We start from the raw sequence: 72,089 nt of genomic DNA, 5'->3' as shown, positions 1-72,089 counted from the left end.
CCTACTACACCTTTGCTTTATGTGTTCTAATTGGTTTCCACAATGTCAACTCTAAAATACCAAGTAATTCTATTTTGTCTCCTTCCTTTTCTTAAAAGTACAAGCTTTAATTCAGAACTACTGCTTTTATTGGCCGACCTGTTAAATATTGGTTTCTGTAAGGTTCTCATGTTATTGTTCTTCATCTCTTAACTTTTTTACCTTTCTCCCAGAAAATGAAAAGAAAGCGCAAAATCAGGACGATGAGGAAGGTGAGAACGATGAGGAAGGTGAGGACGATGAGGAAGGTGACGATGATGAGGAAAGCGAGGAAGATTCTTGAGGGACATAACATCCTGAGATACGAATGGTCTAAGCTTGTATCATGCAGGACATATTGGCATTATGTACCCTCATGATGAATCTAATAGGAGACCAATAAACCCCTGTTAGTCACAATGTCCCTCATCAATTTTCGTTGTCTCTTCATTCTTTGTAGGCAGATTCTCAAGCAGCTTTTCGTCTTGTGCTATTAAAATTTGAACCCTGATTTTGGGCATATCAAAATCTTCTTAGGCATACAAAACACTAGTCCTAACTTGGGTGACCTTATAAGGGGTACCCTATGGGGTGGTTCAATTACCTATATGCCCTTAGATCCTTTAAATTACTACTAATCTATCCCTATCCCTAATACAAAACCTATAATCAACTACACCTAAAATCAGTTTCATTCACCTTCTTCTTCTTCCTCTCCACAGCCGAACTCATTCACCCTTCCCTTTCTTTTTTTTTCATCGCGGAAATTTAATCGTCGATTCGTGAAAATTTAGTCGATGATTAAACTCATCTATATAATGGGTCGTCGTAAGCCAGTATCTCGTTCAAATTGATCGACTCAACAATCCATTGAAGAAGAAGAAGATTTAGAGAGTGAAGAACAAACTCAAAATCAACCACAAAATCAACCGGAAGAAGAGATTGAAAAAGAACCAACTCCGGAAATGAGAATAAGAAGGTTAGTTCTATAAACCCATCTCGTATTTGATGTTTTAGATTGGTTTGGTCGATTTAATTCGTCAAAATCATGTTTCTGCGGCGGTTACAGGGTATGGTTCGGCGCAAAACAAATCTTTGATGTGCGCCGAGCTGTTCTTGAAACTGAACCCTGAAAGTGCATATGAACGGCTCGGCGTATATCTGAAATCCGTTTCGAGCCGAACTTAGTGACACAGAGACTTATATTTAGGATCGGCTTATTCGGTGGTGTTAGTTTTGTGCCGAATATGTTTTGTGAATTTCAGAAATTTTGCATGTGCGTAGGATCGGCTTGTATTGTAGTATTAGTTTTGTGCCGAATAAATGTTGTTTGAATTTCAGAATTTTTGCATGTGCTTAGGATCGGCTTGTATGGTTGTATTAGTTTTTTGCCGAATAAATGTTGTTTGAATTTCAGAATTTTTGCATGTGCTTAGGATCGGCTTGTATGGTTGTATTAGTTTTGCGCCGAATAAATGTTTCAATTCATAAGTCTAGATTCGGCTTATTCGATAGTATTAGGGTTGCGCCGAATATCATTGTTAAAATTTCATAAATTTTACAAGTGTATAAGATCGGCTTATTTATATGATATCATGTTGCGCCGAATACATGTTTGAGTTCATAATCATAGATTCGGCTTATTCGACGGTATCGGTTGTGAGCCGAATATATAGAATCGGCTTATAATTGTTTTGTAGTATGAGCCGATCCACTCTCTGTGTAAGCTAATAAAAATTTCAAGACATGATTCATACTTGCGCCGAATTAGTCTTATAACTTTCATACTTGTGTCAGGACCAATGCCGCGGTAGGGAGATGTTGAAAAAAATGAAGGCCAAACTTGGTTGCAAAACACCAATGACCGTGGAAGAACAAAAATACCTCATCAACAAGTGGGATGCAATCATCAACAAAGGACAAGGACCCGAGGAACCCGAAAAAAGGCCTACCACTAAGAAGAGGGGTCGTGGTTAAATGTGATACGTATATGTAATACCGAAATATGTGCTTTGATTATGTTATATTCATCGATTCATCAATTTTTCTTTACATGCAGTTGATTTTTAGTTCATGAATACGCAGTAAGTATATGACGTACTGATAGAACTTCTTCTGATTCTGTTTTATTCAGAGTTTTGCCACTTTTTTTGTTTGATCCATGAGTACGTATGCGAAATACTGAAATATGTGCTAGTTTTGTATAACTTTTTTCTTTGTTTATCACCAGTACATATATGGAGTACTGAAACAACTGCTTTGATTTTGTTGTATTCACTTAAAGTTATCATCTAGCAGTACATACATCGAATACTGACTTATGAATTCATTGAATTGTTGCAGGTGTTGATATCAGTATGAACGCCCATTTGAATGCAGTGAAACTGATGTTGAAGGTTAAAATCCAGTGACATTGGATCGCCTGAGTGTGAGGTTAAACTGATATGTACTCAAATTCTGTAAGCAATATAACATATATGTACTCAATTTATGTAAGCAGTGCAACAGACATGTACTCGAATTTATAAGCAATGTAGCAGATATGTACTCGATATAATAAGGTTGTAAGCAGTGCAGCAAATATGTACTCGAATTTATAAGAAACAAATATATTTTCGAATTTGTAAGTAGTGTAGTATAGAAGATATGTACTCAAATTTGTAAGCAGTGTAGTAGATATATACTCGAATTTATAAGCAGTGTGGTATAGAAGATACATATTCAAATTTGTAAGCAGTGCAGAAGATATGTACTCGAATTTATAAGTATATAAGATATGTACTCAAATTTGTAAGCAGTGCAGCAGATATGTACTCAATATAATAAGGGTGTAGACACGCACACGTTTGGTAGTAGAGGGTATTATGGTCATTTCAATATTTTCAATTAATTTTGGACCTCCAGATAAAAGAAAATTCCGGTTGGACCCTACTATAAATAACTATATGGGCTCAGGACCAACCAACAAATTTTCCATCCCAAGTTAGATTACATCTAAAATGTTTTGCCTCTTTGGCTAGAATGTCTGCTAGAATGTCTGCCACATTGTACGCCGACCTGTGAGTAAAAGAGAAACCTAGAAAACTAGATCAAAAACTGATTTCCTTTTTAACTTCCTCCATTACCACCTGATTTTGCCAAGATATAGAAATCGTTATCCGGTTATCCCATTAAGATAATCCAAAAGATTTATGCAATCTCCTTCGATGTTGAAATGGTTGAGATTGTGCTCCTTAGCCCACTTGGATGCCTGCAACAATCTTATTTCTTCTGCTTCTTCTGGTGTTCTTGTTGTGCAAGGTCCTGCTCTTCCTTGTTCAAATTCACCTGCATCATCTCTAAATATTATGCTGGTTTATTACTAGAAATCCAAGTAGCATCAACATTAATTTTGTGTTGGTTTCTCTCATGTACTTTTCGTTCCTCCTTAAGCTTGTATAAAGGTTCCTGCCCTGCATTGTTATACATTTTGTTTATGCTATGGTTATGCCAGAATTGCATGTTTTCTGTATTTCCTTTGTTAATTGTAAAGCTGTTTTTTGTGTTTTTGAAACACTCTATATCTTTCTTTCCATATAAACCACATTTTAGTTACAATTACTTCTAAGGATATCGAATTATTAGATGTTTCTAACCAAGATCTACAAATACCTAAAATTTTTACTTCATTATTGAACTAAAATTGAACTGGGTTAGGTGTTAATGCTCAGACTGATTTAGCATACTGACAATGAAGAAAAACATGTTATATGGCTTCATCTGCTACACATCCAAAAGGACATCTAAGGGATACATCTCTCATGAATTTAGAAAGTTTGGAATTTGTCGAGATTGCATCTTGAGAACATTCCCATGTAAAATTTTGATTCTTTCGGATACATTCATCTTCCAAAGATCTCTCCAGAATTTGTTAGTCATATTTAGGTTGTTGGAATTTACTCTAGTTTCACCTAGCTTTGCGTACATAGTTTTAACCGAAATTCCCATGATTTATTTAATAGCCAGCGTAGTCTGTCTGGTTTAGAAATATTATTCTTGTCTGGTTTAGAAATATTTCACTAGGAAATGTCGAGAAAATCAAGGTTTCATTTTACTTTATAGTGAATGGACCTAAAAGATCAGCCACAAATGTTGAATGGTTGTTGGAATTGTTACGATACTGAATAAGATTATCCCCTAAGTCTGCTATCCACTTATCCTTCCAGATGTTTATACTTTTGCCATGTCCTACCACCCAAATACAGTTTTGTTCTATCAGTTTAATTCCCTTACCAAGGCATTTTTCATACCCATGAGATGTTAGAAGTAATTTTGGTTTTAAATGTCGATTTCTTCCTGAAGTATTTATGTTTCAGCTCAAAGACCCATAAAGAGTTTTGTTCAGTTAAAAGTCTCCATGCTAGTTTGGCTATCATAACTAAGTTCATATGATGAGCATATTTGAATCGTAATCCACCTTTATGTAATGGCTTACATAGATAAGTGTAAGCTTTGGACCCTTTCTTACTCAGTTCCTTCCCCCACCAGAAATATCTTTGTATTGTATCATTTTTATTGGTAATTTTTTTAAGTAGCACAAAACATCCCATTTGGAATGTAGTTGTACTAGCTAAAACAACTTTGTTTAAGTCCATTTTACTGGATTGGGTAGGACTTTCTCTTTCCATCATGAGATCCATGTTCTATTTTTTCCACGGTTACTTCAAATTTTTTTATCTTAGATCTATCAATGAACATGGGAGCTCCTACGTAAGAATCTTTCATGTAAATCTTTTTTATTTTAAGGATTTTAGCCATCATTATTTGATGTATTGTATGTATTTTTTTTACGGAAGAAGTATGAAAAAGCGGGGGTACAACAACCACACCCAATATTTCGCTTAACAATCTGTATGGACAAACTCCAATATACTTTCTAGAGAATCAACTAGACAGTCAGACTCAATCTAGATAAAAAGTATATCAAAGAGTTTATATCTCAATCTCTCGATTTGATATATACTCAAGCAAATAGAAATCTGCGAGTCTTTATCAAATACTAGAGAGATAACTTGGATGGTACCAAAGACCAATATCCAAGTGTCAATCAATTTAAATCAACAACCAAAAGGTCGGATATTCTAATTGATTGAACAACGTACAACCTGTGATATTTCAATTAATAACAAAATATAATGCGGAAAAGAAATAACACAGACACCAGAATTTTGTTAACGAGGAAACCGCAAATGCAGAAAAACCCCGGGACCTAGTCCAGTTTGAACACACACTGTATTAAGCCTCTACATACACTAGCCTACTCCAAATTAATTTCGGTCTGGACTGTAGTTGAACCCCAATCAGTCTCACACTGATCCAAGGTAAAGTTATGCTCCTACGTCTCTGATCCCAGCAGGATGCTACGTACTTGATTCCCTTAGCTGATCTCACCCACAACTAAGAGTTGCTACGACCCAAAGTCGAAGACTTTAATAAACAAATTTGTATCACGCATAAAAGTCTACGGTAATAGATAAATCCGTCTCCCACGAATATACCTACGAGTTTTGTTCCGTATTTTGATAAATCAAGGTGAACAGGAACCAATCAATAAACCGGTATTATATTCCCGAAGAACAGCCTAGTATTATTGATCACCTCACAATAATCTTAATCGACGCAGTGAAAAAAAAGATATTGTGGAATCACAAACGATGAGACGAAGTGTTTGTGATTACTTTTCTATCTTTCCTATCGGAGATATAAAATCTCAAGCCAATTATTTCAATTGTACTCGTACGATATAAACAACAAGATCAGATCACAAAACTACAAGAAAAGTAGTATCGGTCTGGCTTCACAATCGCAATGAAGTCTTTAAGTCGTTAACCTGGTTTAGAAGAAGAAATCAAAGGTTAAAGAAGAATCGACTCTAGCTATGCAACTAGTATCACATGTAAGGTGTGTGGATTAGGTTTCCCAGTTGCTAGAGTTCTCCCGTTATATAGTTTTCAAATCAGGGTTTGCAATCAATGTTAGCTTGGTAACAAAGCATTCAATATTCACCGTTAGATGAAAACTTGATTAGATTCAAGCTAATATTTCTTAACTGTTGGATCGAAAACTTAGCTTGTTACACACAAATGAAATGTCCAATTTTGGGTTTACGAACCGTTCCCAGACATTATTTGTTGGTTCAACAATAGTTAACCAAATGGTTAGCCATATGATTACTTTCATATCAACCATATTCTTCTTCACCATAACTAGTTCAAATGACTCAAATGAACTAGTTAGGGAGTTTTTCGATTGCTTAGATCTTATTTAACTACACAAGATACAATCGAAGCAAAAACGGTTTGATTCACTCGAACCGGTTCATGAACTTTATAGCCACGGTTTGCAAAAGCATTCCTTAGTTTAAATAAACATGAGTTCAAGAACAACCGGTTTTAGATATAACCTGCTCAAGTTCGCAGACTGGATTCACGGACTTAAGATCATGAAAGGAGTTCACAAACTCCAGCAGAAATTCTCGAGTCGAGAACTTCCGCCAGTTCGCGGACTGAGTTCGCGGACTTAGTTCGCGGACTTGGCTCACGCCACTTCCATTTCTCTTGTCAACAAAGTTCGCAAACTTTGGTTCAAGGAATAAGGACTTATACATATATATGTTTCCACAACAATGCTTATATCCTACCAATGGTTATGTAATCTAAACTCTCATTTCAATCATTGAAACATTCTCAGAGGATGGATATAGTCGTTATTCACAGACCATTTTTCGTCAGAGCAATTTTCAAAGTGATTGAAACATAACATGACTTTCGTCACTAGGTAAAGATGAATTCGGCTAAAGAGAAAGCTTACCAACACATATTTCGAGAAATAGATAGGAGAGATAAACTAGGCTCGAAATAGCAAATGTGCATAATGAAAGTCTATGTATCAAAACGACTTTTGTCTCAAGAGTAGGAGATAGAATAGATAAACTTTTGAGTGACAGATAAGTTCAAGTCTCCACATACCTTTTAGTCGATGAAGATCCACCCGTTCCTTGAGTATTCCTTCGTCTTGTATGATGATTGCCATGGAGTTCTTGATATCAACTACACTTTCTATCCTAGTCAGAGACCTTTAGCTATGTAGGCTAGAAATCAAGACTTATAGTTTTGATCACTAACATTGACAAACATGCTTGAGATAGCAACACATGCGAGTTCGACCGAGCAACGCTCTAACAATTTTTTCCACTAATAGATTCATCCCCTTCAAAAGAATTTTTTACATAATTTTATATGAGGTATTGCGCAAATCTATTTGTCCGAAATCTGCAATACGAATGGACTTCTTCTTCTTAGGAATGAGAGAAATGTAAGTCATGTTAATTTGATTGAGAACATGCTTTGAATGGAAAAATATTTTAACCAATGAACAAAAATCTTCACCAACAATGTTCCATTGACTCTTGTAAAAACCAGCTTGAAAACCTTATGGTCCTGGAGCATTAAAGAGTTTTGTTCGAAGACCTATAAAGAGTTTTGTTCAGTTAAAAGTCTCCATGCTAGTTTGGCTATCATAACTAAGTTCATATGATGAGAATATCTAATCCACCTTTATGTAATGGTTTACATAGATAAGTGTAATCTTTGGACCTTTCTTACTCAATTCTTTCCCCCACCAGAAATCTCTTTGTATTGTATCAATTTTATTGGTAATTTGTTTAGGTAGTACAAAACATCCCATTTGGAATGTAGTTGTACTAGCTAAAACAACTTTGTTTAAGTCCATTTTACTGGATTGGGTAGGACTTTCTCTTTCCATCCTTAAGATCCATGTTCTATTTTTTCCACGGTTACTTCAAATTTTTTTATCTTAGATCTATCAATGAACATGGGAGCTCCTACGTAAGAATCTTTCATGTAAATCTTTTTTATTTTAAGGATTTTAGCCATCATTCTTTGATGTATTGTATGTATTTTTTTTTACGGAAGAAGTATGAAAAAGCGGGGGTACAACAACCACACCCAATATTTCGCTTAACAATCTGTATGGACAAACTCCAATATACTTTCTAGAGAATCAACTAGACAGTCAGACTCAATCTAGATAAAAAGTATATCAAAGAGTTTATATCTCAATCTCTCGATTTGATATATACTCAAGCAAATAGAAATCTGCGAGTCTTTATCAAATACTAGAGAGATAACTTGGATGGTACCAAAGACCAATATCCAAGTGTCAATCAATTTAAATCAACAACCAAAAGGTCGGATATTCTAATTGATTGAACAACGTACAACCTATGATATTTCAATTAATAACAAAATATAATGCGGAAAAGAAATAACACAGACACCAGAATTTTGTTAACGAGGAAACCGCAAATGCAGAAAACCCCCGGGACCTAGTCCAGTTTGAACACACACTGTATTAAGCCTCTACATACACTAGCCTACTCCAAATTAATTTCGGTCTGGACTGTAGTTGAACCCCAATCAGTCTCACACTGATCTAAGGTACAGTTATGCTCCTACGTCTCTGATCCCAGCAGGATGCTACGTACTTGATTCCCTTAGCTGATCTCACCCACAACTAAGAGTTGCTACGACCCAAAGTCGAAGACTTTAATAAACAAATCTGTATCACGCATAAAAGTCTACGGAAATAGATAAATCCGTCTCCCACGAATATACCTACGAGTTTTGTTCCGTCTTTTGATAAATCAAGGTGAACAGGAACCAATTGATAAACCATACTTATATTCCCGAAGAACATCCTAATATTATCAATCACCTCACAATAATCTTAATCGACGCAGCGAAAAAAGATATTGTGGAATCACAAACGATGAGAAGAAGTGTTTGTGATTTCTTTTATATCTTGCCTATCGGAGATATCAATCTCAAGCCAATTATTACAATTTTACTCGTACGATAGAAACAGCAAGATTAGATCACACAACTACAAAAAAAGTAGTATAGGTCTGTCTTCACAATCCCAATGAAGTCTTTAAGTCGTTAACCTGGTTTAGAAGAAGAAACTAAAGGTTAAAGGAGAATCGACTCTAGGTTAGAACAACTAGTATCATACAGAAGGTGTGAGGATTAGGTTTCCCAGTTTCTAGAGTTCTCCCTTATATAATCTTTCAAATCAGGGTTTGCAATCAATGTTAGCTTGGTAACAAAGCATTCAATATTCACCGTTAAATGAAAACCTGATTAGATTCAAGCTAATATCTTTCAACTTTTAAATCGAAAACTAGCTTGTTACACACAAATGAAATACACGTTTCTAGGCTTGTGTAACCGTACCCAAACTTGTACATTTGTTGGTTCAACAATAGTCAACCAAATGGTTAGCCATATGATCACTTTCATATCAACCATATTATTCTTCACCATAACTAGTTCAAGTGACTCAAATGAACTAGTTAGAGAGTTGTTCAATTGCAAGGAAATCTTATGCAACTACACAAGACACAATCGAAGCAAAAACGATTTAATTCACTCGAATCGGTTCATGAACTATATAGCCACGGTTTGCAATTTGCATTCCTTAGTTTATATAAGAATAAATTCACAAACATCGTTTTTAGATATAACCTACTCAAGTTCACATACTGGGTTCGTGGACTTAAGTTCCCGGACGGGGTTCACAAACTCCAGCAGAATTTCTCGGGTCGAGAACTTCCGCCAGTTCGCGGACTTGGCTCACGCCACCATTCCGGTTCTCTTGATCAACAAAGTTCGCAAACATCGGTTCAAGGAATAAGGACTTATACATATATGTGTTTCCACAACAATGCTTATATCCTCCAATGGTTATATAATCTAAATCTCATTTCAATCATTGAAACATTCTTAGAGGACGTTGATATTCTATAGTTGTTATTCACAAACTATTTTTCGTCAAAGTAAGCAATTTTCAAAGTGATTGAAACTTTTCATGACTTTCGTCACTAGGTAAAGATGAACTTGGCTAAAGCGAAAGCTTACCAACACATATTTCGAGAAATAGATAGGCGAGATAAACTCGGCTCGACATAGCAAATGTGTATAATCTAAGTCTATATAGAAAAACGACTTTTGTCTCAAGATAGGAGATAAATAGACTTTTGAGTGATTGATAAGTTCAAGTATCCACATACCTTTTAGTCGATGAAGATCCACCGGTTTGAGTAGTCATTCGTATTGTATGATGATTTCCATGGAGTTCTTGAGCTCAACTACACTTTTATCCTAGTTCAAGACTTAGCTATAATAGACTATAAATCAAGACTTATAGTTTTGATCACTAACATTGACAAACATGCTTGAGATAACAACGCATGCGAGTTCGACCGAGCAATGCTCTAACAAAGACCCATGATATTTCGAAGTTTATGAGATGACCTGACGCGTTACTAAAGATTTTGATGGTTTTTCGGATGTTTATGCATTCATTTAAATCATCATTTATAAAAAAAGAGGCAGTCATCTGCGAAAAAAAGGTGGGATGTTGGGTTATTTTTTTGTGTTAACTTAACCCCATGAGTTTCTGTTTTTCAGGAGAAACAAGAAATCTTGAGAATACTTCCATGCAAATAATGAAGAGATAAGGAGAGAGAGAATTTCGTTAACGCATCCATCTAAAAGGTTTAAAGGGATCTCTAGGAGAGTCATTCAGATGAACAACTATGGATGAAGTTGAGATACACTGATGGATCAGGTTGCAAAATTGATAGTTGAAACCGAAAGCTCTAAGAGCAGAGATAAGAAAACTCTCGTTTACCCTATCAAAGGCTTTTGACATATCTATTTTGATTTTTAGACCTCCAGTTCTTGTTTTTTCTTTTTGAAGGTAAGAATTATTTCATGAGTTATCATTGTATTATCAGAGATTTGTCTTTTAGAAAGAAAACCATCTTGGAATTGTGAAATTATTTTATCTAGAATGGGTTTAAATCTATTGGCTAGTATTTTAGCAATAATTTTGTAAGTAGTATTACAGAGACCAATTGGCCTGAATTGACTTGGATTCTTAGGTTGTCTAGTTTTGGATATAAAGAAAAGAAGATTTTTATTTAAATCTTGGTGCATGATTCCCGATTCAAGGAAATGTTGAATGGTTTTTGTTACTTGGTCACCTATAATGTCCCAATTATGCTTAAAGAACTGGCAGGAAAACCATCAGGGCTCAGAGATTTGTTTGGTTTCATTTTTTTGAGGACTTGTAAAATTTCCTCCTTGGAAGGGATACTACTAAGACTAGCATTTTCGAATCAGATACATCATCTTGAATGATATTAAACAAAGCATCTTGTTGGGAGTTTACCACTTCATCATCAGTGAAAATATTTTTGGAAGTAATCTTTTGCGGATGAATATATTTTTTTTCTATTGAAGGTTATTTTTAGACATTCCATTTCTTTCTTATAAGTGTAATTGTGTGGAAGTACTTGGTGTTTTCCCCCTAAAGCTATTATATTATCTCTTAATTGTTGTTTCGCTATAGCTTCTCGAGTGTCATACAACTTTTGCAGATGCATAAGTTTTTCTTGAATTAATTCTTCCTTTCTATAAAGTTGATGGGAGGATTTTATGTTATCCATTTGTTGTAATGTTTTTTTGATTAGTTTAGTTGGCATACCAAAAATGTTTTTCTTCCAATCCATAAGTTGATTCCCTAAACAGTGGGTTAAAGAGATATGACTATGGTTTGAACCGACAACTACTTAATGAGTTAATTTAACTTTAGGGAATTGCAAAGTCCAATCTGAATTGGCTACTGCTTTATCTAACCTTTCTTGTATGTATACTGGTTCTTTTCTTTGATTATTCCAAGTAAAATCGTAACTAATATATCCTAGGTCTATTAGCCCTGCTCTGTGCAAGATCTCTACATACTACTCATTGTCCTTTTTGTTGAAGGGTAGGCCACCTAATTTCTTCAATTGATCAAAAATTAGATTCAAATCTCCTATTAACACCCAAGGTATTTTATTCCTATTGACTAGTTATGATATCCTGTTTATAAAATCCCATGCATAGTTCATATTGGTTGGATAAGGACTCCCATAGAAACATATTAAGATCCATTGTTTTGAGTCGAAATGTGTTACAATATTATATTTATCATGTTTATATTCCATTGGATTCATTAAAAATGGAATCCATCTATTCGAGCAATAACTAGCCCCTCTGCTAATCCAATTGGATCAATAATATGAGTGTTTGGGTAAGTAGATAACAGGGATTTTCCTAGAGGTCTCTGAGATTGAGTCCCGGAGAGAAAAATAAGTTTAGGTTTTTCGGTGTCTATGATGTGTTTTAAGTGGTTTTTAGTGAAAGGATTTCCACATCCTTGCACATTCCAGGCAATTAGTTTCATATTTTGATTTTAAGGTATAAAGAAACAAAGGAAAAGACTCCAACGAAAATTTAAAGTTTAGAAGAATAAAGGTAGACTTGAATTAGTATAATGAAAGGGATTCTTATTTAAATTAATTATATGATTTAGGTTTAATGTGGGTTGTCTAATTTAGTTATTTGGGAAGATCTGGAGACTAGGTTTGTGTAAGCTTGTCAAAGAATGTGAATTGATTAAGTCTAGATTGAATTCTATATTTCAAATTAAAAATTTAAGAGAAACTAAAAACACAAAAATTAGGGTTCAGAGATGAACAAAAAGCCTGTAACTCTTTCAGTTGTTTCGGATATGGAGAACGAAAGAAGGAGGTATGATTCAGATTCTTTGTGTTTCTCTTTTAAATTCCCACTGATCAATTTGCACTTGAGATGGATTAAAATTAGAGTTGCCGGTTGAAGATGATAATGCAAAATTAGGAATTGAAATTCGAAATACAGGTTCAGAGCTAATAGGAGGGGAATCAAAGATAGATAACTTGAATCCTGGGTTGGGAGTGAAATTTTTGTTTAAAGAGGTAGAAGAACTAACAGAAGAAGGAGAGTCAAAAGATTCTCTAGCGTTCTCATAAGATGAGAAGGAAAGACGTCTTCCTTGAATATGCGAAGACCAGTTCTAACTGGACCTGAAATAGAAATATCCTGGAGTAACCCAGTATCGGATTCCTGAATCCAATCGGTGGAACGAGTATGTTACCCTTTCTTGTTCTATCTAGATCTGATTATTTCGGATCCTGATTGATCTGAAGCCGACAAAGGAGTTTACTTGTTAAACGGATAGTCAAAACTCAAAAAATATTTTATTCAAAGATTGATAGAGTGGTTACCAAACAACTTTGTTTATTTACTGTTTGGAAGATGATCAAAAAGAGTTGAGTAATGAAGTATTTACATCAGTAAAGCAACTCAAGATAGTGGTTTATGTGTTGGGATTCACATGCGTTGGCCAGGAGGTTGTAAGTGCAGGGACAATGAGGAAACTGAGTAACTAGGGGTAGATTACTTGGTCTCAACTATACGAAGTTGGCTTTGTTGTTCGTATAACGGCTTAATTCTGAGAGTATTCAAACTAGACTAGGTCCCGAGGTTTGTCTGCATTTGCAGTTTTCTCGTTAACAAAACTGTTGTGTTTGTGTGTTTTTACTTCTTCCACATTAAAAGTTATTTAATTGTAAAAGCATCTTATTACTCGTATATGAAAAAAAATTGTGGTTTACTTAGGTACCCTCGTCGTTTCATCCCTCAAGAATGTAATAATTCCTTGTTTCATTTGTATTTGCAATTTTTAGAACAATATGTCATCCTTTTAGGATCGTAAAAGAAAATATTTCCTTTTAAGAAAGTAAAGAAATTAGTGTTGCTATTTTTTCTTAGAGAAAATCCGTTGTTTGATGAATGATTTCTTGTAAGGAATGAAAACCGATGGTTTGTTATGGACGGTTTCTTGTAAGAAATATAACCAACCATTATTGAATAAACCAATATTTAGTGGTAAAAGGTTAATTTTTTATTAGACATTCATAGTGATATATTTTCAGAATCCACGAAAGAATCAAACTAGATTGGCAAAAAAAGTATAAAATATGCCAATATATTTTCTCTCATCCTGTAAAAACGATGGAGAAAAACCAATATTAGTTATTTGTATAATTTACTAAAATCTAAAACATGGTTTCTCCCAAACTCTTAGCCTGTGGTGGTGATGTTGTCCTATCCCGTGCCTCATATGTGGGATTCAAAGCATATGGAAGTCTCAAAGAAAGCTATGATAATTTGGAAAAGAGTTATGAAAGTCACAAACAAAGTTATGCTACAGTAAAAGTAGGTTATCAACAAATAAAAGGAACTTCTGACTAAAATGTGAAACCCACTATTGATTTTCTTAGCGATAATAATAATCAATTTTATCTAAAGGGGTCAATACTTGGTGTTGTAGGACTTGTTGGGTTTTGGGGATGTTACAGTCGTTTGAAGGAGGTGTTTAAGGGGAAAGCGGAAAAAGTGAAAGAGAGTAAGAAGTTTCTAAGGATAACCGAGGTCGAAGAAGAAGCTTTGGTAAATGGGGAGAAAGTTTTTGTCCATATTTTTGAAGAAGTTACCGTGCTTGAAAAATCGGATAAGAAACTAGGTCGTTTTAATCTTTTTTTTCTTTTCTTGTTACGAACTGTATACAAAATTAGTGTAAAGGTGTACAACAGTACAAGTGATTAACAAATAAAGAAAAATGATATGATGTGATTACAATGAATCAAGATAAAGATAGAAAAATCAAAAGTATATTTTTCATATACATCATAGCATGGGTATATGTTAATCACATACAAGTGATTAACTAAAAAGTTAGCTCATAAAAATTTTGGTGTAAAGAAAAAAACACTGAACCTAGTTAAAAATAAAATAAGAATTTAGTTTTTATAAAACAAAGAAAATGACCAATTATATTCCAATAATAATAAAATAATTAGATAAATCGATTGTAAGAAATAAATTGCTCAGTGATTAAAACTACGTGCTGATGAGGTGTTATGAAATAAAAAACATAATAAGTAGAGGGAATTTTATTTTTAGACAATTATATTCATGCGTGTGTAGTTACACAATCTTGAGCTAATATTTGTAGGTATAGAAGATTAGTAACCAAGTATATGGAAATCTTAATCTTTGACATACGAGGGCATCTTAGTCAATAAAATTACGTTTATAACACATTTTTATATTATTTTATGGTATTTCTATTTTCTTTCGATTACTTTGTGTCAGTATTAAAGATTTAAGACATAAATGATTTTCAAATATAGGTTAGTGACTTTGCTAGCAAGTGTGTAGGAGACCGAAATTTAAGTAACGATGTTATGCTTCCGACACAGTCAAAGTGTTGACATGCAAGAATCCGAACACAATTTGACGAGTTTATTTGAGCTGAGATACAAGTCGCCAGTCTTCATCAAAAGATCTGGAAATATTTATCCCTTACAAAGATAAGGTCGACAATATTGGTGAAGGCCAAAAGAATAGGCAGAAATCGTCATAACATTCAATAGTGTAACCATGAATCCAACTCCTCTACAATGGATTTTATTCAGATCTCTTGTACGACCAACTGAATAGAAATCAAAAAAGGAAAGCTAGCCTCCTAGAGATTTTAGCCAATCTTCATGCTCAACACCATCACTAAGGTAAGGAGGTGATTCTATTAATAATTGGGTAAAACTCTCTCTTTTAAGATCAAATACGTAAACCTCTCCTATTTGGTTCTTCCAATGAACTCCATCGTCTAATAATACACCATGGTGTTCAAAAAAATCTGTAACTGTCTCTTTAACTTTCCACATACTACTACCAATAGTGTATACTTGAAGAGTCCCAATAGCTACTTCATCGTAAGCAATCCTTACAAATTTATATTTCTTATTAACGACATCATACCCAAATCCGAGAGGTGATGCATTTGAAGCCGAACTGATTCTATTTTAGGAACATACACACACTCTCGTCATATGGTTACATATATATAATGACCAAACATCGTTGCACATGAAACTGGAAACACATATCAAGCCATTACAAGAACCAACAAAATCTAACCCATTCCAGAATAACCCATGATGCTTCAGTCTCGAAAATTCTTTTTAGTAATGGGAGGTTGGATTTTAACAAGTTGATAACTTCAATTTTTTCGGGGGATGCAACTAGCTTTATAATTTACAAAGAGACAAATTATGTATTTGGTATAAACTAGTTTATATGTGTAAGAATTCGCCAAAAAGGTGTTCTAGGCGTTCTTATCCCAGGGTCATCTAAATATCAGAGACGGCTCTGATAGTTATTGTTGTACTACAATATATGACAGTGTGAGAACTAAAAGTTCACTATATTAGACAAGACTTGTTTTTGTGCTCTCAAAACATGTTATTAAAGTTAAATATTTGCAATGGTTTTCATTTGTGTACCAAATTCTCTGGAGCCAGCACCTGTATTATACCCATGAAACCTATGCATATTCTGAAAAGGTCTCAACCCACAAAAATAAGTCTCGTCTAATATAGTAAACCCTTAGTTCTCAGCAATAGTTTTCATTTCCACGCCAAATTCTCAGAAGTGACCACATGTATTACCCCCCTTTAAAACCCACACCTAATATGAAAAGTCTCAACCCCTCCACTGGTTGGTGTCCCTGTGTCCCCTATTGCACTGGATTATTTACACTAATGTAACTGGTGTGCTGTTTAATTGTTATTTTTCTAATTAAAAGAAAAGCAGTCGAATTAATTCAATACACGAGTCCAATAAGAGAGTTAATTGGCTAAAGTGAAGTTGAACCATGACTATTCACTATTATTATTGCCTTCTAATTACGGTAAATAGTGTATATATACCCACAAAACTATCCATCGACTCTTGGACTCACACATATTTCCTATGTGTAACCATTAACCTTTGTTGTTAGTTTGTGTATGGAAAAAAAAGGGACTACACGTGTGAGGGCTAGAATTGGAATAAGTGGCAAACCTTGGAATAGTCTAATCAGTATTGTCGGAAGCTGTTGATCGTGCAACATATTCTAATAATGAGTCCATTTTGCATCAATGCAACTACATATGACTCAAGACGTGACATGTTGAATCGAACAATCCCAAGCCTAAAAGTTACTTCAGTCAAGTCCTCACTCTTATCGCAATCCTTAGCTATGGTTTCAGCTACTTACAACATGCTTATGCAAGGATGACCTTGGCCAAAATTCAACTTTGTACCAAATTAGGCCAGCCAATAAAATCGTTCCGGTTTATTTTAGTATAGATACAAGGATAGCACAAAAGTATTAATTATGTGGGTGTAATTTATAACATAGTATATAATCTTCAATAAGGTAGCCAAACGAAGATAAATCCTTTGAAGTAATATTATGAAGTATAAGGCAAGTTGAAAAAGTGAAAGTACCACTTTTCCTAAAACAGATGTAGTGTATAACTTTGAAATATCTAATTATTAGTTATCAATAATTATTGGTACTGTCACATCATATTATTACTAGTGAGTAATGATACTAGACTAATACATGTTATGAAGAACCATGCTAACAACATCTACTTTGATTGTCCTGATCTGACCACATTGTTAGCACCAGCACCCCCCTCCCAATAATCATTTATGATTCCATAATAGATTCAAATGGAGGAAACCTCGTCCTGCTGTTTTTTGCTATCATGTAGGTCATTTGTTGAGAAAGAAATAGTGACAAGGCAACATGGTAGAAAAGAGGAAGACAATATCAACGAGGTAAAGAGCTCACTGTTTTTGCCAATTGTTAATTTATTCTTGACATAAATGGCTACATCTCCCTCCCTCTTAAGTAAATTTTGAATGCAAAAGTCCGATTAATGTTATCTTTCTCGGTGTGGACCTTACGTCACAAAGGTGCACCAACTTTAGATTTTCTACATCAACTTGGTAAAGTCCGGAAACTTTCCTGTCTTTTTTGTAATGAAGCCGTTGAATCAAGTAATCATCCATTTGTACATTGTAAAGAGCCTGCCAAAATTTGGAATTACTTTCTCGATAGTTTTGGGCTGAAATAGACGTTTTCAGAAGGTGTAAAATCAACTTTATGGGAGTGGAGAAATAGGAAAGGGAGAAAGATGATCAAGAAAATTTGGGGTTTACCTCCTTTCGCCATTTAGGGGACTATACGGGATGAGAGGAGTAATCTGTTATAATTCTGGTCAGCATAGGGCACTTTAAACAATTGATAATAGTTGTTAAGTGCACCATTTATAGATGATATTTACATACTATACTGTTTCAAGGGATTTCTTTATTTTTTCTGATATATAAATGAGAAATTGTTACAGACATGAGCTGGCCCTGTTAGCTTAACTGGGAAATTGATAATAGTTGTTAAGTGCACCATTTATAGATGATCTTTACATATTATACTATTTCAAGGGATTTCTTTATCTTCCCTGATATGTAATTGGGAAATTGTTATGGACATGAGCTAGCCCTGTTAGCTTAATTTTTTGATTTCTCACTGTATGTAGGGTGCTACTCAAAATCTATTCAACACAGTGTTGTTTAGAAAACTCATTGAAAAACTTTTGATTGCTCATTTCACGTGGGTCTGGAATATTTTTGCTGGGAGTTTTCTCACGCCTTAACAATAAAATTTTAGAGCATGATTGGATATACTTTCGAATATCACTTTTTAACTTCCGAAAGAAAGAAAAAAAGTCAGAATGACTTCTGGAAGCAAAAAAGTTAACAGTTTGTGAAGCAAAATGTTTTTTCTTGCGACTTCAATTCCTGACTTATGCTTTTGGAAAAGCAGAAACACTTCTACTTCAGATATTCAAACGGGATATCAATTTTTTACCTGACATATTTAGGGGCGATCCCAAAAGAATTAGGGGCGACACAAAAGACAAAATAGGGTCACCCAGACGTAAAATGTAGCTATCCCTTATCTCCCGTTTTTTTTAATGGTCAAACTACCCTTCACAATCGGTAGATAATTTTACAATCGGGAAGTTAATCCACAATCGGGAGTCAATTTAGTTTATATAACTTCGGAATATAAAGTATTTCCCAAATAAAATCCTCTATCTTTTGAATTTTGATTATGCTATAATCGGTAGTAAATAAAGTTATCTTGATTCCCGATTAAAAGATCAAAATAGACCTTTGCCAAAAATGGTACCATAATCGGTAGTGAATTTAGTTCATATAACTACCGAATATAGAGTAGCCCCAAAATGAGATTTTGCAAAATTTCTCTATTTTTTTTTTAATTTTTGTTGAGCCTATAATCGGTAGAATGAAATTATCCTTACTTTCGATTATACAGTAGACCTCTTTACCGAAATCCTACCATAATCGGTAGTCAATATAGTTCATATAACTACCGAATATAAAGTAGCCCCAAAATGAGATTTTTCCAAAATCCTCCATTTTTTGGATTTTGGTTGAACCTATAATTGGTAATAGATGAAGTTATCCTGACTTTCGATTATACAATGGACCTCTTTACCGAAATCCTACCATAATCGGTAGTCAAGATAGTTCATATAGTTACAATCGGTAGATAAAAAAAAAGACTAAACTACTGATTATGAAGGGACATATAAGTATTTTCAACCTATTTTATCTTATTTAGTCTCCCCTAATTCTTTTCGTGTCCCTGCTAAAGACGCCAAGATTTTTTAGCCGGAGAAAAGAAAAAAAAGGCTACGGTTGGTCCTTCGGTTACCTATGGCCTTCATAGGGAACGAAAGGTGTTTTACCCGCTGGTCAAAACAAAACAAAACAAAACAGACTGCGACTTTCCAAATGATATTTGGGAAGTGTTTTTCAATCTTTGTTCCCAATCGGGTATAGACAGATTCTCTTGTCCCTACAAAATTTGTTCCTCTCTTGCCTGCTGCACTCTATTTACATTCCTCCCCTCTCCGTGGTATTCAGTTTCTGCGCCTCATTATGTTTCCTTCTTCCTCTTACTCTTCTTCTGTAAATCTCCGTCTCACTCGTCTAGGGATTCTGAGAACTGGAAACGGATTCTCTCCTTCTCGAACAAGAAATGACATCTCCTTTAGATATTGTTTCTCTAACAATCTTAAAAAGGTACACTCAGATTCATCCTGATGATTCTGTTACTCAATTTATTTGGCTTAAGATCCACTTACTAATTTCTTGTTTGTTGTAGTTATGCGGATCTCGATGTCAATTCAGACACCAAACCTGGCGGACTTCACTATGTATTACAGCCATGGATGAGGTAATTTTTCTGGTCTTGTTAAATTTCATGAGCTAATTATAAATTAAGAGAAGTGAGAGTCATAATGGTTTGTAGGGCTGATTGCTTCAATTTAGTGAGGGTAATGTATTCGAGTCTGTAAGAAATGTTTCATCTCTACTCTATTTTATGGCGACAAGGCTGTATCGGGATTCATACACTTTCTACTCCTTATTGCCGTAGTCTAATTTGAGTATTCTACTGTGTTCAATTTTTGTCACCGGGTTTGCACATACTGATGGTGTCGAAGTGCTCATGTCCGCTTTATGTAATTGTAGTGAAAACTCCAAAATGAAAAAAGTTGTTTCTTCTTTGATTTCATGTCACTGTGGAAAGTTGAAATACTGTACGCAGTATTGTTGTTGACTCACCAGTGGAAGTATCCCATTAAGTATTTGGTACGACCTTGTAGTTAGCGGACATACAAATTAAAATCCTCGTGATTGAATGTTTAAAATACTAATTGGGATGATGGTTCCAGTTCGATATATGTGTTTAACATTTAACATTATATATATTCACTAATATCCAACCAGTAGCCATTCCTAAGAAGGCAATTTTTATATATAAATCCACCTTGTCTTTAACATAGTGGGATAATTGGTCCAGTAGAAGCAATGAAGCATGTAGCTTGCTTCTCAAACATATGGATCAGCCTCTGCATCAAGTATCCTCTGTAACCATGTCGTGATTGAACAAAGCAGAAAATTTTGGGTGAATCAGATACATCGGAATGAAAGGACCTGTAATAAAAAATAAAGAGTTTAATGAGGTAGTCTTTGTTCTACTAACTTAGGGTCTCTGAGCATTCAATGAGAAGAAACTAGGAATTCTGGTAAATAAAACTAACACATAAAACCACCTTATCTGCCATATGTGTTTAGGGTCCATGGCTCGAGGTCTGTAATTCTGGTTCTGCATTGGTATCATAGAGATTGTGCTCACTGTATGCCATTAATTGTAGTAAGGCTGAAACTTGCTATCATATTATTTATTCAGTATTGTTTTCCTATGCATGTTATTATCTCTTTCTATTTACTACACCTATAATGCAATAACTCTTAATGTTGTAGGACTCAATGGATATGGCCTTTGATGACTGGGATAGTGACGGTATAGTTGGGGACAGTGCTTCCATAATGTCATCTAGTGGTGATGATAGTGATACAGACCATCTTTATAGTCCCGTTGGAGGCACTGAACTCTCCAGCAGCAACGATCATGATGATATATCATCATCATCATCTCCACCCAATATTTTACTGCGCAGGAACAGACGTAAGACATACAGGCAAGGCTACCTCTTATATTTTGGACTGTTTCAATGCTTTCCCTAATTTGGATGTTTTCTGATGCTTGATTTGAAAATTTGTTTTACATAGTCAGAACTACTTTTTAGATATATTTATAATATTTGAGTTGATAGATGATGTATTTTTTGGTGTTTGTGGGTTTGCGGGCCTCTCGGTCAGAATTATCCAATTTTTATTTCGTATTAGCTGAAGAATACTCATTTGTAATTGACAGTTTTGAGAATGATGATAAATTGGTGACGGGGTTATGTGGGTTCTTAGTTGTTGGAGTGTTTCTTAATGGAGGCGTTGGTGTGGAGACTTGGTCTCTTGGATAAGGTTTTTAATGGAATTGGCTCGTTCCATTCTTTTATTTTCTCTGGGGATTCCGATGTGTACTAGTATCTTCCTAATCTCCACTATCATTCTCTCAGTGAGCAAACATAGGCATAGAATAAACATGTATATTTTCCGCAAAGGCAGGTCAATGAGTGGTTAGGCACTCGGTGGTTTTAACCCCACAAGGTCAGTGTACCCATGTAACTACATAATTTCTTTCTGGCAGAGGATAAAGTTTTACACCTTTGGGATGCCCTGGATTGTGCCAAATGATATATCTCTTTTGTATGGGGGTGATTGCTTCTGGCAGTGATGACTGCACGGATTCAGGGACCTCTGTGTCTTTTATGAGACCCTAGAAAGTATGTAATGGAGTTTCAAGTTTAAAACAAGTGCCTATGCTAGAAACTCTACGACAGGGTTACAGCTCGGCTATTTTTCAATTGGTTGTGTGGGTTAAAGCTTCATAATATCTGCTGGGTCTGTTAGCTATGTATATTTGCCAATCATAGCAACTAGTTTTAACTGTTCTTTTTTTCATCCTAGTTATTTTAGCGGATACATATTTCGTGTTGAATAACCTTGATTATACTCTGTGTTAGCTCTTTACAATATCAAGTATGAACCATGAACTAGTTGAGCCAATGCCTCAATAATTATAGTATAACTCCCGTAAATTAAATTGAGTTCATTGTGGTTTTGGCGTGTCTAAAAATGTGGCAATCTCTTGGAAAAGATGTTTGTAAAATTATTTTATACTTACTTCAAGTTGTTGTTTTAGTTGATGATAGAATTCCTTTTTATATTTCGTTACGTGATTTTTATTGTAAGTTTCAAATGAAAAAAGAAAAAAATTAAGTGGGTTTACTTGTTATTTCTTCTTGTTGGAACTTGGCTGTGTTTGACTTTTGTATGAAATGCTCTCATGACAGGATTCACCGTGGAGTTATAATCAATGCGGGGTTGATGGCTTTCTCAGTGGTGTTTCTTCTACTTGTCGACTGTTATTCGTGGCGAATAGTTAGACTACCTTTGGCTCCATATTACTTGACACGGCCGTTTCTTATCTCTGCAGTTGCAGCTTCATGTGCAGGATATTTATGTGTTCCGTTATTTAGTAGTCTGAAACTTCATCAGATTTTAAGGAAAGAAGGGCCAGCAACACACTCCCATAAAAAGGGAACGCCAACCATGGGTGGGTTGTTTTTTGTTCCGATCGGTATCACTACTGCAATAGCGATTGTGGGATCATCTTCTGTTGAAGTTCTCGGAGCAGCAGTGGCAACTTTAGCGTTTGGAGCGATCGGGTTACTTGATGATCTTTTTAGTTCCCTTAAGAATCATAACTATGGATTACCTGCATGGATAAAACTTTTACTAGAGGTATATCTTCATCATATTCTTACATGACTTGTTGTCTCTTGCCAGATAAATGCCTCAGATTTTTCCTAGGAGATGATTTATTCAAACCTATCAAATTCAATTGTAGTGGTGGTATGTAACAGGCAGCGGTCGGGCTATGGTTTTCCTATTGGTTGGACTCAACAAGTATATCATCACCGTACAGCATGTATACCTTCTCATAACTAATCTGGTCAACATTTAATTGATGGTAACATGTCTATTCTTTTGACAACTATCTTTTCCGTAGAATCCTACCTGCTGCATTTCGTTGTGCAAAGGTGTTTAGATTTATTGTTTTATCACGCACATGAGGAAAAACATACATCTTTTAGACTGTTCTACAGGGTTCATACACATATTAGTTGAGGAATCACTTTAGTGAGGATGTCATCTTGCACCATGTATATTGTTATCCAAAGGATAACCCAACTCTTGATCACTAAGGATATGGTTAGTTGGAGTATGTTAGTCCACAACTTTACCATTGCTCGATCTTGCATTGAATTTCCAACTATTTCATATTTCTCAGTGTAAGATACGACTGAATAAGGTAACATGTCCATGCGCGGAAAATATGGCATTGGAAAAGGAAAAGGCGGACCAGGCTGTTTGTTTTGTTTACTTTCAGTTATAGGCGTAACATAGTTCAAATGCAGAAAACGATATCTAGGTTGTAGATAAATATTTGGAAATTGATTACTAATTAGGAGCAGAATTAATGATGGAGATTTGTAGATAAATATTTTGGAAATTGATTACTAATTAGGAGCAGAATTAATGATGGAGATAATTATGATGAAATGAAAGCATTGAAATGTAGAGGAATAGAGAAGAAATCACATGTATCTACTGCACCATTATGTAGGAACACCTTCCTGTGACTGAACTTGTAAATCCCTAGTAAAGCACCTAAAGTCATATTTCTGAAACGTTGCATTACTTTCTTAGCTCATACCATGTGTGTTACAGGAAAAGTGATATTTTCACTTTCTTTATTTTTGCCTATTGAAAAAGTGAGAGTATCACTTTTCCTGAAACGGGGGGAGTATAAAGCTAAGAGTTTGGCTCAGTATGCGATAAGCTTAGCATTGAATTTTTGATATAAAACATATTCTATCACATGTATGTTGTATTGTTATTTCATGTCTGATTAAACAAATTTTATTTTCTCCTAAAGGGAACGTAGTTCTAATATATAATTATGGTGTCTATATCCTCCCACCATTCAAACTTCGTGTATTTACTTACAAGTAACGCCAGGAAAGTTAAGGTTTGTGAAGTGATGTTTAACTGCTGACACCATAGGCATTGAGTTGATAAAAAACCTCAACTTTCTTGTTTATCTTAACTTTTCTTCTTCTTTTTTTTTTTTTTTTTTTTTTTTTCTGGTTTTGGTTTAAACATAGTACGGAATAGAATGGATATTTGGTTCAGAAACACCATCAGTTAACTGATGCCATAAATTTAAGAGCAACCTTAACCTGTTCTCAATTGTTCTAATTGACTGGATATTGCTCTCAGATTTTTTCATCCCTTTTTCTTATTGTTGATGGTCAGAACTTATTCATACTATCATCTTAAATTCTTGATGACTCTTTATCATGTAATGTAGGAAAATGCTTGTACCCCTCCCTTCACCATTGGGACTTATTTGTCTGGGAAAACTTTATCAAGTATTGACCTCTTTCTGCTTTGTTTCTATGGGGAATGGAGTTAACTTGACAGATGGTCTTGATGGACTTGCTGGAGGGACTGCTGCATTGGCATTCATGGGAATGTCAATTGCGGTCCTTCCAATATCTCCTGGTTAGTATTCTCTTCCTTGCAGAAGTTTGTACTGTTACTTTGTTTATTAGTGTCATTGCTATCATAGATCCTCTGAGATTTAGACATTCTAATTCTATACTCTTCTTAAGCACTGACATTATGTTCACACCCCGAAACAGATCTTGCTATTTTTGGAGCATCAATGGCTGGCTCTTGTATTGGTTTCCTTGTGCACAATAGATATAGGGCATCCATATTTATGGGTGATACAGGGTCCCTGGCCCTAGGTGGGGGATTAGCTGCAATGGCAGCTTGTACAGGAATGTTCTTTCCCTTGTTCATTTCATCTGGAGTCTTCGTCATTGAAGCTTTATCGGTTATAGTGCAAGTAAGCTGTTGCATTTATCTCTCTTGATTTCCTACATGCAGATGATACAGGCACTTTCTCTTTCACACATGCATCAAATATATCTCTAGGATTAGTCACAAACTGGCAGTTGCTTTGTACATGATAAATACATTATACCTTGTTAATTGTTTTTATTTAGGAGCAACTATATTTGACACTTGCTTTAATGTGTTGTTTTTGTTTTCCTTCCTTTTCTTTCTTCTGTTTATTTCTTATATGATATATTTCTAAAACAATCCTCTTAATAATCATTTTTGTCAATGCTTTCTCGAACAATGTAGGTCACCAGTGAATTGTCTATTTTTCCTTTTCTTTTACGGATACATGATTTTAAATCTTAGAAATAAATGCATTAATTGATCAGTGGAAGTGACACTTGGGGTTTTTGCTCCTCCATGCCACCTAGCCTCAGACTGCGATCTCGCACCTACTTAGATTTCTTTATATTGTTCACATCTGAAGGTGTAATTGGATCTTATTGTGTTTGCTATGTTTCTTTTTTGCAATGATGACATGTGATGCAAGTCTACTGCAGATACAAAAGATGTATCTTAGATCCCCTGTGATTTATAGTGTTAGTGATGTTTTTGTTTTCCGTTAAAAAGTCAATTAAAAAATGTTGGGCAACTTCAATTTTTTCTTCTTCTATGGCCTGGTGTTATTTCTTAGTGACCACTTTGTTATTTGATTATTGACGCTTTGTTATTGAACAAACAGGTGTCATATTTGAAGAGTACGAGATGGTTATACCGAGGAGCTGGTCGTCCGATTTTTAGGATGGCACCTTTTCACCATCACCTTGAGCTATGTGGTTTTAAGGAGCCACTCATTGTCGCAAGCACATATTTGATATCATCCATCCTGTGTATATTTGCTGGGTACATTGGTCTTATTTCAGCGTAACAACCAAATGGAGGTATATATTTTATTTTTGAGCCTCTTCTACTTCCTGTAAATTGCCAATTTCTCGTATAACCCCATTTAGTCTTAGTCTTGATTATGTTACCAATTTTGATCTTTTGAAAATTTTCTGTGGATGCTGTAATCTCCCACAATAGAGAGAATACAAAACATCGTGTGTTTTTCTGATAATACAGTCTTTTTTTTGGTCTCCGGCTCTCTGCTCTTCTCCTCTTAATCAGAATGCTCAAAAATCTACAATTCTTAGAGTAAGATTTTTTTATTTTTTTTTATACATGGAGAGTTCTTTGACTGGTGTGTTGGTAGTAGTTTATGTTGGTACTAGTTCACACTAGATAATGGAGGTAAGCAAAGTAATGAGTTTAGGAGAGTTCTAAATGTGCACCACTAACTCGTGTTCTGCAGCCTTTGCCAGATCAACTAGAATACAAACCCTTTCAAAGTTTCCCACAGTCAAACCCATATACATAACTCTATCTGGGGAAAAGTCTCCGCTCAATTTGTGAAGTCGAGTACAGTATGTCCTTAAAATATTACCCACGGCTAACACACTTCAGAATAATTAAATCAATGACGCAACTCCTTGAGATATGCAAGAAATAAAGAAAATAATAGAAACTACAGATGACGAATAATTTTCCAATTGCAAGGAGATATATATATATAAAAGAAGCATTATGGAGTTTGAGATTTTCATATCAAACCTCTTCTGCAAAAGTGCAAACCATTAATCATGTTAGAGCTTGGGTTTTCAATTTCATGGTTTATCCTTGTCTTCATCCTCCCTATTTCCGTTATCTTCATAGGGATTATTAGTATCCGCAATTCGTCTACAAAGTTGCCAAAATCTTACCCGTTGGTCGGTTCTACATTCGCTATTCTTTCGAATAGAAACCGATTGAATCAATGGATGGCAGAAGTTCTTAGTCATTGTGCTACAAGAACTTTTGTCATTCGAGGTTTTATGGGTCCAGCTCGGGTCTGGACTGCAAATCCTGAAAATGTCAAACACATTCTCGTGACCCAGTTCCCTATCTACCCAAAAGGTGACCTCAAGCATCTTATCTGATTTCCTTGGCACTGGTATATTCAATACTGATGGGGATAACTGGAAGTTTCAAAGAAAACTAGCAAGCCACAAATTCAACACCAACTCCCTTCGTAAATTCATTGAAGATGTTGTTAAGATTGAGCTTTTTGGTCAATTAATTCCCATTCTTGAAACAACAGCAGACAGATACTTGGTTCTTGATCTTCAAGATATTCTTCAAAGGTTTGGGTTTGACAACATTTGTAAGATTTCGTTTGGGTTTGATCCTGCTTACCTTTCACCATCACTCAACCAGAGCGAATTTGCTATTGCGTTTGAAGATGCTACGCAAATTAGCAGCGGCCGTTTTTATTATGTGTTCCCATTAGTCTGGAAGCTTACGAGATTTCTCAATATCGGGTCGGAGAAGCGGCTCATGCAAGCGACTAAAACAGTTCGAGAATCTGCAAGAAAAATTATAAGGCAAAAGAAAGAAGAAACTAAAGACAAGTCTTCAATAGAGGCTACTGATCTTTTATCAAGGTTCTTAAAAGACGATCATTTAGATGACGATTTTATAATTGACATTGTTATTTAGTTTCATCGTAGCAGGTCAGGATTCTACTTCTGCAGCCTTGACATGGTTTTTCTGGTTAATTTCTTGCCACCCGAAAGTAGAAAAAGAGATACTTAAAGAGATAAGTGAAATATCAGACACGCCTGGCTATGAAGATACAAAGGAAATGGTTTACATACATGTGTCACTTTGCGAGAGCATGAGACTATACCCACCAGTGTCTTATGACAATAAACAAGCAGCTAGTGACGATGTTTTACCAGATGGTACTATTATAAAGAAGGGAATGAGAGTTATATATTCTCCTTATGCAATGGGCAGGATGGAGAATTTGTGGGGTTCCGATTGGAGTGAATTCAAGCCAGAAAGATGGTTAGAGATGGACAAAGCCACTGGAAAATTACACTTTGTGACCAAGGATTCTTTCACATATCCGGTGTTTCAAGCAGGGACTAGGATTTGCTTGCGTAAAGAGATGGCATTCCTACAAATGAAGATGTTAGTTATGGAAATATTACGGCGATTTCAAGTGGTTCCTGCGGAAGCAACTGGTTTCGAACCGATATATATTTCTTTTCTAACCTCAAAAATGAAAGGTGGTTTCCCAGTAAAGATTCAAAGGAGGAACTAAAGTCACAAGATATAATCTGTTGTGGTTCTAGAACATATTCTGTCAAGTACTTGTACGAATGTTTGTGTACAAACATGATTGTCCCATTTATTTGTCTATAATTCTTATGTCAGAATCCAAGTTTGGAGGTTTTTAATATCTTTACATTCTTGTCCTGTAAAATCTTGTTTGTTTCAAATAAAGCATAGAAATCGGTGAGCTGTGAGTCACCTAGCCACTATCTGTATTCGCCAGATATGGCACCTACGTACTTAATTCCATTACATTGTCTGCTCCGGTTAGAGGTAACCCAATGTTTATCTTTTTGTTACTAGAGTTCAGAGAGTTAAAGCTGCTATTATTCAGTGGAATAAGGAGAGATTTAGAAATGTGTCTACTCAAGTGAAAAGTGCTAAGGTGGAGTCGAGAGATGTTCAGAAGCGTATTCAGTCTCATTCTCTCTGTATTGATTCTGCCATCAAGGAGAAAGTTGTTATTCAACAGTTTGCTAAGGCTACCAGATATGAAAAGTCCATTTCTAGACAATAATCCAGAGTGAAATGGATGGGTCTTGGGGATTCCAATACTCATTTCTTCCACAACTCTTTGAGAGAAAGGTATTCTAGATATAACATTCTTATATTAATGTCCGAGGATAATGTGTTATTGCAAGAAGATGCCGACATTGCTTTGGAATGTATTGATTTTTATTCTTCCTTATTTGATGATAATTCTAGTCCTTTTATTGAAGATACTAACAACATGTTTGTTTTTCCTCTATACAGGTAGAGGATTCTACATAGAGGTTTACCTCTATATCTATATTAATATCACTATATAATGTCTCTTAAAATCATGTTTGTTTGACCACTATCTAACAACTCTATATTATGTAGTCAATTTTATGTATTTCTCATTTTACTCTTATAAGATTTCAAAAAATCCATGAAGATCCATTACAACCAAAGATGTTCAAAAATTCCAAAAAAATATGTATTAGAAAATACAATCAAAGATGTTCACTTTTTCTGAAACGGGGCGAAAGTATCATTTTTTCTGAAACGGGATAAAATATCACTTTTTCTGAAACGGGGCAAAAATATCACTTTTTTTGAAACAGAGCAAAAATATCACTTTTTTTCTAAAACGGGCGAAAGTATCACTTTTTTTGAAACGGGGCAAAAATATTACCTTTTCTGAAACGGATCAAAAATATCACTTTTTTCTAAAACGGGGCAAAAAAAACATTTTTTCTGAAACGGAGAAAAAGTATCACTTTTTCTGAAACGGGGCGAAATTATCACTTTTTCTGAAACGGAACAAAAATATCACTTTTTCTGAAACGGAGCAAAAATATCATTTTTTCTGAAACATGGCAAAAGTATCACTTTTTCTGAAACGGGGATAAAGTGTTACTTTTTCTGAAACGGAGTAAAATTTTACTTTTTCTGAAACAACGCGAAAGTATTCCTTTTTCTGAAACGGACGAAAATATCATTTTTTCTGAAACAGGGGCAAATTTAGATTTTGAATTAAGGAAATATTTTTGGACATTATAAGTTTGTTCGAGGGTATATTAGTCATTTGAAGATTTAATAGAGGTAGAGGTTCAAAGATAGCTCCTAATCGGTGCTATTTGATTTCCTCTATATAAATAGAGATATGCCTCTATCTATGTAGAGGTAGTGGAAAAAACAAATACCAATATAAATGGGACTCACCATTATATAGAGGCTAATAAAGGTTAGCCTCTACATAGAGGAAAAAACAAACATGATGTAAAACTTTTCAAACTACTCATTTTGATAATATTCTTAAGGATGAGGATAGATGTAATCTTGTTAGGCATGTCACTAGAGATGAAATTGTTGTGGCTTTATCTACCATTGATTCTAGAAAGAGTCCAGGTCCAGATGGATTCTTTAGTTGGTTCTTCAAATTTTGCTGGAGTATTGTTGGAGATGACTTCACTGCAGTTGTTCTGAATTTTTCCAGAGTGCAAAATTTTTTAAGGAGGTAAATAGTACTATATTGACTCTTGTTGTTAAGAAGGATAATCCAAATTTTGTTTTGGATTTTAAGCCTATAACTTGCTGTAATGTTTTGTATAAATGTTTGACTAAGATCATTTCTTTAAGATGAAGCATGTGCTAGATAACTTAATTAATACTAATCAGTTAATTTTCATTTCTGGGAGATACATTCAAGATAATGTTTCGTTGGCTCATGAGATTTTCAGGAATTATTATAGACCTAAAGAGACACCTAGATGTGCATTGAAAATAGATCTAAAGAAGGCATAATGTGAATGGGAGGGGCATTATTATTGCTCTAGAACAATTTGGTTTCCGTCCTTTGTTTATTGAGCCTAATTTTCCCTTCTCAATTATATATGATTGATTTTTCAATTTTTTTTTTCCGGTACCCCTCCCTTCACCATTGGGCCTTGTTTGTTTGGGGAGACTTTATCAAGTATTGACCTCATTCTGCTTTGTTTCTATGGGAATGGAGTTAACTTGATAGATGGGGCTAATGGACTTGCTGGAGAGACTGCTGCATTGGCATTCATGGGGATGTCAATTGCGGTCCTTCCAATATCTGCTGGTTCGTATTCTCTTCCTTGCAGAAGTTTGTACTGTTACTTTGTTAGTTGGTGTCATTGCTATTGTAGATTCCCTGAGACTCGGACATCAATAGTTCTTAAGCACTGACAGACCCTATCTTGCTATCTTTGGAGCATCAACGGCTGCCATTGCAATAGATATAGGGCATCCATATTTATGGGTGATACACAGGGTCCCTGGCCCTAAGTGGGGCATTAGCTGCAATGGCACAGGAATTTTCTTTTCTGTGGATGCTAATACAAAACATAATTTGTTTATTGTGTTTAGGATAAAGTCTCTGCTTGGTTTGTGTAGGTTCTCAAGTACAGTGAGTATGTCCTTAAATTATTACCCACGACCAAGGCATTTCAGAGTGAAGGTTCCCAAGTATAGTATGTCCTCGAGTTATTACCCACGACTAAGGCACTTCAGAATAAATAAAGCAGAAGCAATGACGAAATTTTCTTGAGATAAGCAAGAAATAAAATAATAGAATCAACAGATAGAAAATCAATAATTTTCCAGTTGTAAGGAGATTCATTAACAGAAGCCTTGAATCATGCATAAAAGAAAGCATTATAGAGTTTGAGATTTTCATATCAATCTCACTGCAAAGTGGTAAACATTAATCATGTTAGAGCTTGGGTTTTCAATTTCATGGTTTATCCTTGTCTTCATCCTCCCTATTTCCGTTATCTTCATAGGGATTATTAGTATCCGCAATTCGTCCACAAAGTTACTAAAATCTTACCCATTCGTCGGATCTACATTCGCTATTCTTTCGAATAAAAACCGAGTGAATCAATGGATGGCAGAAGTTCTTAGTCATTGTGCTACAAGAACATTTGTCATTCGAGGTTTTGTTGGTCCAGCTCGGGTCTGGACTGCAAATCCTGAAATTGTCAAGCACATTCTCCAGACTCAATTCCATAACTACCCAAAAGGTGAACTGTCTACAGGTATCCTGTCTGATTTCCTTGGCACTGGTATATTCAATACTGATGGGGATAACTGGAAGTTTCAAAGAAAACTAGCAAGCCATGAATTCAACACCAACTCCCTCCGTAAGTTCATTGAAGATGTTTTTAAGATCGAGCTTTCTGATCGATTAATTCCCATTCTTGAAACAACCGCAGACAGAAATTTGGTTCTTGATCTTCAAGATATTCTTCTAAGGTTTGGTTTTGACAACATTTGTAAAATCTCTTTTGGGTTTGATCCTGCTTACCTTTCACCTTCACTCAATCGGACAGAGTTTGTTATTGCCTTTGAAGATGCTACTCAAATTAGCAGTAGGCGTTTTGCTTATGTGTTCCCATTTGTCTGGAAGCTTAAGAGATTTTTCAATATTGGATCTGAGAAGCGGCTCAGGCAAGCGATTTCAACAGTTCGAGAATCTGCAAGAAGAATTATAATGCAAAAGAAACAAGAACTTAAAGACAAGTCTTCCACAGAGGATACCGATCTTTTATCAAGGTTCTTAAGAGACGATTATTTAGACGACGGTTGTGTAATTGACAATGTTATTAGTTTCATCTCAGCAGGTCAAGACACTACTTCTTCAGCCTTGACATGGTTTTTCTGGTTAGTTTCTTGCCACCCCAAAGTAGAAAAAGAGATACTTAAAGAGATAAACAAAATATCAGATAAACAAAATACTTAAAGAGATACATCCATGCGTCACTCTGTGAGAGCATGAGACTATACCCACCAGTATCTTATGGCAATAAACAAGCAGCGAGTAATGATGTTTTACCAGATGGTACTATTATAAAGAAGGGAATGAGAGTTATATATTCTGTTTATGCAATGGGCAGAATGGAGAATCTGTGGGGATCTGACTGGAGCGAGTTCAAGCCGGAAAGATGGTTAGAGAAAGACAAAGCCACTGGAAAATTACACTTTGTGGCCAAGTATTCTTTCACATATCTAGTGTTTCAAGCAGGGCCTAGGATCTGCTTGGGTAAAGAGATGGCATTCCTGCAAATGAAGATGTTAGTTGTGGAAATATTACGTCGATTCCAAGTGGTTCCTGCGAAAGCAACTGGTTCTGAACCGATTTATATTTCTTTTCTAACCTCGAAAATGAAAGGTGGTTTCCCAGTTAAGATTCAGAGGAGGAACTGAAGTCAGTTATCGCACCTATGTACTTGTTTCCATTGCATTGTCCACATTTGAAGGTGTAATTTGGTTCTTTATGTTTCTTTTTTGCAATGCTGACATGTGATCCAAGTCTTGTGCAGATACAAATGGTGCATCTTAACGTCCCACTGATTTTATATTAGTTACGTTTTTATTTTCCACTAGAAATGCAACTAACAAGGTTGACAAGTTCTTTTTTTCCCCAGTGAACAATGAGCCTGCATCGTACCTATATCAGTACGTAGTTATTTTATTTTATTTAAACATAGAAAAGTGAAACTAAGATTATGAACTGCACCTTGCGTGAATATGATTCATCAATGTGATTCCAAGCTTATGACAAGTAGCTTTCGCACCATTCTCCTGCGCTATCCTGTATATAAGGTAGTAGTTAGTTCACTTGGTTAGAGGCCAACGGAATCCCTTGCTGCTATTAAGCTTCTTGCAGGCATCCTAAAGATGTTTTTCTGAAACTAAAAACACTCATGCTTATTAGTGGGTACTACAAAATGATTCAAGAGAAATATGGGTATGCTAAAAAGTTACCGAGAAAGAATTACCAACTGCAAATTAAATACAATTGTTTTACGGAATGCAGATTGCACGAACTAATGCATCTTTTTCGACGTATGCTATCCCAAAGTGGAAAGAATCTTTTTCAACGAAGTCTAACCTACTCTAATAACTTACTTGCAACGTCCCCAACTTCTTCCAAGCTTGTTTCTCTTCAAATAATAAGAATGCATCATGTGACAAAACCTACAACTATAGAGTAGGATTATGTCTTGTTTCCTCATGGAGAGTTCTTTGAATGGTGTCTAGAGCGCACGCAGTGGTAATAGTTCACACTCAATCATAGACGTAAGCAAAAAAAACATTAATAACTAGAAGAAAATATGAAGAGACAACTAAGAGTGATTAAGATGATATGCGTTTAGGAGAGTTCCTCATCTATAAATTCTCCACCACACCACTAACTTGAGCTCTACGCACTTTGCCAGATCAAGCAAACTACAAAAATCTCCCACAGTCCCACGGTACCCACCCACTAGTACATTTAGGAAATAGTCTCTTGTCGTGTCAGTGCGAAAAGAAGGAATATATGCTATTCTGATCCTCATTTTGTTGACCCATATTTCTGCTTTCTTGAAAATAAATAAACAAAGCAATGACGTAATTTCTGAGATATGCAAGAAATAAACTAAAGAATAAATAACCAACAACTCTCCAATTGTCATGAATAGAATACTTCAGCACACATAAAAAGAAACACTACACAGTTCGGAATTTTCATATCAAACACCTCTTCTGCAAACTGCAAAACCAGTATGTCCTTAAAATATTACCCACGGCTAACACACTTCAGAATAATTAAATCAATGACGCAACTCCTTGAGATATGCAAGAAATAAAGAAAATAATAAAAACTACAGATGACCAATAATTTTCCAATTGCAAGGAGATATATATATATAAAAGAAGCATTATGGAGTTTGAGATTTTCATATCAAACCTCTTCTGCAAAAGTGCAAACCATTAATCATGTTAGAGCTTGGGTTTTCAATTTCATGGTTTATCCTTGTCTTCATCCTCCCTATTTCCGTTATCTTCATAGGGATTATTAGTATCCGCAATTCGTCTACAAAGTTGCCAAAATCTTACCCGTTGGTCGGTTCTACATTCGTTATTCTTTCGAATAGAAACCGATTGAATCAATGGATGGCAGAAGTTCTTAGTCAATGTGCTACAAGAACTTTTGTCATTCGAGGTTTTATGGGTCCAGCTCGGGTCTGGACTGCAAATCCTAAAAATGTCAAACACATTCTCGTGACCCAGTTCCCTATCTACCCAAAAGGTGACCTCAAGCATCTTATCTGATTTCCTTGGCACTGGTATATTCAATACTGATGGGGATAACTGGAAGTTTCAAAGAAAACTAGCAAGCCACGAATTCAACACCAACTCCCTCCGTAAATGCATTGAAGATGTTGTTAAGATTGAGCTTTTTGGTCAATTAATTCCCATTCTTGAAACAACAGCAGACAGATACTTGGTTCTTGATCTTCAAGATATTCTTCAAAGGTTTGGGTTTGACAACATTTGTAAGATTTCGTTTGGGTTTGATCCTGCTTACCTTTCACCATCACTCAACCGAAGCGAATTTGCTATTGCGTTTGAAGATGCTACACAAATTAGCAGCGGCCGTTTTTATTATGTGTTCCCATTAGTCTGGAAGCTTACGAGATTTCTCAATATCGGGTCGGAGAAGCGGCTCATGCAAGCGACTAAAACAGTTCGAGAATCTGCAAGAAAAATTATAAGGCAAAAGAAAGAAAAAACTAAAGACAAGTCTTCAATAGAGGCTACTGATCTTTTATCAAGGTTCTTAAAAGACGATCATTTAGATGACGATTTTATAATTGACATTGTTATTTAGTTTCATCGTAGCAGGTCAGGATTCTACTTCTGCAGCCTTGACATGGTTTTTCTGGTTAATTTCTTGCCACCCGAAAGTAGAAAAAGAGATACTTAAAGAGATAAGTGAAATATCAGACACGCCTGGCTATGAAGATACAAAGGAAATGGTTTACATACATGCGTCACTTTGCGAGAGCATGAGACTATACCCACCAGTGTCTTATGACAATAAACAAGCAGCTAGTGACGATGTTTTACCAGATGGTACTATTATAAAGAAGGGAATGAGAGTTATATATTCTCCTTATGCAATGGGCAGGATGGAAAATTTGTGGGGTTCCGATTGGAGTGAATTCAAGCCAGAAAGATGGTTAGAGATGGACAAAGCCACTGGAAAATTACACTTTGTGGCCAAGGATTCTTTCACATATCCGGTGTTTCAAGCAGGGACTAGGATTTGCTTGCGTAAAGAGATGGCATTCCTACAAATGAAGATGTTAGTTATGGAAATATTACGGCGATTTCAAGTGGTTCCTGCGGAAGCAACTGGTTTTGAACCGGTTTTTGTATCTTTTCTAACCTCGAAAATGAAAGGTGGTTTCCCAATAAAGATTCAGAGGAGGAATTGAAGTCACATAGATATATCTATTGTGGTTCTAGTATATATTCAATCAATTACTTTTATATATGATTGTCCCATGTTTTCATTTGTAATCGTCATGTCAACATCCAACTTTGGTCTTGTCCTGTAATATCTTGTTAGTTTCAAGTGAAGCATATCATATGGTTAATGTATCGAAGTATTTGGGAAGAATCTTATTATTGGGGTTGTAGGGGGATTGGTTTTTGGGGGCTTAGTGGGTCATGAAACAGTGGTTTTGATAACCCCCTATCCTCCATTTTACATAATACCCAATATACCCTCGATTTGATCAGTGATAATTATGGTTGTCAAGTAAACTAATTACGATTACCAAATGGATTATACCAATTTAGTGATTAATTTATTGAGAGTCAATTTTTTTTCCTTTGTTTTTGATTTAAAAGAGGAAGAAGGATGATTTTGATGAACTTTTTTGAAAACTTTGAAGAAAAACTGATGAAACTTATCCTGAAATTAGTCTAGAACACCTTGTAATCAACCCCCATTAGAAATTTCCATTGATTCAAATCTTTTAGGAACTGGAAAAAATATGAGTTTTTTACGACTTACGGCTGGGAAAATGTTGTCGTTCCAGCCATTAGAGAGCTTTTACGGTTCATTAATAAGAAGTTCTGGCCGTAATACAAACTTACCCCTGGGTTAGTAAGAGCTTCTGGCCGTAATACAAACTTACGGCTGGGTTAGTAAGAGCTTCTGGCCGTAATACTAATTTACGGTTGGGTTAGTATGAACTCCTAGCCGAATACTTATCCAGAGACACCTGTGTCTCAATCACGGATCCAAACCCCACCGTAAATGGTAAACACGGCCGGGATACCTAGACGTTGTTAGGCCTGAACACTCCCAACCGATGCATTAAATGCTTGAACACTCTCAACGGCTAATCCCATAATGCCAAGTGCGATAAGAGTAAGTTTTTAATTAGTTTTTTCATTAAAAATCATTTTGAGTAACACAATATAGCATTATCTAACATATCGTATTTGTTTTTATAGTGGTCGAGGGCTCACTGCCAATATGAGGCAGTTCATGGGAAAGAGTTTCAACAAAATGATAACTATCGCATCTTAGAAAATACTACCTATGATTTTCGGTCAGGTTTTAATGCAAAACGACCTAGCCGTTTTGACCGTAGAAACTGAAAATTCAAATTTACGATTTGAATAACGGACCACGACTGAACCGTAAACAGCATATCGGTTGGGTTCCTATAGTTTCCCAACCGTAATTCCGATATCGATTTGGAAGCTGTTTTTTCGGTTGAGATTTAACATGTTACGGCAGGATATTCTGGCCGTTAACTGCGATTCCCATAATTACGGCTACTCACGGCTGGTAAACCCAACCGTTACTATGGTTGGGTTTTGTAAATTTTGTTGTCGTATTCGATCAAATTTTTCACTTTTCATTCATCAATAATGTTACCATTACATAATTTGGCTAGGCCACGTTACATTCAATAGTTATACTCAATTGCAAAAAATAAAACATGGAGTAATACACTTAAATAGTCAAGGTTGGTTGTAAATCTCAATAAACTCTCTCGTGATCCAATAGCATTTCTCATGCTCAAATTCTTTGCGGCGAGTAGCTTGGTAACGGCCAAGAGCCCAGATGACCTAAAAAATAGATCAAAGTAAAGTTAGTATTTTATTCAAAACTTACTTACTTGATTAGAAAACATTTGCACATACTCACTCTATTGAAAAAGGACATTTCGGTACTCATCGCCTTCACCCGTGCCAATTGCACCCTAAAAATTTCCATTTTTAGGTAAATCTCCATGAACCTATCATTTATTTGGTCCATCATCTCCCATTTTGATTACTATATATGGCCACAAAGACCATAAATATACGGTTCCATTGAGAATCATCACTTTTTCCCGCGTTAATGCCTTGATTTTCGTCATACTTTCTCACCGTGAGTGTCGCTCTAACGATTGCCATATCTTTTTCGGTGGTGTATGGAGTAACCATGTTTCTTCCTTTTTGTAACAATTGTGAGAGAGAGATATAGGGAGTGTGTTTTCGCAGAAATTGTTAGTTGGAGAAGGGTCATTTTATAGAATAAAATGACCCAAGTCGTTCCTTAAAAAACTCAACGCATTAACTCAATGCAGCTGGAAAATTACGGCCACGAAACATATGATTTTCTGGCCGATATTAGGGGTTTACGGCTTGGTATTTCAATTTTTTCCCGGACGTATACGATGTTTACGGCTTGGTAGTTCCATGTTTCCAGGACGTAAATCTGAACCTTCCCAGAACTTTTTCAGTCGTTTTCAATGCATCCCAACCGTAAATGTGCTACGGGCTGGTATTTCAATGTTTCCTGGCCGAAAATCTGAACAGAAGTATCACAGATGAATTTGCAGCTGGGACGCATTGAAAACGACAGGGAAACAATTGTGAAGGTTCAGATTTACAACCGGTACACAAGATAATACCAAGCCATAACCATCATACACGGCCGGGAAACACGGAAATACCAAGCCGTAACACGTATATCGGACAAAAACTTTTATCTTTCCTGGTCGTAAGTCTCCAACTGCATTGAGTTAATGCATTGAGTTTTTTGAGGAACGCCTAGTGTTTGAAAAAACTAGCCGTTGGGTCATTTTTTGCTATAAAATGACACTTCTCCAATCAAAATTTTCACGAAAACACACTCCCTCTCTCTCTCTCTCACAATTATTGCAAAATAAGAAGGAAACATGGTTATTCGCTACACCACTGAAGAAGATGTTGCAATCGTCAGAGCGTGGCTGACGGTATCAAAGCATTTAGAAGATGCACTCATTTTCCTAGATGAAACCTCAGAGGATTTTTGGAACCGTGTGTGAATTGTTTTTGTGGCGTTAGACGGAAATCGTAATGGAAGATCGATGAAACTCATTAAGAAAATATTCGAGTAGATCTTTCCACAATTGGAAGCCTTCAAATACGAAATGGAAGCCGTAAAGGAAAACAATCTTAATATGCCACGTGCACAAAGAGTAAGTTCGTCAATAATTGGCCCATCAAAAATTGTTTTATGTAAAACCGACTTAAAATTGTTTTTTTTCAGTGGGAGATGGCCGAAGTTGATTATGAGGATGTCCATGACAAGAAGTTTGAACTTCATGCTTGCTATCATGTCTTGGAAGAAAGTATCTACGGTGACTTCTTCCACTATTATTAAGACCATGTTTGCAATGTAATGAAAGCTTATGCTATGAAATATGTATTCCTTTTAGTTTCACTGAAAATGTAATGAAAGCTTATGCTATCATGTCTTGGTTCCCAAAAATGACACAATTATATAAGAATAGAGAAACATTCATTCAGACAATTACGGTTAGGAAGCAATACATAACACATCTGTTTGCCAACCGACGGCTGGGAAAACTTTCCAACCCAACCGACACAAACCATAACGGCTAGGAAAACTTTCCAATCCAACCTACATAAATCATAACGGCTGGGAAAACTATCCAACCCGACCGACACAAAACTTCACGGCTCGGAAAACTTTCCAACCCGACCGACACAAAACTTCACGGTTGGGAAATTAATAGAGCGACTGGGAACCTAGGGTTACTGTTAGGGAATTCCCAGCCAATTTTGAAAAATTTCCTTATTTTTTACAGATACAGAACAATTAATGGCTAGAAAAGTCCCAACCGTGATAACTATTTTACGGTTGGGAGTTCTTTGAGTCCCAACCATTTCTACATATTTACGGCTAGGTTGAAAAGAACTCCTAGCCGTAATTCTCCCAGAACTAGTTTTCCTAAACCCTAAATTCTTCAATCTTACCTGTTAAACCAATTTAAAGGCAAAATAAGTGGTGGGATTATAAATTCTTAGCATTCTAGAGGATTTAATTGTGTTTGGACAGATTCATTCACTTAATCTTCAATCTTCAATTTGTGGTTCAACACCTTCATAAACAATAGAATCATAACAAGTCTCTGATAATCCAAATCGTCATGATCTTGTCATAATGAAAATAAATTTTAATAAATATTTTTGAAAATCGATGGAGATTTGATAAATTTTGTTTGATTTTGAGAAGAAGAAGAAGAAAAAGGGTTAGGTGAATTAATTTTGGTTTTGAAATTTAATTTAGTTTTGATTTTAGGTATAATAGTGGTCAAGGTTATATTTGACTTTTCATAAGAATTAGGTCCCCTTATCCCCCTAATGATGTTAGATAGCATATAAAGCCCCCAAATTCCAAAAAATTCAAGCCCCAATAATAGGATTCTTTGGGAAACATAACTCTACACCAGTTCGGACTGGTACGCACTAAAATGCAAATTAACCTGGTAACTTCGTCACAACTTAATCTAAAGCCTAGTAACATGATAAAATTCCTCTAGAGATGTTGTTACACTTAAATACTTTGCCCGACAGGGTGGTTGTTCGATTTTTGTCATGGAAAATGCCAAATGGTACTAGTGTACTTGATGCAAATCCAATAACTGATGGAATAGAGGGCAGTAGAATGTGGATGTGGGAAAATGGAGAGAGCTTTTGGTAAAATCTTGTTACCATGGAATCCTGGAAAATGATTCATGGGGAGAATTTTAGATGTGCGATGGGATTCACAAATCCCACAAAGGTAACCTCTTTGTGTGCTAAGGGTAATTCCTATGGTAATGTTCAAATGAAATTTTTTGTTGAGCTAGGTGGATGGTCAAACAGGTTTCTCCACTACGGGAATAGCACTGCGCGGTTGATCATCAAGTGCCCGAGCTAAGGACAAAGGCTACTGTGTGTAAGATAAAACGGCACTGGAAGAAAAAACCCTGACGCTCAAGACAAAACTCTGATGTTGGTCATATCAACGCGGGCGTGATAAACAAAAACGCCAACGGTCTATTTTCCAACGTTCATATTCTCAACGTTATAGTTTTCAAAACTATAAATTCCTTTATCTGAATTCATTTTCAGTCACACCACTACTATCTCCTTCTTCTAAAACTCTTCTAAATCAAAAAAAAATTGATACAATATGAGCGGCATTTTAACAAAAGCAGTCAATAGTGTAAAGAAGAGAAGAGGTCGAAGAAATGAATCGGCACCGCGGCCTGCCACATGTGTAGATTTTTCTCAAAATTGGGAAGTAGTTTTTCTTCGCCGAGTGTCGTTGCTGCTCCATCATTAGTCCAAGGTCATGTGTCGGGGAATCAAGATCGGTCTGAGGATTATTTTAGAATGAGAGGTGGGTTTTTATACTTAAAGGTTGTTTATGAAGTTCTACCCCCTCAAGTCCAAGAAAATGTTGACAGATATCCCTGGCGAGCGCTTTATAGTGTGAAGCCTAGAAAAAACAACAATAGAATTACGAAAACAATGGTAGAAAGGTGGTGGCCGACGACGCACACATTCTATTTTATGTATTTAGAAATTGGTAAGCTTGTTTAACTTAACTTAAATTATATTTTTTAAATAATTATTAAATAATCAAAAGAATTAATCATAGTTGATATTATACTTGTAATAAGAATTATTCCCCTTGATTTGTATTTCATTTGTGGGATCCCAAGTGGAATGGGAGAGCCGGCACCATTCAACCAAGACGAATGGATATCAAACAGTAAATAGGAGACGCTTTTTCTTGAAAAAGCGAGGTCTAACAACACCACCCAATATTTCGATTAGGAATCTGTATGGACTAACTCCGAAACACTTACTAGAGAATCAACTAGACAGTCAGACTCAATCTAGATAGAAGTATCTCAAGGAGTTAATATCTTCCTCTTGTTTTGATTCACTCAAGCTAATAGAAATCAGCGAGTCTATAATCAAACACAAGGAATAACTTAGACGGTACCAAAGACCAATGTCCAAGGATCAATAAATATCAATCAACAAACAGAGGTCGGATTTCCAATTGATTGATTCAAACACACAACCTGTATTATTTCAATTATATAAACAAATATAATGCGGAAATATAAATAACACAGACACCAGAATTTTGTTAACGAGGAAACCGCAAATGCAGAAAAACCCCGGGACCTAGTCCAGATTGAATACACACTGTATTAAGCCGCTACAGACACTAGCCTACTCCAAGCTAACTTCGGACTGGACTATAGTTGAACCCCAATCAGTCTCCCATTGATCCAAGGTACAGTTGTACTCCCTATGCCTCTGATCCTAGCAGGATACTGCGCACTTGATTCCCTTAGCTGATCTCACCCACAACTAAGAGTTGATACGACCCAAAATCGCAGGCTTTAACAATAAACAAATTTGTCTCACACATACAAGTCTATCAAAGGATCAATCTGTCTCCCACAGAAAAACCCTAAAAGTTTTTGTTCCGTCTTTTGATAATAATCAAGGTGAACATGAACCAAATGATAATCCGGTCTTATATTCCCGAAGAACAGCTTAGATTAATCAATCACCTCACAACAATCTTAATCGTATGGTAGCGAAACAAGATGTCGTGGAATCACAAACGATGAGACGAAGGTGTTTGTGATTACTTTTTATATCTTGCCTATCGGAGAACTCTCACGATCTCAAGCCAATCAATATGATTGTACTGTTAGGATAGAAGATGCAAGATCAGATCACACAACTACGATAAAAGTAGTATCGGTCTGGATTCACAATCCCAATGAAGTCTTTAAGTCGTTAACCTGGTTTTAGAAGAACAAAACCAAAGGTTAAAGGAGAAACGACTCTAGCACGCAAACTAGTATCACACGTAAGGTGTGGGGATTAGTTATGCACAATACTAGATGTCTCCTTTATATAGCCTTTCAAATCAGGGTTTTGCCTTAGTTACAAAGCAATCAATATTCACCGTTAGATGAAAACCTGATTTAGATTCAAGCTAATATTTCTCAACCGTTAGATCGAAAACTTAGCTTGTCATACACAAATGATTGTACGCTTCTAGGTTTGTTAACCGCACCCAAATGTGTACATTGTTGGTTCAACAGTAGTCTACCCAAAGAGGTTAACCATATGAGAGTTTCATACCAACCATGTTCTTCTTCACCATAACTAGTTCAATTGACTCAAATGAACTAGTTAAGAGAGTTTTTCAATTGCAAGGAAATCTTATGTAACTACACAAGATACAATTGAAGCAAAGATGATTTGATTCACTCGAATTGGTTCATGAACTTTAATAGCCACGGTTTGCAAATACATTCCTTAGTCTTTTAAGATTAAGTTCAGAAATCATCTTTAGATATATAACCTTCTCAAGTTTGCGGACTTAAGACACCGGATAGAGTTTACAAACTCCAGTAGAAATTCTCGGGTTCGATAACTACGTCGGTTCGCGGACTGGGTTTGCGAACTTGGCTCACACATTTAGTTTGTCAACTCCAGCAGAAATTCTCGGGTTTGAGAACTTCGGCAGTTCGCGGACTGAGTTCGCGGACTTGGCACTTGCCATACTTCCGGTTCTCTTGATCAACAAAGTTCGAAAACTTCGGTTCAAGGAATCCATTGGTTATGTAATCTAACCTCTCATTCCAATCATTGAAACATTCTTAGAGGACGTTATACAGTTGTTACACTATTTCTCGTCAAAGCAATTTTCAAAGTGATTGAAACATTCATGACTTTCGTCACTAGGTAAAGATAAACTTGGTCGAAGCAAAAATCTTACCAACACATATTTCGAGATATAGATAGGCGAGGTATACTCGGCTCGAAATACCAAATGTGTATGATCTAGTCTATATATATAACATACGACTTTTGTCTCAAAGAGTAGGAGATAGAATAGATAGACTTTTGAGTGACAGATAAGTTCAAGTTTCCACATACCTTTTTGTCGAGAAGTTCCACCGGTTCCTTGTGTTGATCTTCTACTTGTATGATGAATCGCCATGAAGTCCTTGAGATCAACTACACTTACTATCCTAGTCCGAGACTTAGATATAAGAGACTAGAAATCAAGACTTATAGTTTTGATCACTAACATTGACAAACATGCTTGAGATAGCAACGCATGCGAGTTTGACCGAGCAGTGCTCTAACAATCTCCCCCTTTGTCAATTTTAGTGACAAAACTATCAATACATATGGAATACAAAAAAGATAATGAAACTTTAGTAGCTCCTATTCCACATGTCTAATCTTCAACATTCCTCGAAATCTTCGTCACTTCCAAGTACTCCAATGATCCCAAAGGTTGTGAGTTTAGCATCACCGTTGTTGAAGATCCGTAGTTATAACAATGAGAAAGCATCGGTCTCGATCATTGTTATACAGTGTCATAGTATTATTATACAGTGTCAAAGTCCAATTGTATCACAACTTCAACAATAATACTATGGTGATATGTATCACTCCCCCTTAGTCAATACTCCATCTCACATGAAAACCACTCCCCCTTACACAATGATCCGAAAACCATATGTATTTGTAGTGTGAACTACATATTAATTCTCCCCCTTTTTGTCGATAAAATCGGCAAAGGTACAAGAACGGGATCATAATGAAATTTCCGTAAGAGACATTTCATGACTGAGAGAAAGAAACACACATCATCTTATTTAGATGCAATCATATATCCGAAGCTAACAACATTCATCAAGGAGTTTAAAGATACAAGATAACCCCTCTAAAATTCCACAGCCGCACACCCCTCAAGATATGACCATTAAGCACAAGTTCAAAAGAACTCTCCCTCATTTGATGTCATTCCCAAGGGAACAACAACGAGCGACCTTAATTTCAAGAGAAACGAAGGATTTTATTGGACACCAAAACCATGAGAATGATTTTTATATCCAACACTCAATCAAATCATTCATAAGTAAACCCATGAATAATTCAATCGGAATACATAATCAAATTAAACACAAAAGTGATCAATTTAATTCATTGTGCTCAACATAAGTAAACTTACGGAGCAACGACGAAGTTAATCATACAAGAGAGTGATTGGCTTAATCGTTCATGTACTCAACACAAGAGAACTTGTGGAGTAATAACTAAATAACCAACAAGATGATTAATTTGGTTCTAAAATGCTCAACATAATGTACCTCACGGAACAACCAACCAAGCTAATAAAAAATAATCAACTTAGTTGTATCGTGCTCAACATAAGATACATCACGGATCCTTACGGTAATACAAAAAGATGGATCAATGAAGATCTATACCTTGGAATACACAAGGATTCATTCTTTTGCACAAGCATATACAATAGCAATAATCCTTGGATACAAAAGATTTTAACCTATCTTCCGTCAAGGGTTGACAATATAGGCTTAACTTTTGTATATGTCAAAAGTCTATTCATTCTTAAACCAATACATAAATACCGATTGTGAACGACTTTACTTTTGACAAAAATGTGGGACAACAAAGTTCACGGACCTAAACACAAATATCCCATAACAAGTTGCAATATAACAAAATCAAAAATATAGCAAAACATCATCCTCCAAATAGTTTTAGAATTTTAAACCACAAACCTAAAAACAAGAAGATGAACATAATAGCTATGTGTAGTCACAATCATCGCTATTCAAAGCACTAGTTATTCTTCCAACTAAGCTAAAAAGAAGACATACTACGCAACATTGTCTTTGAGAAATTCTTTATCATTCCCGAACTCCTTGTCGTCAACAACCATTGGTAATAAGGTTCGTGAAGATATGAGTTAATATCAACAAACCGTTTTGGCTGGTGATGTCGAACCAGGGCTTTCTGAATTTCCAAAGATCTTAAAACGCAAGCTTTTATATCACGAATCTCCTTTCTTACCTCCTTCAACTCATCAAGAACATCGGAAAATTTCTGAGAGTTAGAAGGGACAGCCTTTGGCTTTCTTGTATTCCTCCTTTTTCTTTTCAAGGACGGAATTACTGGAGATTTTTCTTTTTCCTTGATTGATGGCTTAACAATCATGTTGACATCCTTTTTATCCAAAGACATGATGCTTATGAGAACAGCTATAACCAACTGATTTTTGTGATTGGAATTCACAATCTCTACAAGCAGTCTTGGAATATAAAGAATATCAAAGAGGAAAAAGGAATGTAGGGTTCGAAACCTTTAAACAGGTTCGTGGACGTCCAACTCTAAACCCTATAAAGAGTAGAATTGTCGAAAGTAACCCTTCCTTTTATTTGATAGACAGAAAAGAATAAACCTAAGAAAAGTTTTCCTAAAGCTTGTGCGTTCACAACCTTGTCTCTATTGAACAGGCACATGAGACAAGATTTACTAAACAACACAATTAATTTGTACTGTGGTGAACAATGATTTGTCAACCATTTTCCTCATGAGAGGAATCCTCTGACTTCTGTCTATGAAAGCTATTTGACCATACTTTCTTCTCAAATGGTCTTGTTTTGTCTTTGGAAACTAACTTCTTAGACGAAGATAAAATCCTACATACCTCAGCGGTCTTCTGAGCAAGTTTAAGCTTCCTTGCTAACTGATTTGCTCTTCATTGAAGTTTGTTGGCGTGCCTCAATTGATGTTTGTACTTGTAACATATTGATAGTTCATGACCCTTCTGAGAACAAAACGAGCACGTCAATCTTGGATAATAATCAGGCATCTGTGGTACAACAGCAACTAAACACACGGTAGATCCTGAAACATTATAGACAGGGTTTCCAAAGGTTGGGTCAATTGATTCTTCCAACATTATTGGCTTCTTATCTTCACCGAAACCATCAAGATTGATTTATCTATTGCTACAGTTATCAAAATCAATGTTTTCACATAGAAGACCGACACTTGATTTCCTATCTTCATCAGAATCATAGATCTCAGACATCTCATCAAGTGTTACAGCAAGACCTTTGTTCCCAGTATATATTCTACTATTTGGGCACTCGTTTGCAAAATGACCAAAACTTTTACACTTAAAGCACTGTGGCATATCCTCGCCATTAGCCTCGTTAGCAGCCCTGTTTTAAGGAGGAACACGATTGTGAGGTTTATCCGATGACCTAGGTTTGTCTCTTGAAAACCGTTTACTTCTCTTCAATAGAAGATCCCTAAACTGTCTTGTGATCAAGGAGACTGATTTGTCAAGATCTTCATCTGAAAAATCACCCTCAGACTGATCATCCTTAGAGACATAAACACTTTTACTATTATCAAGTAATTTAGTGTTCTTATGTTCTTTAAAGGCAACATCCTTTCCGATTTTGGATGTATGATCATGATCAAAGATCTTTAGCTTTCCAACCAATGTATTTCTGGAAAGATTATCAAGGTTATTTCCCTCAACAATGACATGGTTCTTAGACTCGTATCTAGATGGCAGCGATCTGAAAATTTTCATCACAATGTCCTTTTCAGGAATAGTCTTACCCAATGCAAAAGATGCATTAACAATTTCAGACATTTTGTGATTAAACTCATCAAATGTATCTTCATCTGCCATACGAAGGTTCTCCCAATTGGAATTAATTTTTTAGAGCCTGGCTTCCTTTTCACTGGAGTTACCTTCAAATACGGTTTCTAAGATATCCCAAGCATCTTTAGACCTAGTGAAATTAGACACATGGTGCTGAAGATTTGGGGTAATGGCATGTATGATGGCATTCAAACCGTCGGAGTCTCGGCAGGGCTGTATTCACCAATATTCTTGGGAACGTTTACATCTCCAACTGCCACAACGGGAGTATCATAGCCATTAACAACATATACCCATGATTGAAAATCACGTGCTTGAAGAAAAGCTCGCATAGCAATTTTCCACCATAAGTAATTAGAGCCATCGAAGACTGGTGGTACGTTAATAGAGATAACACCTCTGTCTATAGAGTCAGATCGCTACAAACACAGACTTGTAAGGTCTTGAACGTGTTTGCCTGCTCTGATACCAATTGAAAAAGCGGGGGTCTAACAACACCACCCAATATTTCGATTAGCAATTTGTATGGACTAACTCCGGAACACTTACTAGAGAATCAACTAGACAGTCAGACTCAATCTAGATATAAGTATCTCAAGGAGTTAATATCTCTCTCTTGTTTTGATTCACTCAAGCTAATAAAAATCAGCGAGTCTATAATCAAACACAAGGAATAACTTGGACGGTACCAAAGACCAATGTCCAAGGATCAATCAATATCAATCAACAACCATAGGTCGGATTTCCAATTGATTGATTCAAACGCACAACCTATTTCAATTATATAAACAAATATAATGCGGAAATAGAAATAACACAGACACCAGAATTTTGTTAACGAGGAAACCGCAAATGCAGAAAAACCCCGGGACCTAGTCCAGATTGAATACACACTGTATTAAGCCGCTACAGACACTAGCCTACTCCAAGCTAACTTCGGACTGGACTATAGTTGAACCCCAATCAGTCTCCCATTGATCCAAGGTACAGTTGTACTCCCTATGCCTCTGATCCTAGCAGGATACTGCGCACTTGATTCCCTTAGCTGATCTCACCCACAATTAAGGGTTGCTACGACCCAAAATCGCAGGCTTTAACAATAAACAAATCTGTCTCACACATACAAGTCTATCAAAGGATCAATCTGTCTCCCACAGAAAAATCCTAAAAGTTTTTGTTCCGTCTTTTGGTAATAATCAAGGTGAACAGGAACCAATTGATAATCCGGTCTTATATTCCCGAAGAACAACCTAGATTAATCAATCGCCTCACAACAATCTTAATCGTATGGTAGCGAAATAAGATGTCGTGGAATCACAAACGATGAAACGAAGGTGTTTGTGATTACTTTTTATATCTTGCCTATCAGAGAACTCTCACGATCTCAAGCCAATCAATATGATTGTACTGTTACGATAGAAGATGCAAGATCAGATCACACAACTACGATAAAAGTAGTATCGGTCTGGCTTCACAATCCCAATGAAGTCTTTAAGTCGTTAACCTGGTTTTAGAAGAAGAAAACCAAAGGTTAAAGAAGAAACGACTCTAGCACGCAAACTAGTATCACACATAAGGTGTGGGGATTAGTTTTGCACAATACTAGATGTCTCCTTTATATAGCCTTTCAAATCAGGATTTTGCCTTAGTTACAAAGCAATCAATATTCACCGTTAGATGAAAACCTAATTTATATTCAAGCTAATATTTCTCAACCGTTAGATCGAAAACTTAGCTTGTCATACATAAATGACTGTAGGCTTCTAGGTTTGTTAACCGCACTCAAACGTGTACATTGTTGGTTCACCAATAGTCTACCCAAAGAGGTTAACCATATGAGTGTTTTATACCAACCATGTTATTCTTTACCATAACTAGTTCAATTGACTCAAATGAACTAGTTAAGAGAGTTGTTCTATTGCAAGGAAATCTTATGTAACTACACAAGACACAATTGAAGCAAAGATGATTTGATTCACTCGAATCGTTTCATGAACTTTAATAGCCACGGTTTGCAAATGCATTCCTTAGTCTTTTAAGATTAAGTTCAGAAATCATCTTTAGATATATAACCTTCTCAAGTTCGCAGACTAGGTTCGCGGATTAAAGACACTGGATAGAGTTTACAAACTCCAGCAGAAATTCTCGGGTTCGAGAACTACGTCGGTTCGCGGACTGGGTTCTCGGAATTGGATCACGCAAGTAGTTTGTCAACTCCAGCAGAAATTCTCGGGTTTGAGAACTTCGGCAGTTGGCGGACTAAGTTCGCGGACTTGGCACTTGCCATACTTCCGGTTCACTTGATCAACAAAGTTCGAAAGCTTCGGTTCAAGGAATCCATTGGTTATGTAATCTAAACTCTCATTCCAATCATTGAAACATTCTTAGAGGACGTTATATAGTTGTTACACTATTTCTCGTCAAAGCAATTTTCAAAGTGATTGAAACATTCATGACTTTCATCACTAGGTAAAGATAAACTTGGTCGAAGCGAAAATCTTACCAACACATATTTCGAGATATAGATAGGCGAGGTATACTCGGCTCAAAACACCAAATGTGTATGATCTAGTTTATATATATTGCATACGACTTTTGTCTCAAAGAGTATGAGATAAAATAGATAGACTTTTGAGTGACAGATAAGTTCAAGTCTCCACATACCTTTTTGTCGAGAAGTTCCACCGGTTCCTTGAGTAGATCTTCTACTTGTATGATGAATCACCATGAAGTCCTTGAGCTCAACTACACTTACTATCCTAGTCCGAGACTTAGCTATAAGAGACTAGAAACCAAGACTTATAATTTTGATCACTAACATTGACAAACATGCTTGATATAGCAACACATGCGACTTTGACCGAGCAGTGCTTTAATATTTCCCTCGATTATGGAATCAGAAATACGTGAAGATTATAAAGAATTGAAAGGAGGTGGGATTAAATATTCAGGGTTGAAGTCTTTCCTTACCCAACCCAGAAACCCAGAAGATGTAGATGACTATCCTGAACTCGAAAGGGTGTTTATCTTATGGGTACTGGGTCAGAATTCTTTCCAACTCAACTTCTGTTGCTCGTGTTGGTTGACTTCAAGCATTAGAAGATCTTGACAAAGCACCAGATTATGACCGGAGATCTGCAATTTTAACAAAAATGTATTGTGGGCTGGATCAAGCGTCCATAGGCGGAGAAAACTTCACTGGTTTCTGGGGCATCATAGAGGTAAATATCAAAATTATTTTTTTAAAATTTAAATAATTTTTATGAACAAATGTAGATTAAGTCAAAATACTAAAATTATGGAGTAATTTGCAGTATTGGTTGTGTACCTACTTCTGTGTTAGTAAACCAATCCTTAAGGACGATACCCATAGATTTCCAATCTTGGACACGTACGTCTTGTCCAACTGGGCGAAGGACACTGACAGAGACGTCTCGAGTTCCAGTTTTGTTTAGAGGTTTCATCAGATGACTCGGAGCCATAACAACGTAGTTGTTCACCCTCACATTGATTTTCCTCAGTATGGTGTTAATGATGGACAACGTATTCTTGATTATTCTATGCGGAGAGTTGTTTTTTACACTCCAGAATCATAAAGAGGGGTTTGGTACCTAGGATAAAGACTACAGTACAAAATACGAGGTATATATGTCATTGCAATTAACCCGCCACAACAGATGCATACCTCTGGATCAGATTTTGATAGGCTGGGAAGAACCAATTGGGAGAGGTATGAACTAAATACACATAGGGATATTGGTGAAGCGCAGTATGTCAACTGGTACAAGTTGATTGCGAAGCCTGTAATTGGGACACACAACATGCACATCTATGGGTTTGATTTCCCAGGGTTATCATGCCTGTCCCATGATGGAAATATCGTTCATAGCCAGCCACCTCCAAAAGAGCCATGCTTTATGACTTACCCCACCACATGTGAAAGTTCTTCATCATCTTCGTCAAATATGCCCGAAATTCATTGGGAAATTCAAAGTATTACTTCACAAGGCGAGCCAACCACGATCCCCATTGTTTCCAAAGCTATGAAACGTGATTATCTTTACTACAATCTCACTGCCAGTAACGAAGAGTTGCTGAGCCAACTGAACGATTTGTATTGGAATTTTTTTGAAACTAAAAGAGAATATATTGAAAAGTTTAAATAGTTACATAGTTTGCTTCCTCTGCTAGTTGTACAGAAGTCAAACTAGGGGCATAAGATAACCAAATTTTGTTCAACTTATCAACTCTAGCTAACTTTGAGAGAACATCAGAAATTGAGGTTATACATTTGAACGTGTGTCGGAAATGGCACGACGACACAATGTTTAGATTGAGTCCAACTGTAAATGATGATGGGAATTCACCGTCTACCGATTCCACCAGGAGCAACATATCATTGCACGATAGTGATAATATAGTGGTGGGAGAAACACAAGTACGAGAGAGTTCTTCACCACGTGTACGACATAGTACTTTACCACAAACTATGCATGTATCTCAACCTCAAATATTTCGGCTAGATCCTAGGAGCATTTCATCATCATTCTCGCTCTATAACCCAAATGATTGCTACAATGTTACACCACCACAACAACAACAACAAATATCTTATATGCTTGGAGGACCGAGTGTTTTCCAATCGCCTAATGTTGTTCAACCAGCTTTATCCCCTTATGGAAATTTATTTAATATGTTGGCAAGTGGGGATATCCCAGGTCTATCCCCAGATCTTGGAGAATTCTTGACTCCAGAAGATAACAACGGGAGAGCTAGAGATGAGCGACGTTAGAGAGATTGCAATTTTTAATTCTGCTACATTTGAAATTTTAGTTTTAAAAGTACGACGGTATAAATTAAATGAAATTACATATGTTTAAAATTAAGCGTTTTACATTGCTTCACTGAATTACGACAGACTACATTAGCTTCACTGATGAGGAGTACTAGGTGGAACAACAACTACAAAGAAGGGGTTGGAACTGTTCAACACCTTAGGGATTTAAAAACATTTTTTGAAAGGAAAATCCATATTTTTCCATCTTCGCCATTCAGCCAAAGATCTTGTTACCATCTCAGCATCAGTTTCACCTCTCAGTCTATATCGATTGGCTTGTATGGTTAAATCTACAAACTCGCTTACTTATTTCTTAATTATACGAAAATAATTTTCTATGTCGCATATAGCACGACGACTGGGATTACGGGTGTCACTGAAGAACCCGTCGTGAATAACCGCCAAGAAATTCACCCATAAATAGTTTGTTGAAGCAAGCTGAGTAAATAAAAAAACATAGTTTCTGCAAATAGATTCATATTCTTCTTTAGTATACGGAGCGCGCCGAACTAACAAGGGCCGAGACATGTTCAAGAGCTGAAAATTTTGTTGAAGTTCAAAATTTTTTTTTTAAGCTCAGAGAAGAAGAGTAAAGAAGACTAGATGTGTGAATGTGAATTTGGAGTTGAAATGGAGAGTATTTATAGAACTTAAAATTCTAACCGTTGGAAGAGGATTTACAACCCTCCAGATGTAGCCGTTGGTGCTTTTGTGTCAAACACTGGAGATTTTAATACCGACGTTGGGGTGTGAAATACTAACGGGCGGTTTTACCACAAACACCAGCTTTTTTGGCTCAAACGCCAGCATTGGCGCCAAGCTCTCCCGATCTTACATCACGCGCACGCTACATGTTCCATCTCACTCAACAAATTTTTTAGTTTGTACATCCATTTTCATGTTTGTTGAGTCCGTAGTGGGATCAAAATCAACAAATCCTTGTTTTGTTGAGTCCATAGGAAGGGCTCTAAGCCAAGACAAACTAGTCAAGGCAAGATCATGCCAAATAGATATTGCAAGTGACAAGTGAAAATAGAGCTTCAATCCATAAGCCGTTTGTACAATTTGAGTTGGCAACTTTGCATAGTGCTTCCTAATTACTACTTCTTAATTCTTATATTATATGTGACTGTACCTTCCTTTGCAGGACGTTGATAACAATTTGACCTAGTTTGACCCACTGAGGAGAGGACATTGATTCATCTCCATTTTCATTGTATATCGTGTGTGGTTCATGCTCACCCACGTAAGTAAGTATCTTTGGGATTAGATTTTACAGCAGTACAGCTATCGCTGTCCACTGAAAATTTTCAGCGAGCATTAATCAAATCCCACCCACCTTTTGAAACCATTTATAAAACTTGAACTATAAACCCAAAAGCCATTTCCAAACACCACCACCACCCTGGATACCATGGATCCCGTCAACACAGAAGCATCAGAAACCATAAGCCAACAACCTCCCAAGACACGTATACTCCGTGTAACTCTCATTGGAAAAGTATTAAACAGTCCAAGAGACAAATATAATAAAGTTGTAGAAGCTATTAGAGATATAAAACAAGCTTGGAAAGGTTATATCAAATGCAAAGACTACACCATTAAAGAGCTTGAAGATGGGATTTTGCGTTTCAGTTTTAAGTATTCATATGACAAAGAATGGGCCATGGGTATGAGACCATGGGTGCTAGGTTGTCAAGGTTATCTTCTAATGTTATAGGAATGGTGTCCTTATGTTCCACTGTCATTAGATATGGACATATTTCATACTAGTCCATTTTGGATTCAAGCTCATGGTATTCCTCCTAAGTTGATGTATCTGGAACTGGTTTTTGATATTGGGAGAGTAGTATTTGGTGCCGAAGCTGTGCGAGTTGAAGTGGATCGGGATGATAATGACAATGCTATTTTGAGGATTAAGGCTATGGTTAATGTGAAGAAAAGATTGGTTGGTGGGTGTTGGTTATGTCTTCCCAAGAATGAAGATGGTGTTGATGATAAGTTTTTGTGGGTGCCTTTTAAGTATGAGAAATTATTTTATAAGTGTTTCTCTTGTGGTAGTATTTGTCATTCATCCTTTAGTTGTTGGAATGATAGTTTGATTAGTACAAATGTAAATAAAAAGCTAGACCATGGTGATATCATTGTTAGTTATAATGGTGGTGAGAATGAAAAGCCAATGGTTAGTGTATGGCAGATATTCATTGATATGAGAAAGATGGGTAATGGTTCATGGTTGCAGAATTAGTTTCAGTGGGGGGAAGGTGAATCATACCCAGATTTGGATGATTGTAAACCTAATTCCAAAGACGGAAGGCAAAGGGAAGGGCAGAATTGTGTCAGGAAAAGATGGAATGGATAGTCGTGTCTATGGAGTAATTTATGAGAATCTCATTAGTGTGGTTCTCCAACCAAAGCCATAGATTTGATTGATGCTGCTAGATCAATTTCAGTCTGTTTAGTTCAAGAGGCATTTTGCTAATCATGTTAATGGATATGTGAATGGTGTTTTCTTTTTGGTGGTACTTTTTTCTGGATTTGATGTAAAGGGAAGGCTTAAAGAGTTAAGTACTAAGCCATAGATTCTAATTTGTGATGCTAATATGATGTGGTTAATGTAGTTCTTTTGAAAGCTTCCGTCGAAATGTTGCTATCAAAGTTCGTGTTTATCATTTTAGCAAAGATTTCTGATTAATTATGCATAGATGGCAACATTTTCACTTTCTATATTTTGCTTCAGTTTGTTTCTTTTTAGATCACTCATGACAAAGCCACTGGAAAATCACATTTTGTGGCCAAGGATTCCTTTGCATATCCATTGTTTCAGGCATGTCCTATGATTTGTTTGGGTAAAGAGATGGCATTCCTACAAATGAATATGTTAGTTGTGGAAATATTACGACGATTCCAAGTGGTTCCTGCAGAAGCAATTGGTTTTGAACTCGTTTTTGATTCTTTTCTAACCTCAAAAATGAAAGGTGGTTTCCCAGTAAAGATTCAGAGAAGGAACTGAAGTCATATAGATATATCTATTGTGGTTCTAGTATATACTCAATCAAGTACTTTTACATATAATTGTCCCATGTTTTCATTTGTAATTGTCATGTCAACATCCAACTTTGGTCTTGTCCTGTAATATCTAGTTAGTTTCAAGTCAAGCATGTGACATGGTTATTGTATTGAAGTATTTGGGAGACATAACTCTACAACAGCGTTCGGACTGGTACGCACTGAAATGCAAATTAACCTGGTAACTTCGTCACAGACTTAATCTAAAGATTTATTAACATGATAAATTCCTCCAAAGATGTTGTTACACTTAAATACTTCGGCCGGCAGGGTGGTTGTTCCATTTTTGTCATGGAAAATGCCAAATAGTACTAGTGTACTTGCTGCAAATCCAATAACCGATGGAATAGAGGGAAGTAGAACGTGGATGTGGGAAAATGGAGAGAGCTTTTGGTAAAATCTTGTTACCGTGGAATCCTGGAAAATGATTCATGGGGAGAATTTTAGATGTGCGCTGGGATTCACAAATCCCACAAAGGTCACCTCTTTGTGTGCTAAGGGCAATTTCTATGGTAATGTTCAAATGAAAATTTTGTTGAGCGAGGTGGATGGTCAAACAGGTTTCTCCACTACGAGAATAGCACTGCGTGGTTGATCATCAAGTGACCGAGCTAAGGACAAATGCTGGCGTGTGTAAGATAAACGCGGCGCTGGAAGAAAAAACCCTGACGCTCAAGACAAAAACTCTGACGTTGGTGAAAAAGCGGAGGTCTAACAACCACACCCAATATTTCGATTAACAATCTATATGGACTAACTACAATATACTTTCTAGAGAATCAACTAGACAGTCAGACTCAATCTAGATAAAAGTATATCGAGGAGTTAATATCTCTCTCACTTGATTTTATCTTTACTCAAGCAAATAAGAATTTGCGAGTCTTTATCAAATACAAGGATAATAAACTTGGATGGTACCAAAGACCAATATCTAAGGATCAATCAATTTCCAATCAACAACCAAAGGTTGGATTTCACAATTGATCGGTACATCGCACAACCCATGATATTTTAATTATATAACAAAATATAATGCGGAATAGAAATAACACAGACACCAGAAATTTTGTTAACGAGGAAACCGCAAATGCAGAAAAACCCCGGGACCTAGTCCAGATTGAACACCACACTGTATTAAGCCGCTACAGACACTAGCCTACTACAAACTAACTTCGGTCATGTAGTTGAACCCTAATCAATATCACACTGATTCAAGGTATAGTTGCGCTCCTTACGTCTCTGATCCCAGTAGGATGCTACTCACTTGATTCCCTTAGTTGATCTCACCCGCAACCAAGAGCTGCTACGACCCAAAGTCGAAGACTTTAATAAACAAATATGTATCACACACAAAAGTCTACAATAATAGATAAATCTGTCTCCCACAGATAAACCTATAAGTTTTTTCCGTCTTTTGATAGAAATCAAGGTGAACAGGAACCGATTGATAAACTGGACTTATATTCCCGAAGAACATCCTAGTAATATCAATCACCTCACAATAATTTAAATCGTATGGTAGCGAAACTAGATATCGCGGAATCATAAACGATGAGACGAAGATGTTTGTGATTTCTTTTTATTTTGCCCTATCGGAGATATAATCTCAAGTCAATTATTCAATTGAACTCGTACGATAGAAAATGGAAAGATCAGATCGCTCAACTATAAGAGAAGTAGTTTCGTCTGCCTTCACAATCCCAATGAAGTATTTAAGTCGTTAACCGACAGGGTCTCGAGAAGAAACCTACGGTTAAAGAAGAATCGACTCTAGCAAACCAACTAGTATCATACAGGAGGTATGGGGACTAGTTTTTCCAGTTGCTAGACGTCTCCCTTATATAGTTTTCAAATCGGGGTTTGCAATCTAAGTTACCTTGGTAACAAAGCATTCAATATTCACCGTTAGATGAAAAACCTGACTTATCCAAGCTAATATCTTTCAACCGTTAGATCGAAACTTATCTTGTCTCACACGCAAATGAAATGTATTCATTTAGGTTTGAGTAACCGTACCTAAATGTGTACATTGGATTGGTTCACAAATAGTTAACCAATGGTTAGCCATATGAGCACTTTCATATTAACCGTATTCATCTTTCTCATAACTAGTTCAAATGACTCATAAGAACTAGTTCAAATGACTCATAAGAACTAGTTCAATAGTTGTTCAATTGCTTAGATCTTTATACATAGACACAATTGAAAAAAAATTGCTTTGATTCACTTGAATCAATTCATGAACAATATAGCCATGGTTTGCAAAGATTGCATTCCTTATTGATTTATTGTTGTAAGTTCACGAAGTTCTGATTTGGAAATATAACCAGCTTAGGTACGCGTATGGGTACGTGTACCATAGCTACCGGACTTGAGTTTGGAAACTCAACAGAAATTTTCGGTATGAAAACTTCCGCCAGTACGCGTACGAGTACGCGTACCTAACCTGTTTCCTTTACCAATACCGCATGCATACATATGCACGCACTTGGTTTACGACACATGGATATATACACTAATGTGCGAACACACTATATATGCTTATATCCATAGTTGTTTACGTAATCTCAACTCTACATTTCAATCATTGAAACATTCTTCTATAATGTTATAATAGTCGTTAGACAAAAAGAATCGACTATCGTCATCAAAGCTATTTTCAAGATTGAAACGTCATCATGAATTTCGCCACGGGTAAACATGAAAATGGTTAAAGCAAAAGATTACCAACACATATTTCGAGAAAAAGATAGGCGAGTAAACTCGGCTCGAAATAGCAAATGTGTATGTATGAAAACTATCATACTTATACGACTTTTGTCTCAAGAGTAGGAGATAGAGTAGATAGACTTTTGAGTGACAAATGAGTTCAAGTCTCCACATGCCTTTTTGGTCGGATGAAGTCTCCACACTATATATGCTTATACGACTTTACTTTTCGATCAATAGTGTGAGCATAATGACGAGCCTTTGCACATTCAAGGATAACTTTCTTCTGATTTCTGATCAAGATATTCTGAGTACCAAGGATTTTCGCCTGTCCATCAATCAGCTGGTTTATCTGCAATTGAAGGTTAGTCAGTTTGTTCTTAACTTCATCCTGAACACGAATCAAATCCTTGACAGATTCACCAATCCAAGTGTTATACTCTTTTATTTCAAGCATATTCTTCTGTATAAACTCTTGACTAGAATCACATCCTTTGAGATCATCCTCAACCATAGGGTTAACTTATTCTTTGGGAACAGTTTCCATAGAGCTCTTTTCTGAAGAAAAATGAGGCACCTATAAGATTTATATATGTTCGTGAATGCCCTGGATAGAAACCCTAGATTTCCTTGAGGAGATACAGGCATTTGTGGCCGACCAAGAATGGCCCTAGAAAGAGATACTGTGCAGCTTCCAAAACGTCCACCATCCCAAAAGATCAAAGAGACGAAAGGAAAATGATACTAGAGAAGATCACTACAACAAGGGATATATAATCCTAGAGAAAATATAGTACAATACTTGAGAATCTCTCAAATCCTCATCCTTGTATCTCTCAAGTTAGACACAAGGATAGAACATTCTGCTGCTAGGTAGCAGAGGGAGACATAGTCTCACCATCGGTTCTGAGAGAGTACCTATAAATTCTTCTTGGATATCTTATCTCAGCAATTCTTATCCTTTCACTGCAGCTTCCAGGAAGAAGGGTGTGTCTCGCAGTCCTTCTGGGATTCACAGGCGGGAAACCCTTCTGATGACAAAGTCTAGGACCTCTAGAAATAGGTTCTAGGGGATTTTCTGAAATTCGTCTCCACACACTAGACTTAGATTTATCAGATATGTTCTTATAAGCACAGGACATACTCTCATTGGTAGTACGAGAATTTACAAATGTCCTGTAATGATTTCTAGGAGAGAGATCATTCTTATAAGATACCTGGTTTCCTGTGAAAGGGACCTTCACTGTAGTAGTCGTTCGACTATTTACTCAATTGAAAGTAGAAAGAAGCAACTTGTGGAGTTCAGAAACACGTTTCTTTCTAGCAAAACAGTGGATAGCATAGTGATTTCCTTTTCCACAGAAGGTACATATCCATGGAGGAGAAGCAACAACTGGCACTTGTTTAAACTTCATAGCCATGGGAGAAGATTTTAAGTTATGAAAACTTTTCTTGACACAATCTTCTCTTGGAGAAAATTTCATTCTTTACGGTAACTCATGAGAATTAGTTTGTGCAGAAGAATTTTTCTTTAAAACAGAGTTTTATATTTCCAAGGATTTGCACTGTCCATGGGCTAAGACAAGCGATGCTTCAAATTTCTCCCTCTCAACACGAAGTCTGTCTAGATCAGATGAATGCGTCTTGATCAAACAATTTTCTCTAATTGAACCTTATTTGACCAACTTTTCAAGATCACAAATCTTTTCACGATGTATGTTGTTTTCTTGAAGAAGTTTCTCAATTTCCTTAGAGAAAGACCCTATAATGTTATAGAGTACTTGTTCACGATCAATAGACTTTTCAAATTCATCAATGAGTTTACCATGATCCTGTAGATCAATACACTCAGTAGAATTTTTTGAAATTCTGGTTAGCTCCAATTCAGCTTTAGCCATTATATCCAATGTCTCATTGGAGAAAGAATGATTGACACAAGATGAAACATTCTTCTTACCTCGGGATTCAGAAGAATCATTTAAGGAGTGACCCTTTGAGGTATTTCCGAGACACTTGACAAAGTTGACAGCTTTAGGAGGCATTTTGGTATGCGTATGAGATTCTGTCCATAGAGTCAGATCGCTACAAACACAGACTGATGAGGTCTTAAACGTGTTTGCCTGCTCTGATACCAATTGAAAAAGCGTGGGTCTAACAACACCACCCAATATTTCGATTACAAATCTGTATGGACTAACTCCGAAATACTTTGTTAGAGAATCAACTACACAGTCAGACTCAATCTAGATAAAAGTATCTCAAGGAGTTAATATCCCTCTCTTGATTTGATTTTTACTCAAGCTAAAAACAATAGCGAGTCTTTATCAAATACAAGGAATTCTTGGACGGTACCAAAGACCAATGTCCAATGATCAATCAATATCAATCAACAACCAAAGGTTGGATTACCAATTGATGATCACGAACGCACAACCTGTATAATTTCAATTATATAAAATATAATGCGGAAAAGAAATAACACAGACACCAGAAATTTTGTTAACGAGAAAACCGCAAATGCAGAAAAACCCCGGGACCTAGTCCATATTGAATACACACTGTATTAAGCCGCTACAGACACTAGCCTACTGCAAACTAACTTCGGACTGGACTATAGTTGAACCCCAATCAGTCTCCCCACCGATCCAAGGTACAGTTGTACTCCTCCGCCTCTGATCCCAGCAGGATACTGCGCACTTGATTCCCTTAGCTGATCTCACCCACAACCAAGAGTTGATGTAACCCAAAATCACAGACTTGATAATAAACAGATTTGTCTCGCACAGAAAAGTCTATAAGAGGATAAATATGTCTCCCACAGATAAACCCTAGGTTTTGTTCTGTCTTTAGATATAAAATCAAGGTAACAAGAACCAATTCATAATCCGGTCTTATATTCCTGAAGAATAGCCTAGATTAATCAATCACCTCTCTACAATCCTTCCTGACTACACAAGCGGATTGTCGAGGAATCACAATCAATGAGACGAATATGTTTGTGACTTATTTATCTTGCCTATCGGAGAACTCTCACGATCTCAAGTCAATCAATCGATTGTACTCGTACGATAGAAGATGCAAGATCAGATCACACACCTACGATAAAGTAGTATCGATCTGGCTTCACAATCCCAATGAAGTCTTTAAATCGTTAACCTGATTTTAGAAAAGAAAATCAAAGGTTAATGGAGATCGATTCTAGCGGGCGCACTAGTAGCACACCGACGTGTGGGGATTAGTTTTGCACAATGCTAGATGTTTCTTTTATATAGCCTTCAAATCAGAGTTTTTCCTTAGTTACAAAGCAATCCATATTCACCGTTAAATGAAAACCTGATTTAGATTCAAGCTGATATTTCTCAACCGTTAGATCGAAAACTTAGCTTGTCACACACACTTGGGTAGACGTTTACTGGGTTCGTGAAAGCCATGCCCAAACGTGTACGTGTATGTTGGTTCAACATAGTAACCCAAAAGGTTAACCATATGAGCATTTCATATTAACCTTGTTCTTCTTCACTATAATAGTTCACGGATGCAAACACACATATCCCATAACATATTGCAATATATAAAACCATAAAGATTAATACTGCAATCATCATCTTCCAAATGAACTTTAGAATTTAAATAAATAAATCTAAAAACATTGCAAGATGAGAAACGTTGGATATAGCTATGTGTACTCACAATAATGGCTATTCCAAACCCTAGTTATCCTTCTTAAACAAAAACAAGAATAAAAATTCTTTTAAGAAATTTTACTATATAAATAACTCAGTTTTCTTTGATTATTTCATACATTTGAAAAGGTCCATCAAAATAGGAGTCACCGATATCCTTGATTTTCTTGACCGTAGAGACGCCATGTTCATGAGTTAGAACATTAGTTTTTCAGTCAACGATGCGAGCAAGATGCCTGGCTTTGACGCAATTAAGGATGACATTCTTCTGGTTTCTGATCAAGATGCTTTCATTTTCAAGGATTTTTGCTTGTCCATCAATGAGTGGGTTTATCCGCAATTGAAGGTTAGCAAGATCGTTCTTAACCTCAGTCTGAGTGAAGATCAAATCCTTGACAGATTCTCTTATCCAAGAGTTATACTCTTTTCTTTCAAGCATCTTTTTCAGAATCAGATCTTGATCTGAATCACATCCTTTGAAGTCTTCTTCCATCTCAATGTTTACTTATTTTTGATGTTCAACAGAGGTTCCCATAGACATATTTTTCTGGGAACAAGGTAAACACATACAAGGTATATATATGTTGTCAATCAAGGGAGACACTCTTGATAGAAACCCTAGATTTCCTTAGAGAAGACTTGGACGTTCGTGGACCTGGAGAATATAACAGAAACAAGAAAGACCCAAAAGGAAATACAAATTATTTCTCAAAATGTCTCTTTTAAACAAGGCTCAATATCTGAAAAGTTAGATAAAGCAAAAGAGATACATTAGATACAGAGAAAGTAGCATAATAACTCAACTTGTAAAACATACATCAACAGAATGGATGATAATCGTCCTTAAGACTTGAGCATCTCATAAATAGACATCCTTGTGACTCTCAAGTTAGACACAAGGATGTGAATACCTATAGTTAGGTAACAGGATGAGACATAATCTCACCATGAGTGTTTAGAGATATAGGGATATCATCAGTTAGTCTGTTTTTTGTATTCCTTTTCTCTCATTGACTATTTTTAACTCCATCGAAGTTTCTTACAGTCCTTTGAGAAAATCCATTAAATGGTACCTTTTGATGACTAAGTCTAGGACCTCTGGAAATTGGTTCTAGAGGATTAACTGAGATAGGTCTCCACCTTCTAGACTTAGATCTACCAGTTTTATTCTCATAGACACTGGGAAGCTGTGTTTTTGTGATGTAGTTTGCACCATGAGTAAAAACACGATTCCGGTAAAGATTTTGAAAAGAGTGATCTTTAAAAATCTTTTTATGAGAATTCTGGTTTTCTGTGGGAGTGTGATCAATTGTTGATGCCGCCAGATGATTAACTCGGTTGACGGTAAATAGAAGAAGATTTTGAAGATCGGAGATCTGTTTCTTCTTAGCAAAACAATGTTTAGCACTATGATTCCTTTTCCCACAGAAAGAACAATTTCTTGGAAGAGAATTTTTGAAGGATATCTGATTCAAACCCATGTCCCGTTTGGAAGTTTTCCATTTATATTTAGCAGGGACTTCCTTTGGTGAGTTTTTCTTCATGTCAGGTAACTCAGCATGTGACACATAAGAACTTCTCATTACAGTGTTTTCCTTAGTTAAGGACACACACTTTTTTTGGGCTAGGTGAAGAGATGCGGCAATATTCTCTGTTTCAACACGAAGATTGTTCAAATCAGAGAAGTGTGTCTCAATCAAACGTTTTTCTCTAATTGTTCCCTCTTTACTAATATTCTCAAGAATACTAATTTTTTTTTGTTGTAGTATGTTTTCTTGAGTGAATATTTTAATATTGTTAGAGAAGGATTCAATGATTTATAGAGTTCACGTTCTCGACTAAGAGACTTCTCAAATTCATCCAAGAGTTGAGCATGATTGTGTAAGTCAATCGTCTCAGCTGGATTTTCTTTGGTTATGGTGATATTCCTCTCTTCTTCCGACATCCTGTAAATTGTATTATTTATTTTTCTGGATTCGGAACAATCAACTAAGGAGTTATCCTTTGAGGAAAAACCAAGACACTTGACATAGTCAAAAGTATAAGAAGACATAGACTATGCGTAGATATGAGCTACTACTTTGTCCACAGAATCAGATTGCTACAAACACAGACTTGTAAGGTCTTTTAAACGTGTTTGCCTGCTCTGATACCAATTGAAAAAGCGGGGGTCTAACAACCACACCCAATATTTCGATTAGCAATTTGTATGAACTAACTCCAATATACTTTCTAGAGAATCAACTAGACAGTCAAAATCATTCTAGAGAAAAGTATATCGAGGAGTTAATATCTCTCTCACTTGATTTGATCTCTACTCAAGCAAATAAGAATTTGCGAGTCGTTATCAAATACAAGGATAATAAACTTGGATGGTACCAAAGACCAATATCCAAGGATCAATCAATTTCCAATCAACAACCAAAGGTTGGATTTCACAATTGATCGATAGAATGCACAACCTGTGATAGTTCAATTATATAAACAAATATAATGCGGAATAGAAATAACACAAACACCATAAATTTTGTTAACGAGGAAACCGCAAATCCAGAAAAACCCCGGGACCTAGTCCAGATTGAACACCACACTGTATTAAGCCGCTACAGACACTAGCCTACTACAAACTAACTTCGTTCTGGATTGTAGTTGGACCCTAATCAATATCACATTGATTCAAGGTACAGTTTCGCTCCTTACATCTCTGATCCCAACAGGATACTACGCACTTGATTCCCTTAGATGATCTCACCCACAACCCAGAGTTGCTACGACCCAAAGTCGGAGACTTTAATAAACAAATCTGTATCACACACAAAAGTCTACAATAATAAATAAATCTGTCTCCAACAGATAAATCTAAAAGTTTGTTACGTCTTTTGATAGAAATCAAGGTGAACAGGAACCAATTGATAAACCGGACTTATATTTCCGAAGAACAACCTAGTATTATCAATCACCTCACAATAATATAAATCATATCGTAGAGAAACTAGATATTGCGGAATCACAAACGATGAGACGAAGATGTTTGTGATTTCTTTTTATCTTGCCCTATCGGAGATATAATCTCAAGTCAATTATTCAATTGAACTTGTACGATAGAAAATGGCAAGATTAGATCGCTCAACTACAAGAGAAGTAGTTTCGTCCGGCTTCACAATCTCAATGAAGTCTTTAAGTCGTTAACCGACATGGTCTCGAGAAGAAACTTACGGTTAAAGGAGAATCGACTCTAGAAAACCAACTAGTATCACACAGGAGGTGTGGGGATTAGTTTTTCCAGTTTCTAGACGTCTCCCTTATATAGTTTTCAAATCAGGGTTTGCAATCTAAGTTACCTTGGTAACAAAACATTCAATATTCACTGTTAGATGAAAACTTGACTTATCCAAGCTAATATCATTCAACCGTTAGATCGAAACTTAGCTTGTCTTTCACATAAATGAAATGTATTCATTTAGGTTTGAGTAACCATACCTAAACGTGTACATTGGGTTAGTTCACAAATAGTTAACCAATGGTTAGCCATATGAGCACTTTCATATTAACTATATTCATCTTTCTCATAACTAGTTCAAATGACTCATAAGAACTAGTTCATGAGTTGTTCAATTGCTTAGATCTTTATACATAGACACAATTGAAACAAAATCGGTTTGATTCACTTGAATCAATTCATGAACAATATAGCCACGGTTTGCAAATATTGCATTCCATATTGATTTATTGTTTTAAGTTCATGAACTTCCGATTTGAGAAATATAACCAGCTTAGGTACGCGTACGGGTACGTGTACCATAGCTGCCAGACTTGAGTTTGGAAACTCGACAGAAATTTTCGGTTTGAAAACTTTCGTGGTTACACGTACGGGTACGCATACCTAGGTGACTGGTTTTCAGTTTGCAAACTTCACAAACTACAGCAGAAATTTTCGGAATGAAAACTTTCGCCAGTACGCGTACCTAACCTGTCTCCTTCACCAATATCGCATGCACACATATGCACACACTTTGTTTACGACACATGGATTTATACAGTAATGTGTGAACACACTATACATGCTTATGTCCATAGTTGGTTACCTAATCTCAATTCTACATTTCATTCATTGAAACATTCTTCTATAATGTTATAATAGTCGTTAGACAAAAGAATCGACTATCGTCATCAAAGCTATTTTCAAGATTGAAACGTCATCATGACTTTCGTCACGGGTAAAGATGAAAATGGTTAAAGCAAAAGCTTACCAACACATATTTCGAGAAAAGATAGGCGAGTAAACTCGGCTCGAAATAGCAAATGTGTATGTAAGAAAACTATCATACTTATACGACTTTTGTCTCAAGAGTAGGAGATAGAGTAGATAGACTTTTGAGTGATAGATGAGTTCAAGTCTCCACATACCTTTTAGTCGGATGAAGTTCCACTGGTTCCTTGAGTAGTTCTTCGTCTTCGTAAGATAATCGCCATGGAGTCTGGAGCTCAACTATACCTAACTATCCTAGACCGAGAGTTAGTCATAAGTAAACTCAAAATCAAGACATATAGTTTTGATCACTAACATTGACAAACATGCTTGAGATAACAACGCATGCGAGTCGACCGAGCAATGCTCTAACAATCTCCCCCTTTGTCAATTTTTGTGACAAAACTATCAATACATATGGATTACAAAATAGATAAAACTTTGTAGCTTCTCGTCCACATGCTTGATTTCCTTTGTGCTTCAACAATACTCGAAAACTTCGTCTTTGCCAAGTATTCCCATGATTTTATAGATGTTTAATTAAGCATCATAGTTGTTGAAGTTCCGTAGCCATAACAATGAGAAAACAAAATCTCTCGATCATTGTTATACAGTGTCGTAGTATTATTACACAACATCAAATTTCTTATATCACAACTTCGACAACAATACTATGGTGATATGTATTACTCCTCCCTAGTCAATACTTTCGTCGCAACATGAAAACCACTCCCCCTTACATAATGACCCGTAAAACACGTAAATCATATGTATTTGTAGTGTGAACTACATATTAATTCTCCCTCTTTTTGTCAATAAATTGGCAATGGTACGAAAAAGGGATCCTAATGAAATTTCCACGAAGACGCTTCAAGACCAAAGAAAAGTAATATTTAGATTCAATCATAAATCCGAAGCTAAATGCATTCATCAAGGAGTTTATAAAGATACAAGATAACCCCTAAATAATTCCACAGCCGCACTCCCCACAAGGATATGGAAATTAAGTGCAAGTTCAAAAGAACTCTGTTAGAGCATAGCTCGGTCGACCTCGCATGCGTTGCTATCTCAAGCATGTTTGTCAATGTTAGTGATCAAAACTATAAGTCTTGATTTCTAGCCTACATAGCTAAGTCTCGGACTTCATGGCGATTCATCATACAACGACGAAGATCTACTCAAGGAACCGTGGAACTTCATCAACAAAAAGTTATATGGAGACTTGAACTTATCTATCACTCAAAAGTTTATCTCTTCTATCTCCTACTTCTTATGAGACAAAAGTCGTATGCTATATAGACTGGATCATACACATTTGATATTTCGAGCCGAGTATATCTCGCCTATCTATATCTCGAAATCATGTATTGGTAAAGCGTTTCGCTTTGATCATGTTTATCTTCACCTAGTGATGAAAGTCATGAAAAGTTTCAATTACTTTGAGAATAGCTCTGACGCGAAACGGTCTGTGAATAATGGCTATATAACGTCCTCTGAGAATGTCTCAATGATTGGAATGAGAGTTTAGATTACATAACCATGTAGTCCTTAATCCGAATTTTTCGAACTTTGTTGATTGAGAGAAACCGGAGGAATTAGCTTTGCCAAGTCTGCGAACCCAGTCCGCGAACTCAGTCCGCGAACTGGCGAAAGTCTATTTGCCGAGATTTTTTGCTGAGTTTGGAAAACTCCACCGGTTGTCTTAAGTCCGCGAACTTGTTTGTGATCTTAAGAGGTTATGATCTAAAGATGTTCTCTAAACATGAAACTTAAATTACTAAGGAATGCTTTATGAAAACCGTGGCTATAAAGTTCATGAGCCGATTCAATCGAATCGAATCATCTTTGTTTCAATTGTGTCTTGTGTAGTTACATAAGATCTCATAGCAATTGAACAACTCTTTACCTAGTTCATTTGAGTCAATTGAACTAGTTATGGTGAAGAAGAACAAGGTTAATATGAAATGCTCATATGGTTAACCTTTTGGGTTACTATGTTGAACCAACATACACGTACACGTTTGGTCATGGTTTTCACAAACCCAGTAAATGTCTACCCAAGTGTGTGTGACAAGCTAAGTTTTCGATCTAACGGTTGAGAAATATTAGCTTGAATCTAAATCAGGTTTTCATCTAACGGTGAATATGGATGGCTTTGTAACTAAGGCAAAACCCTGATTTGAAGGCTATATAAAGGAGACATCTAGCATTGTGCAAAACTAATCTCCACATGTATGTGTGATACTAGTGCACTCGCTAGAGTCGATTCTCCTTTAACCTTTGGTTTTCTTCTCTAAAACCAGGTTAACGACTTAAAGACTTCATTGGGATTGTGAAGCCAGATCGATACTACTTTTATCGTAGTTGTGTGATCTGATCTCGCATCTTCTATCGTACGAGTACAATCCTTGATTGGCTTGAAATCGTGAGAGTTCTCCGATAGGCAAGATAAAGAAGTCACAAACATCTTCGTCTCACTCTTTGTGATTCCTCGACAAACCGCCTGTGTAGTCATGAAGGATTGTAGAGAGGTGATTGATTAATCTAGGCCGTTCTTCGGGAATATAAGACCGGATTATCAATTGGTTCCTGTTCACCTTGATTTCATATCTTAAGACGGAACAAAACCTAGGGTTTATCTGTGGAAGACAGATTTATCCTTTGATAGACTTTTCTGTGTGAGACAGATTTGTTTATTATCAAGTCTGCGATTTTGGGTTGCAACAACTCTTGGTTGTGGGTGAGATCAGCTAAGGGAATCAAGTGCGCAGTATCCTGCTGGGATCAGAGGCGTAGGAGTACAACTGTACCTTGGATCGGTGGGAGACTGATTGGGTTCAACTATGGTCCAGTCCGAAGTTAGCTTGGAGTAGGCTAGTGTCTGTAGCGTCTTAATACAGTGTGTATTCAATCTGGACTAGGTCTCGGGGTTTTTCTGCATTTTCGGTTTCCTCGTTAACAAAATTTATGGTGTCTGTGTTATTTCATTTTCCGCATTATATTGTTTATATTTATAATTGAAATAATACATGTTGTGCGTTGAAGTTTAATCTATTAGAGATCCGACCTTGTGGTTGTTGATTTCATTGATTAACACTTGGACATTGGTCTTTGGTACCGTCCAAGTTATTACTTGTATTTGATAAAGACTCGCTATTGTCTTTAGCTTGAGTAAAAATCAAATCAAGAGAGAGATATTAACTCCTTGAGATACTTTTATCTAAATTGAGTCTGACTGTCTAGTCGATTCTCTAGCAAAGTATTTCAGAGTTAGTCCATACAGATTGCCAAGAGAAATATTGGGTGGTGTTGTTAGACCCCCGCTTTTTCCAACTCTCCTCTATTTGATGTCATTCTCGAAAGAACAACAAGAGCGACTCTACTTTTACTAGAAAAGAAGGATTTTTTTGGACACCAAAAACCATAATGAAATGATTTTCTATATCCAAAATTCTCAATTAAACTAACCACAAGTAAACCCATGATTAATTTAATCGGAATACACAATCAAATTAAACACAAAAGTGATCAATTTAATTGAACATACTCAACATAAGAGAACTTACGGAGCTACGACTATGTTAACCATAAAAGAATGATTAACTCAACCGTTTTATGCCCAACACAAGAAAACCTTATGGAGCATTGCAGTATACACATAAAATATGGATTAGGGAAAGATCAATATTGCGGCATATACAAAGATTCATTCGATTTTCATCACTATTTGCATAATGACTTATAATAGACATAATCTTTGTAAACAAAAGATTTTAACCTATCTTCCATCAATAATTGACATAATAGGCTTAACTTTTGTTTGTCAAAAGTCCATCGATCCTGTATCAATACTTGCATATTGACATATAAAAGAGATAACTTTTGATATCGTATGGGACAATAACAGTTCACGGACGCAAACACACATATCACATAACATATTGCGATATATAAAACCATAAAGATTAATACTGCAATCATCATCTTCCAAATCAACTTTAGAATTTAAATAAATAAATCTAAAAACATTGCAAGATGAAAAATGATGGATATAGCTATGTGTATCACAATAATGGCTATTCCAAACCCTAGTTATCCTTCTTAAACAAAAACAAGAATAAAAATTCTTTTAAGAAGTTTTACTGGATAAATAACTCAGTTTTCTTTGATTATTTCATACCTTAATTTGAAAAGGTCCATCAAAATAGGATTCACTGATATCCTTGATTTTCTTGACCGTAGAGACGCCATGTTCATGAGTTAGAACATTAGTTTTTCGGTCAACTATGCGAACAAGATGCCTGGCTTTGACGCAATCAAGGATGACCTTCTTCTGGTTTCTGATCAAGATGTTTTGATTTTATAGGATTTTTGCTTGTCCATCAATGAGTTGGTTTATCTGCAATTGAAGGTTAGCAAGCTCGTTCTTAACCTCAGTCTGAGTGAAGATCAAATCCTTGACAGATTTTCTTATCCAAGAGTTATACTCTTTTCTTTCAAGCATCTTTTTCAGAATCAGATCTTGAGCTGAATCACATCCTTTGAAGTCTTCTTCCATCTCAATGTTTACTTCTTTTTGAGGTTCAACAGAGGTTCACATAGTTATCTTTTTCCGGGAACAGGGTAAACACATACAAGGTATATATATGTTGTCAATCAAGGGAGACACTCTTGATAGAAACCCTAGATTTCCTTAGAGAAGACTTGGACGTTCGTGGACCTGGAGAATATAACAGAAACAAGGACCCAAAAGGAAATACAAACGGTTTCTCAAAATGTCTCTTTTAAACAAGACTCAATATCTGAAAAGTTAGATAGAGCAAAAGAGATACATTAGATACAAAGAAAGTAGCAGAATAACTCAACTTGTAAAACAGACATCAACAGAATGGATGATAATCATCCTTAAGACTTGAGCATCTCATAAATAGACATCCTTGTGACTCTCAAGTTAGACACAAGGATGTGAATACCTATAGTTAGGTAACAGGATGAGACATAATCTCACCATGAGTGTTTAGAGATATAGGGATATCATCAGTTAGTCTGTTTTTTGTATTCTTTTTCTCTCTTTGACTATTTTTAACTCCATAGAAGTTTCTTACAGTCCTTTGAGAGAATCCATTAAATGGAACCTTTTGATGACTAAGTCTAGGACCTCTAGAAATTGGTTCTAGAGGATTAGCTGAGATAGGTCTCCACCTTCTAGACTTAGATATACCAGTTTTATTCTCATAGACACTGGGAAGCTGTGTTTTTGTGATATAGTTTGCACCATGAGTAAAAACACGATTCTGGTAAAGATTTTGAAAATAGTAATCTTTAAAAATCTTTTTATGAGAATTATGGCTTTATGTGGTAGTGAGATCAATTGTTGATGCCGCCAGATGATTAACTCGGTTGACGGTAAATAGAAGAAGATTTTGAAGATCAGAGATCTGTTTCTTCCTAGCAAAACAATGTTTAGCACTATGATTCCTTTTCCCACAGAAAGAAAAATTTTGTGGAAGAGAATTGTTGAAGGATATCTGATTCAAACCCATGTCACGTTTGGAAGTTTGCCATTTATATTTAGCAGGGACTTCCTTTGGTGAGTTTTTCTTCATGTCAGGTAACTCAGCATGTGACACAGAAGAATTTCTCATTACAATGTTTTCCTTAGTTAAGGACATAGACTGTTTTTGGGCTAGATGAAGAGATGCAGCAATATTCTCTGTTTCAACATGAAGATTGTTCAAATCAGAGAAGTGTGTCTCAACCAAATGTTTCTATAATTGTTCCCTCTTTAACAATATTCTCAAGAATACTATTTTTTTTTTGT

General features: G+C 36.1%; 2 protein-coding genes and 3 pseudogenes across 4 annotated transcripts in view; all 5 read left to right on the top strand.

Annotated features, from left to right (window-relative positions):
* The window catches only part of LOC113361299 (peter Pan-like protein), a 2,777-nt gene extending 2,212 nt beyond the window's left edge, over positions 1-565 (top strand). The window contains exons 7-8 of one of the 2 annotated variants that reach the window (XM_026604588.1): positions 213-238; positions 275-565. In XM_026604588.1, the coding sequence (XP_026460373.1) occupies positions 213-238; positions 275-322 (74 nt within the window). In that variant the 3' untranslated portion in view covers positions 323-565. Of the gene's footprint in view, positions 1-212 lie in introns of both variants that reach the window. The other variant, XM_026604587.1, reaches the window with a different exon arrangement.
* Positions 566-19,624: 19,059 nt separating this feature from the next.
* On the top strand, positions 19,625-26,512 carry LOC113356271 (phospho-N-acetylmuramoyl-pentapeptide-transferase homolog). 2 transcript variants are annotated; one of them, XM_026599362.1, is made up of 8 exons: positions 19,625-20,018; positions 20,101-20,172; positions 21,264-21,481; positions 22,754-23,204; positions 23,327-23,391; positions 24,838-25,031; positions 25,172-25,380; positions 26,119-26,512. In XM_026599362.1, the coding sequence occupies exons 1-8, from the start codon at positions 19,875-19,877 to the stop codon at positions 26,302-26,304; spliced, it is 1,539 nt and encodes a 512-aa protein (XP_026455147.1). In that variant the 5' UTR covers positions 19,625-19,874; the 3' UTR covers positions 26,305-26,512. The 2 variants fall into 2 exon arrangements, with proteins under 2 accessions (XP_026455147.1, XP_026455148.1); XM_026599363.1 differs by lacking the exons at positions 19,625-20,018; positions 20,101-20,172 and adding an exon at positions 21,114-21,153.
* A 543-nt stretch (positions 26,513-27,055) lies between these two features.
* Positions 27,056-28,560, top strand: LOC113361298 (annotated as a pseudogene).
* A 3,213-nt stretch (positions 28,561-31,773) lies between these two features.
* Positions 31,774-33,473, top strand: LOC113361296 (annotated as a pseudogene).
* A 1,353-nt stretch (positions 33,474-34,826) lies between these two features.
* On the top strand, positions 34,827-36,331 carry LOC113361295 (annotated as a pseudogene).
* Positions 36,332-72,089: the final 35,758 nt, after the last annotated feature.

This window comes from Papaver somniferum, chromosome 3 (assembly GCF_003573695.1).
Source record: "Papaver somniferum cultivar HN1 chromosome 3, ASM357369v1, whole genome shotgun sequence".
In the NCBI taxonomy this organism is placed as follows: domain Eukaryota; kingdom Viridiplantae; phylum Streptophyta; class Magnoliopsida; order Ranunculales; family Papaveraceae; genus Papaver; species Papaver somniferum.
This window is presented reverse-complemented; position numbering and strand designations above follow the sequence as displayed.

Coding starts and splice junctions, on each gene's coding strand:
- LOC113356271 (XM_026599362.1), top strand. CDS start 19,875: ATGTTTCCTTCTTCCTCTTACTCTTCTTCTGTAAATCTCCGTCTCACT. Junction 21,482..22,753: donor AACAGACGTAAGACATACAG/GCAAGGCTACCT, acceptor CTCTCATGACAG/GATTCACCGTGGAGTTATAA. Junction 25,381..26,118: donor CTTTATCGGTTATAGTGCAA/GTAAGCTGTTGC, acceptor TTGAACAAACAG/GTGTCATATTTGAAGAGTAC.